Raw genomic sequence first — 72,089 nt, 5'->3', positions numbered from 1 at the left:
CGCGCTTACTGCAGCAGCTGCATGCAGCGCCTTGCCTGTCTCGAATCCATTCCTTCCTTCCTTCGCGGCGACTGTCTGGAATGCGTTGAGCCTATCGCCTCCGTCGTCGTCTGCGACACCTACGAGGATGACACCTGCACAATCCTAAACGCTTCACTGATAAATGCGAAAGCATTATTCGGCTGTGTTGACGCCGGAAGGGTCCGCAAAATGTGTCACTGGAAGTTGGTACTTTTTGAAGTCATTGGTCAAATGACATCATAAGACATTAGAATAAAAATAAGAGAAATGGAATCTATGTGGAAATTTTACACAGGCCGATGGCGTGCGAGATGACGTGACAGGATGACGCAAATTTAAAAGAGTGGTAACCTCCGCGTCCATAACATGAGATTCGAGCCGGATGCTCCAAATGAAATCGACAGATGCCAGTGGCATTCGTATCCGTGCTGTTCTTGCGCAACGCCAACCCTTGATTGTCGTGTATGTTGTTTCATACACGAATAGCGCCCTGTCAAAGCCAGAGTGGAACTGCTTAGTAACTGAAAAAGCTGCTTTGCCATTCTTTCGGTGATCGCGAAATTTCAGTCGCATATGTAAGGCCGGCCATTCGACGTGATTGCCGACGTACATTCCCTACGTTGGTTGTCCTTCCTAAAATATGCAAATGGTAGCCTCGCCCGTTGGGCCTTAAGCCTTCTAGAGTATTATATTCATGTGGTCGGTCACACTGGCGTAAGCATAATGACGCCGATGCTTTCTCTCGCTCACTTTGCCCAATGAAGCCCCTTCCTGTATCCGCATTAAATGTGCTTCCTTCTCTTTTAGCGTTATTGCCACCGAGCAGTGTGAGGATACCTGGATCACTTCTTTTCTCAGTTTACATTAAAACCGTTACGTCGTTCTGGTTGCGCACGCAGCACGCAGACTGCTGCCCACGTCACAAATCTTGGTGAGCTCTCGCACCGCCCAAATCACCTCTCTGACAGCCTCAAATGGCTCGTTGATATCACGGGGCACATACACTCGAATATATGAGCTGGATTTCATGTGAGCAGCCAGGCGGTCACACCGGTGCCGTAAAGACCTTTACCCGCTTTCGCTTCTGCTATAACTGGTGCGGTATGTACACAAATGTTTCTTCCTGCCCCGACTGTCAACGCCGCATGCCTGTTCACTAACCTTTCACTAGCCTTCGCCTTCCCCAAAAAGGCCTTAGCACAGAGTTGGGTCAACCATGAATTAATTTAAATGCCACCTGCCCGGTGGGCAGTATTCTTTCCATCCGGTGGGTAGGTTGTCATCACGCCGCAAGGTCACGTGATCTAGGTGGCGCACCTGCCTCTTATGTAGCTCTTCAAGACCACCTGCCAGAGTCATATTCGTGATTTTACGCTCACAACGCTAATGCCAAAGCAAGATTTTTTGATCAATGGGGCCGTTAACGCTGCCGCATTAATATATTATTTCATCCGATGCAAGGATTGAATGAAGTTGGGGAAAAACTCTTCCAACGGAGTGATTGACTTAGTGACTCAGTTATGAATTCATTTATTGATTGATTGAATTATTAGTCCCTTAACTGATGGACTTTTTGACTGAGGGACTGATAGATTGAATGAAGTAACCAATTAATGATTAATGCGTGATTCGACACCAGTGCTAGTGGTGTAGTCTAATGTGCTGTGGCTAAACCTGTCGGCAGATTCGTGCAAAATATTTGCGTGCAGCCCCGTCCACTATCTAGTCCATCGTATCAGCACATGCTAATAGCAACTGTGGCCATCACGTGTGCATTCAAGTAAGCATAAACACCAGGCATGAGGCGTATGTCTGATCGAAGAGAGGGTCTGTATTACACTATGTTTATGGTAAGGTCCTGCTATGTTGGCAATCTGTGCCCTTAGTTCGAAATTTCTCTCTCAAAGCACAATGCTATTTGTTCGGTTTGATTTATGTTGTTTAACGTCCCACAGCGACTCAGGCTATGAGAGACGCCGTAGTGAAGGGCTCCGGAAATTTCGACCACCTGGGGTTCTTTAACGTGCACTGACATTGCACAGTACACGTGTCTCTAAAATTTCTCCCGCAAAGAAATTCGACCACCGCGGCCGGGATAGAAGCCGCGTTTTTCGGGTCAGCTGCCGAGCACCATAACCACTCAGCCACCGCGGCGGCCTTTGCTTGAGCGAGAGGCCCGAGGCATAGGCTGGCGGTAAGACGACACAACTCTAATACACTTTTTTTGCAGTCGGAGGAAGTTTTCGGCGAAGGAAACAAAAAGCTTTGGGAGTTGTGCACGCGAAATATTGCTTAAAAATTATTCTATATTTGCATTATCCGTGGGAGGAAAATATATAAAGGCAAAGGAAAACAAATATTGGTCTGAGTGCAAAGGATGCAACATTTTGCAATATTAATCATGCCGACACACGAATACGGAGCATTCATTATATGAACCATTATATGCTGCATCATGTTGCTCATCTAGCGCCACTAATTGTGGCATTTGTATTATTGGTCAGGCGGCGTTAGGCCATCGATGTGTGTGAAAGTTTACTTTGTCTATTCAGACTATATTTTTCTTCTCAAGAAACTCTAAAAACTCCTTGCAGCGCGGGAAGCACTCTTGATGCAGTGACCTTTGTCATCTCATCTATTGGACATTTCACATCGCTATTTCTTATCTTCTTGTCTTACTCTATGACGCACCGCAGTCCTAATTGAATACGCACATTCTTTTTCTTTTTAACATTTTCAGTCTTCTTGCACTCTTCCATTCCTTTTCTTTCTCAACTAATTTCTTCTGGCACAAAGAACTGCATGGCACTGATTTCAAAACTTCAGCTAAGTTCTTGCTTTTGAATAAAAGGCACCTCTGCGTCTAATATTGTTATATTTCACAAAATGTCTGGGAGGTTGCAAAATACATGTTCCATGGAATATATTTTGCCTGTTTCTACAGCGGCCGGCTTAACCAGTCCTAACTGCAGGGTATCTTCACGATGCCTAGCTATCGCAATAACCGATTGCTACATTCATGCAGGCAGCTCAGCCTGCACGGTGAATAAAATTGTCATCGTCCACTGAAAGCAAAATGGGTGCCGCCTTTTTATTGATCAGAGCTCTTTCCCGAAAGTGCTGTTCTCCTTTCGAAACAACAATAATGAAGAAGAAATCTTGAACGAATGAGGCACTGGGAGGTAAATGCATTCAGTTCGCGGGTCTCATTCCGATGTTGAGTCTCGTACGCTGTTTCGTGCTTTGCTTTTGCTCACGGTTGTTATATACTACTAAAAAAAATGTCGTTAGTTTACAAAGGTGGTTTCGGATTTTCTGATCGCTGCCTCCTGAGATGAAAAGACCGCGATGCGAACAAGTAAGCATTGCTTTTATGCTTTCTCTCCACATAGTGCGCATGAGATTCATGTCATATATTGAGCTCTGAATAAAAGAGTCACACTACATCACTGACCGGAATAAAAAATCACGCAACAAACACATATTCTTAGTTCAACACTGCGGCACTTTCATTTACGAGCCTTACCCCTGAGCGAAGGTGAATGTATTCGGTTACGTTCAAGACATTAATTTATTTCCGATGCACATTATCTCAAACCAGCGGAGTGTGTTTTAAATGTTTAAAGAACATTTATAGAACCGTTTTAAATGTTCTAGAAATTCAAGACAACATTGTGAATTTCATTTCCTTATTAAATTATCTCAGTAAATGCCGTTCAGGCAATAGGCGGTAGGCTGACCCTTGATCAATTTTTGAATGCTTGGCGTCTCCTTTAGGGATTAAGATGACCTCACGTTCTTCCGACCTTCTCTTTTGCTCGAAGTCACAAGCCATTGTATAAAAAGGTGGCTAGTTTTTTTAGAGCAATCTTTCAATGTACTCAAAAGATCTTTTGTTACTTGGTCCTTACCTGCTGCTTTCCACATTAGCATTGCAACATACACTAGATTTCTTGCTCTCTCATCTCATCTCAGTGCTCTACTGCACTGCGTCTCTCATTAACATCTCAATTACCTTCGATACTTGACAGATCAGTGTACAGCTCTTGGCTACTTTATTGTATACATATTGCTAAAGACGTCGCCGACTTTTTCTCTTGGCATATAATCTGATTATTTCGTATACCCAGTATCGCTTCGACCTTTCAGGTTACCGGTTTTCTTTAGAGCGTGCTACATACCCTCACAGTATAAACCTTTGCTTCTGCCAGAAACGTGTCGGCAGAGATGTAGAAATCATGAAACCGCGTATACCACGGCCCAGATTAGGGAATAACATTATAGTTCAACCACAATGTGGAAGAGTAATGCACTTTCTCAAGATATGTAACCCGTGCGCCTATGTAAACGGCTAACCCTACATACTTCACGTGAGCTACTCAATTTGCACTGGCCCCTGTTTATAGTACAGCGCAGTTTCAACCAAAGTGCTGCCAGAAAGTCTTTTGTTTTTCGGCACCTTGGATGACCAAGAGATAGGTTCGCCTTGGGAAACGAATGACATTGCCACGTAGTGGAGATGGCATTCCGGCGTCCAGGAGACTGCTAGATGGCCTTCCAAACGAAACCCTTTATTAGGCTGACTTCTGCCCACAAAGATCAGCATGATTCGGCGCCGGCGTAACAGCAATCGTACTCGCCGCTTGTCGGACAGAATGCCTGCAGCTCCCGGCCGTGCTAAATATAAAGATGATAGCGAACTCTCGCTATGTCTTTGTCGACGCGCTCGCTTTTGGATCGCTCGCTGTTATGATGATTGTCTGGTGCTGGAGCGCCAAGTTATAGGTGAAGGCCGGGATGTCGATGCAATCTCAATTACCCTCAGGGTCTGCCGCTGGAAATTTGGACGAAGGTAAGGCAGGCTCCCCCGGAAACAACAGCGATAGCGCCTTTCAGCAGCACGTGCAGTCCTCAGGTGATCGTGCAGCAGCGTCCGTGCGGTTTCAACAGCTGCAAAGAAGTGCACAAGCAGTTATGCCTTGCTCGATGCGCTCGCTTATGCATCGCTCACTCACTCACACTGCCAAACGCTTCCTCCCGTTGGCGGCCGATTTTCGGGCCTTTGCCTACGCTCTTCCGAGCTTATTTCATGTGCTTCGTCTTCCGAAACCTTCGACTCCACTTATCGCAGCCCGTCAATTTACCGTTGTTCCCCATCTGTGCACCGCCGCTCTGTTAAACAATTCGCCGTCGTCCCATAGCGCCATCGAAAAACTAGGGACTGCAACTCCCGAGACAAAAATAAGTGTTCGACAAGCTCAAGACCTCGACTTTAGCTGCACAATGTGATCCAGGCTTCTGTGGAGGGCCCCGATGATGTCGGTCTTGTCGATGTTTGCGCTGCGGTCGCTGTTATGGCCGCGAAACTGTGCCGACAACTGCGAAAGTAACACCGCCCACTAGTTTTTGGCTTTGCGTCGCTAATTCGAAATTTATCGCCATTATCAGTGAATGTAAATGGCAAATTAATTATTGAGGACTGGAAAATTCACAGTATCTATCTCACATATCTCGGTCGACACCTATACCGAGCCTGAAAGAAGGAAGGAAGTGGGGAGCGAAATAAGATAGAGAGAAAGAGGTGCCACACTGGAGATCTCCAGAACAATTTCGACCACCTTGGAACCTTTAACGGGCACTGGCATCGCACAGCTCACAGGGGCCTTTTGCGCTCTGTGTCCATCGAAACGCGGCCGTAGCTGTCGGGTTCGAACCCGGGTACTCCGGCTTGCATTTAAAACCCGGGCCATCATTCAGGACGCTCTGTACATCACTGAGTTCATCATCGGTTGCTTGTTATCTTAAGACGTCATCTTAGGCTGGGCCTTTTTTTCTCAACATCAGGCCGTCATCGACTGATCTCGCCCCATTGTCGAACTCCTTCCATTTGGGAAACACCAGTTTCGCGCTTCCTCCACTACTTGCGCAAGGCTCCGGCTAACCACATCACGATCCCGCCATGCTCTGCTCTTGCCGTCTCTGTGAAATGCGACTCAGCTTCCGACGGCTCTGTAATCTTCATTCCGTCTAACAGCTTCGCTTCTCGCTACTGTCTGCCCCTGCCGTTCGCCGTGCTTACTGTAGGAGCTGCATGCAGTGCCTTGCCTCTCTCGAATCCATTCCTTCCTTCCTTCGTGGCGACTGCCTGGGATGCGTTAAGCCTTTCGCCTCCGCCGTCGTCGGCGACACTTAGAAGGACGACTCCTGTCCATTCCTAAAGGCTTCACTTATGAATACGAAAGAATTAGATGGCTATGCTGAGCCGGAAGTGTCCACAAATTGTGCCACCGGAAGTTGGTACCTTCTGACATCATCGGTCATTGGACATCATGATACATTAGAATAAAAATAAGAGAAATGGAATCTAGGTGGGAATGAGCCCGGGTCGCCGGCATGCAAGATGGCGTGACAGGATGACGCAAATTTAATAGAGTGATTTTCTCTCCATCCATATTTTGGCATTCAATAACAATGCTCGAAATGAAATCAACACAAATGACAGTGGCGTTCGTATCGGTGCTGTTCTTGCGCAACGCCAACCCTTGTTTCTCGTCTATGTTCTTGCATACACGAGCAGCGCCCTGTCGAAGCCGGAGGGGATCTGCTCAGTAACTGAAAATGCAGCTTTGCCATTCTTTCCGTGATCGCGAAATTTCAGTCTCCCTTGTAAGGCCGACCACTCGAGGTCATTGCCGACTTACATTTTCTTCCTTGGTTGCCCTTCCTAAAAGATCCAAATGGCCAGCTCACCCGTTGTTTCTTAAGCCTTCTGGAACATTATATTAAAGAGGTCGGCTGCTTTTGCGCTAAGCAAAACGACGCCGATGCTTTTTCTTGCTCACTTTGGCCGCTGAATGCTCTCCCTTAATCCCCATCAACTCTGGTTTCTTCTCTTTTATCGATATTGCCACAATCAGTGTGAGGATACCTGGATCAGTTCTCTTGTCAACATTCATTGAAACAGTTCAGTCCTTCTCTTTGCACGCGCAGTCCATAGCCGGCTGCCCGCGTCACAGTTAGTGGTGAGGTCTCGCACCACCGAAATTACCTCTCTGACAGCCGCAAACAGCTCCTTGATATCTCGGGGCACTTGCGCTCGGAAATGTGAGCTGCATTACATGTTACCCGCAAGGCGGTCACACCGGCGCCGTAAAGACCTATACCCGGTTTTGCTTCTGCTATAACTGGTGCGGTATGTATACACTAATGTTTATTCCTGCCCCGACTGTTAACGCTGCATTCCCGTTTACTAAACTTTGACCGACCCAAAGCAGCCTTCGCCTTCCCCACCAATGCATGAGAACCGACTTGGGTCACCAATGGATTAATTTAAATGCCGCCTGCCCGGTGGGCAGTATTCCTTGCATCCGGTGGATAGGTGGTGATCACGCCGTAAGGTCACGTGATGTAGGTGGTGTACCTGCCTCTTAGGTGGCTCTGGAGGACCACCAGCTAGAGTCGTGCTCGTGATTTTACTCCCACAAAGTTGATGCCGACGCCAAATTTTTTATCAATGGGGCCGTTAACGCTGCCGCGTTAATATGTTATTTAGTCTGATGCAAGGATGAATGAACTTGCGAAAACACTTTCTCCCGGGACGGATTGATTGACTGATTGACTCAGTTATCGATTCACCTATTTATTGCTTGAGCTGAATGATTGACTGATGGACTGTGTCACTGACGTACTGGTTGATTTAATGAATTATTCAATTAATGATTATTGCACAAATCGCCACCAGTGGCGACGGTGCGGTCTAATGACCTCTGCATAAACCGGTCTTCAAAATCTTGCAAGAATTTCCGGGCAGCACAGCCTGCCATCTAGTCCATCGTATCAGCACATGCTAATAGTAAGTGTGGCCCGCACGTGTGCACTCAAGTAGGCATGAACACCAGGCATGAGGCTTATGTCCAGTTGAAGAGAGGATCTGTATTACACTAAGTTTATGGTAAGGTACTCTTATGTTGGAACTCTGTGCCCAGAGTTCGAAATTTCTGTCTCAAAGCACAATGCTATTTGCTTGGTTTGATTTATGGGGTTTAACGTCCCAAAGCGACTCAGGCTATGAGAGAGGCCGTAGTGAAGGGCTCCGGAAATTTCGACCACCTGGGGTTCTTTAACGTACACTGACATCGCACAGTACACGCGCCTCTAAAATTTCTCCCGCAAAGAAATTCGACCACCGCGGCCGGAATCGAACCCGCGTCTTTCGGGTCAGCTGCCGAGCACATAACAACTCAGCCACCGCGGCGGCTTTTTCTTGAGCGAGAGGCCCGAGGCATAGGCTGGCGGTAAGACGACACAACTCTAGTACACTTTTTTTGCAGTCGGAGGACGTTTTCGGCGAAGGAGACAAAAAGCTTTGGGAGTTGTGCATGCGCAATATTGCTTAAAAATTTTTCTATATTTGCATTATCCGTGGGAGGAAAATATATAAAGGCAAAGGAAAACAAATGTTCGGCTGAGTGCGAAGGATGCAACATTTCGCAATATTAATTAAGCCGACACACGAATACGGAGGATTCATTATATGAACCATTATATGCTGCTTCTTGTTGCTCATCTAGCGCCACTAATTGGGGCCTTTGTATTATTCGTCAGACAGAGTTATGCCATCGATGTGTGCCAAAGTTTATTTTGTCTATTCAGAGTATATTTGTCGCCTCATGAAACTCTAAAAACTCCTTGCAGCGCGGGAAGCACTCTTGATGGAGTTACCTTTGTCATCTCATCTATTGGACATTTCACATCGCTATTATCTTCTTGTCTTACTCAATGACGCACCACAGTCCAAATTGAATACGCACATTCTTTTTCTTTTTGGTATTTTCAGCACTTCTTCCACTCTTCCATTCCTTATCTTTCTCAACTAATTTGTTCTGGCACGAAAAACTGCATGGCAGGGATTTCTAAACTTCAGCTAAGTTCTTGCTTTTGAATAAAAGGCACCTCTGCGTCTATTATTGCTATATTTCACGAAATGTCTGGGAGGTTGCAAAATACATGTTCCATGGAATGTATTTTACCTGTTTCTACAGAGGCCGGCTTAACAAGTCCTAACTGCAGGGTATCTTCACGATGTCTAGCTATCGCAATAACCGCTTGCTCCATACATGCAGGCAGCTCAGCCTGCACGGTGAATAAAATTGTCATCGTCCACTGAAAGCAAAATGGGTGCCGCCTTTTGATTGATCAGAGCTTTTTCCCGAAAATATAGTTCTATTTTCGAAACACCAATAGTAAAGAAGAAATCCTGAACGAATGGGACACTTGGAGGTAAATACATTCAGTTCAAGGGTCTCAATCCGATGTTCAGTCTCGTACGCTGTTTCGTGCTTTGCTTTTACACGCGCTTTCTATACACTACTAAAAAAGTTTTCGTTAGTTTACAAAGGTGGTTTCGGATTTTCTGATTACTGCCTCCTGAGATGAAAAGACCGCTATGCGAACAAATAACCATTTCTCTTATGCTTTCTGTCCACATAGTGCGCATGAGATTCATGTCATATATTGAGCTCTGAATAAAGCAGCCACACTACAGCACTGACCAGAATAAGAAATCACGCAACAAGAACATGATCTTAGTTCCACACTGCGGCACTTTCATTTACGAGCCTTACCCCCGAGCGAAGGCGAATATATTCGGTTACGTTCAAGACATTAATTTATTTCCGATGCACGTTATCCCACACCAGCGGAGTGTGTTCAAATTTTCCTCGACCATAAATTTCTACAGAACCGTTTTAAATGTTCTAGAAATTCAAGACAACATTGTGAATTTCACTTCCTTATTAAATTATCTCAGTAAATGCCGTTTAGGCAATGGGCGGTAGGCTGACCTTTGTTCAATTTTTGAAGTGCTTGACGTCTCCTTTAGGGATTAAGATGATTTCACGTTCTTCCTACCTTCTCTTATGCTCGAAGTCCCAAGCTATTGTGTAAAAAGGTGGCTAGTTTTTTAGAGCAATCTTTCAATGTACTCAAAACATCTTCTGTTACTTGGTCCTTACCCGCTGCTTTCCACCTTAGCATTGCACCTTATACTAGATTTCTTGCTCTCTCATCTCATCTCAGTGCTCTACTGCACTGCGCATCTCATTAATATCTCAATTACTTTTGATACTTGACAGATCAGTGTACAACTCTTGGCTACTTTATTGTATACATATTGCAAAAGACGTCGCCGACTTTTTCTCTTGGCATATAATCTCATCATTTCATATACCCAGTATCGCTTCGACCTTTCAAGGTACCGGTTTTCTTTAGCGCGTGCTACATACCCTCACAGTATAAAGCTTTGCTGCTGCCATAAAAGTGTAAGCAGAGATGTGGGAATCATGAAATCGTATATACCGCGGCTCAGATTATGGAATAAAATTATATTTCAACGACATTGTCGATGTGTAATGCCCTTTCTCAAGATATGTAACGTGTGCGCCTATGTGAACGGCTAACCCTACATACTTCACGTGAACTACTGAATCTGTACTGGTCCCTGTTCACAGTACAGCGCATAGTTCATAGCACAGCCAGGAATTTTTTTTGTTTTTCGGCGCCTTGGATGACAAAGAGATAGGTTCGCCTTAGTAAACGAATGATATTTCCACGTAGCGGGGATGGCATTCCGGCGCCCAGGAGACTGCTAGATGGCCCTCCAAACGAAACCCTTTATTAGGCTGATATGTGCCCACAAAGAAGTGCATGATTTCGCGCCGGCGTAGCAGCAATGTACTCGCCGCTCGTCGGACAAAATGCCCGCAGCTCTCGGCCGTGATAACTATAAAGTAGATAGCGAACTCTCGTTACGTCTGCCACTGGAAATTTGGTCGCGGGTAAGGGAGGCTCCCCCGAAACAGCGGTGATAGCGCCTCTCAGCAGCGCGTGCAGTCGTCCGGTGATCGTGTAGCAGCGTCCGTGCGGTTTGAACAGCTGCAAAGAAGTGCACAAGCAGTTATGCCTTGCTCGATGCGCTCGCTCCTGGATCGCTCGCTCACTGACACCGCCAAACGCTGCCCCCCGTCGGCAGCCGGTTTTCGGGCCTTCGCCTACCCTCTTCCGAGCTTATTTCATGTGCTTCGCCTTCCGAAACATTTGACTGCACTTATGGCAGCCACTCGGTTAAACAATTCACCGTCCTCGCACCGCGCCATTGAAAAACTAGGGACTGCAACTCCCGAGACAAAAATAAGTGTTAGACAAGCTCAAGGCCTCGACTTTATCTGCACAGTGTGATCCAGGCTTCGGTGGAGGGCCCCGATGCAGTCGGCCGTGTCGATGTTTGCGCTGCGGTCGCTGTTATGACCGTGAAACTGTGCCGACAACTGCGCAAAACTAACACCTCCCACTAGTTTTTCGCTTCGCGTGTGCAATTCGAAATTTATCGCTCTTTTTAGTGAATGTAATTGGTAAATTCGCTATTGATGACTGCAAAATGCACAGTATCTGTCTCACATATCTCGGTCCACACCTGTACCGAGCCTGAGGGAAGGAAGGAAGGTGCGAGCGAAATAAGACTGAGAGAAAGAGGTGTCATACTGGAGATCTCCAGAATAATTTCGACCACCTGGGGATCTTTAACGTGCACTGGCATCGCATTGCTAGCCGGGGTCTTTGCGCTCTGTCTCCAGCGAAACGCGGCCGACGCCGTCGGGTTCGAACCCGAGTACTCCGGCTTGCATATAATACAGGGGTCATTATTCAGGACGCTCTGTACATCACTGAGTTCATCATCGGTTCTTGTTATCTTAAGACGTCATCTTAGGCTGGGTCGTTTTTTCTCAACATCAGGCCGTCATCGAATGCACTCGCCATAATGTCGAACTCCTTCCCTTTGGGAAACACCAGGTTCGCGCTTCCTCCACTACTTGCGCAAGGCTCCGGCTTACCACATCACGATCCGCCATGCTCTGCTCTGCTCGTCTCTGTGAAATGCGTCTCAGCTTCCGATGGCTCTGTAATCTTCATTCCGTCTGACAGCTTCGCTTCTCGCTACTGTCTGCCCCTGCAGTTCGCCGCGCTTACTGTAGCAGCTGCATGCAGCGCCTTGCCTCTCTCGAATCCATTCCTTCCTTCCTTCGTGGCGACTGCCTGGGATGCGTTAAGCCTTTCGCCTCCGCCGTTGTCGGCGACACTTAGAAGGATGACTCCTGTCCAATCCTAAAGGCTTCACTTATGAATACGAAAGAATTAGATGGCTATGCTGAGCCGGAAGTCTCCACAAAATGTGCCACCGGAAGTTGGTACCTTGTGACATCATCGGCCATAGGACATCATGACACATCACAATAAAAATAAGAGAAATGGAATCTAAGTGGGAATGAGCCCAGGCTGGCGGTAAGACGGCGTAACTCTAATACACTTCCTATGCAGCCCGATGACGTTCTTGGCGAAGGAAATGCCGTCGGGAGTTGTCCACGCGCAATATTGCTTGAAAGATCATCACATATTTGCAATCGGTGTGGGAGTAAAATATATGAAATATATAAGAAAAAAATGTTCGTCCGAACGAAAAATGGTGAAGGACTTTGTATTTCTAATTATGCGAACAGATCCATCAGGGAGAATCATTAGATAAACCGTTATTTATCATATCCACTTGCTCTTCTACTGCCACTTACTGCGGTCTTTGCATTAATCCTCAGTCTGCGTTAGGGGATAGATGTGTGCCATAAAGTTTATTTTGGCTATTCAGACTACATTTCTCTACGCTAGAAACTCTGAAAACTCCTTGCATTGCAGGAAGCACTCTTGATGCTGTCATATTTGTGATCTTATCAATAGGACATAACACATCGCCATTTCTTATCTTCTTGTCTTACTCAATGACGCACCGCAGTCCGAATTCAACGTTCGCATTCTTTTTCTTTTTAGCATTTTCTGCACTTCTCCCATTCCTTCGCTCTCACCGCCAATTTCCTGTCCCACTAAGAATTGCATGCTAGCGATTACGAAATTTCAGCTAAATTTTTGCTTTTGAATAAGAGGCACCACAGCGTCTCTTATTGTTATATTTCACAAAAAGTCTTTGAGTTTGCAAATATGCGCTTCATTGAATATATTTCGGCTGCTTTCACAGAAGCCGGCTTAAGCAGTACTAACTTCAGGGCGTCTTCACGATGCCTAGCTATCGCAATAACCGCTTTCTGCATTCATGGAGGCAGCTCAGTTGCACAGTGAATGAATATTGTCATCTACCGCTGAAAGCACAATAGGCGCCGGCTCTTGACTGAACATAGCTCTTCTGCGAAAATATAGTTCTGTTATCTAAACAACAATGGTAAAGGAGAAATCATGAAGGAATAAAGCAGTGGAAGATAATTACACTCAGTTCGCTGTTCGCATTTTGTTGTTCATTCTCGTCCGCTTTTTCGTGCTTTGCTTTTACTCACGATTACTATTCACTACTAAAAAAGTTTACTTTAGTTTACAAAGCTGGTTTAGGAATATTTGATCATTGCCTCCGCGGGTAAATGGACAGCTATGTGAAAAAATAAGCATTTCTTTCTTGCTTTCTGTCCCTATAGTGCACATGAGCCCCATGTCATTTATTGAAATCTCTATAAAGTAGTCACACTACTGCGCTGACTGGAGTAACAAATGATGCAAGAAAAACATTATCATAGTTGTACACCGCTGCACATTCATTTGCGAGCCTTACTACCGAGCGAAGGCGAATATTTTCGGTTATGTTCAAGATATATAGCTTATTTTCGACGCTTATTCCGGGCCACTTTCGCATTATTCCTTACCACCGGAGTGCCTTTGAATCTTCCTCGACCATAAACTTTAATAGAGCCGTTTTAAACGTCATAAGATTTCAAGACAACATTGTGAATTTCCATACCTTAGTAAATTACCTCAGTTCATGCCGTTCAAGCAATACACAGTAGGCTGACCAGTGCTCATTTTTTGAGGTGCTTGATGTCTCCTTTATAGATTAAGATGATTTCGTGCTCTTTCAACATTTCCTTAAGCTCGAGGTCATAAGCCGTTGTGTAAATAAGGTGAATAGTTTTTCTAGAGCAACCTTTCAACGTCCTTCGAGTGATCCTCTGTTACTTGATCCCCACCCACTGCTTTCCATCTTAGTGTTGCACCTAAGAGTTGGTTTAATTCCTCTTTTGTTATTGGCTAGATATCTCTTTGCTGTACTCCACTGCGTCTCCCATTAACGTCCTGGTCTCCTTCGATGCTGTACAGATCAGTGTACAACCCTTAGCTACTTTTACTACCTTATACATATTGCGAATGAAGTCGCCATCTTTTTCTCTTAGCACATAATTCGATTGTTTCATACGCGCAGTTTGGCTTCAACCTTTCAAGATACCGGTGTTCTTTGGAGTGCTACATACTCTCATTGTATAAACCTCTGCTTCTGCCAGAGACGTGTCAACAGAGCTGCTGGCATAATGAAACCGCATATATCGTGGCCCATATTATGGTATAACAATATATTTCAAGGACAATGACGAAGTGTAATGCACTTTCTCAAGATGTGCTACGTTTGCGCCTTTATAAACGTGTAAACCTACATACTTCACGTGCGCTGGTCAACCTGTACTGGCCCATGTTCATAGTACAGGGCAGTTTCAACCCAACTGCTTCCAGAATTAATTTTTGCTTTTCGGCACCTTGGATGACAAAGAGGTAAGTTTGCCTTAGGAAACTAATGATATTTTCACGTAGTGGAGAAGGCATTGCGGCTTCCAGGAAGACAGCTAAAAGGCCTTCCAAACGAAACTCTTTATTAGGCTGACTTGCGCCCGCAATGAACTGCATGATTCGGCAGTGGCGTAACAGCAATCATACTCGCCACTCGTCGTAGAGAATGCCCGCAGCTCTCGGCCCTGCTAAATATAAAGCTGATAGCGAACTTTCGAGATGCGGCATTGGAAGCTACCCGAACAGCCTAGAACAAGCTAGAACTACCTCCGGCTGGATATCAATAATCGGCATACATCTCGTCACGCCTCGCATCACAAAAAAGCCGATAAAGTCGCGTACCGGCTGTTTCAAGGTATCGACATACAAACAGAACAAACATTCGCAGCGTATAAATGGGGATGAGTTTCTCTCTTTGCTTGACAATCGCAGCTTCTTATGCAATTTGTGTGCGCCGCTAGTAGAGAAATGGTACAACCTTTCTAACCTCTTCCCCCCAGTTACCTGCCAGCAGCACTCTAGCCGCCATAGATGAACATCACTATTGCTGCTGAAAAATCTCAGGTCCGCCTCGTACATAGAGAACGCTACTGGTTAGCAAGCGACTCGCAATGCGTTATTGAAAAAGGCTCGTCTGATCTTGCAAGATAAAGACAGAAAGCATGTGGGAACTTTTATATTCACCTCTACATAGATTATTCTTTCAAATAAGGATTGCGTGTTGGAAAGAATCGACAAATTTCATAACACTATACGCTAGCCATCGCGGAAAAAACCTGTTGATCTTAAACAATTTGCTGTGTGGTTATGCCAGTTGAGCGACCACTCTAAAAATGCCCATAAAAGCACCGACGCTCTCCAAAGCATTTTAGAAATCAGTTATGCGAAAAAAGTAGCTAAATGTTAAATGTATATAATAAAGATGTGTTATACGCTTTTAGCTCAAACTCTTGACGAAAGTAATAATTTTTTGTGACCTTTTTTTAATATTTCGCTTGGCTTTGTTTACTGGGTTTAACGTCCGAAAGGGAGTTAGGGTATGAACGACGTCGTAGTGGATGGCTCCGAATTCGACCAAATGAGGTTCTTTAACGTGCATTAGCATCGCCCAGTACACGGGCCTCTCACATATCGCCTCTACCCAAACGCCAACGCCGCTGTCGACTTCAAAACCGGCGGCTTTCGGGACAGCTCCCGAGCGTAATCACCAGAGACACCGCCGCAGCTTATTGTAAAAATCGCATAGAGATTTGGGACGAAAAATTAAGCTTGTCTATTTGTAAAATTTTGATATGAGGGTAACGAACCCCCCTATCACTCAAATACAACTTCCTATAATAATGGAAGTTCTACACGACACATTACGCTTCCAGGTTGTATTACCTAAGGAAATCACCACTCAAGTTCGACTATCATTAGTTGCAGCATAGTATCAGCAAAAGTTCCAACTGTGCACTGCCGGGAAGCTTTTTTTACACATTTTTTAATTCTGCAGTGAATTTAGGAGCCCGTCAAAGCGCATTTTGTCAAAGGTAACAGCGTGAAAAAAAAATGTGGACTCAGCGTAAGAGGCCAACTTATTGATAATACATAGTTGACTCTCCTGAGGTAATGTTGAATCGTTTTTATGAAAGAAAATATCTGTCAGTGATGTAAGTGATACCAAAATTGTAGGAAACCACGAACCAAGGTTTTGCGCCTGTTTGGACGCAGGTGCTCTTTTGACTGGGGAGACTGTGAACAGAAACTTTTCAGTTGGTGAGCGTACCCGCTTAAGAAACGGTGATAAATCTCTCACCAGTAGTGCGCACATCCGTTGCTGACGCATTTTGAGTTCCTTGGCTATTTTCTTGCCAGACTTCTGCGATGGAGATGCAAAGGTCACCCTTTCTTATTCCCAAATGCCAGCAATTTACTTGTCAGCAGTGCATGTCTGTGTAGAAATTAATATCTAAAGAACGATTTCGCTGGCGCTTAGAATTCGGGGCGTCGGTGCCTCGTGATCTTTTTTACTTGTTGCCGGTAAACATTTTGAAATTTACAGTGGTTTTCCACTTATTACATTTCTTATATTTTTGCCCAAACCTAGTCATCAGAATTTTCTGCTTTTCACTTATTCCTCACACTGCGATATTAAAATCTCAATGCACAGGTACCATACTGCCCATAGATGCCTTGTCTATTTTTAAACCTTCTTCTAGGAAAGTAGCTGCCCGCGATGCCTACTTGTAAACTCCGACGTGCGCCAATGCACTTGTAGTAAATATCGCGTTTGTTACAATTGTTTTTTTTTGTGTGTGATTAGGGTGCGTTGTGGTTCTCGGATAATGCCCTACAAGTTATGACATATTATTTACCTCAATTCAAAGAACTGCATTCTGCGAACTATTTATTCCAGCGACGTGACTTGCATCAGAGCGTGCACTGGGGTGGTCCTAGCAATAAATTATTATTTCGGCTTAAAGGATAAAATTGCGATGCACCAGGTGACACGAGCTCTGATAGCAAATTGCACATCGTACAAGCAATACCTTGTAATAATTGTACACACACACACACACACACACACACACACACACACACACACACACACACACACACACACGCACACGCACACGCACACGCACACGCACACGCACACACACACACAGTCGCCGCGGTGGCTCAGTGGTTATGGCGCGGCGGTTGAATTTGGATTTAGTCGAAATTCTAGAGGTCCGTGTACTGGGCGTTGCCAGGGCATGTTAAACAATCCAAGGCGGTCGAAATTTCCGGAGCTCGTCACTACGGCGTCTCTTATAGCCTGAGTCGCTTTGGGACGTTAAACCCCGTACAAAAAAAAACCGAAACCAGAAGGAAGTGGCAGGCTACGGGAGAGGAGCAAGCAAATAAACCGAGCTCTGTGAAGCCGAATATAGGAGAGTATAAATACTGTAGGAGGAGGATATAGAAGAGGAAAGGCAGGGAGGTTAACCGAAATAATAATCGGTTTGCTACCCTACACGGGGGGAAGGGGGTGAGGGGATAAAAAAAAGAAAGAGAAAGGAGAGTAACAGAAAATTGAAGTCACTATAAAACGTCACTGTTCGTTAAAGTCACAGCCTATCGTGCAGGCCAGAAGTTCTCAAGAAGCGGAGCAGTGCCTTGCAGGCCTTCTCCGCCGACGACCGCCGCGGCCAGGGGCCGAGAATCTTCATTTCCGTGAAAGGGCGTGTATCTAGGCGCTCCAGCGCACGGCTGAGAGACTGCCTTTCGGTGGTGTAGGCAGGGCAGTCACAAAGAATGTGGGTTATGGTCTCGTCTTGCCCGCAGATGGAACATGCAGGACTATCAGCCATACCGATTAAGAATGAGTAGTGATTGGTGAACGCTACACCAAGCCAGAGGCGACACAGCAAAGTTTCTTCTCGTCGTGGTAGGCCTGATGGTAGCCGGAGCTTCAGGTCTGGGTCCAAGGATTGTAAACGGGAATTGCAAAATTGGCCGGAATTCCACGCGGCAAGCGTGATGTCCCGCGCAAGTGCGCGAAGCCTGCTCGCTGCATCCGATCTCGAAATGGGGATCGATACAAAATCGCCGTCGTCGTGCGCAGTTCGCGCGACCTCATCCGCGCGGTGATTACCTGCTATGCCGCTGTGCCCCGGTAGCCATTGGTAGATAATGTCATGCCCTTTGTTGATGGCAGAGTGATGTAGCTGTCGAATGTCTGCGACCAGTTGTTCATGGGCTCCACGGCGAAGAGCAGCTTGTAAGGCTTGGAGGGCAGCTTTCGAATCGGTGAAAATAGACCACCGCTGAGGGCGCTGCTGACTGATGCATTCAATGGCGACACGAAGAGCGGTGAGTTCTGCACCCGTCGAAGAAGTGCGGTGAACTGTCCTAACTCTAATTTCTGTAGTGCTTGCGGGTATGACGACGGAGCCAGAAGAAGATATAGGGTTCACTGATAGGCACCAAAAACGTTTTACAGGTGTTATTTCTTCGTCTACGCATTCGACACACACACCTCACACACATTGCTCACAAATCAAGACAACTCACAGTAAACAACTTTTTAATTTTAGGAGCGAAATTTGGAACAACTAAGAAAAATAAGTTTAGAAAATTCTACAATGAATACATCCTATTACACCATATATTGCTTGTAGGTGATGAAGCGCCTTTTTTCAAGTATTTTCAAGTTTCTTCAAGAAGTCAGTATTTCAATCTAACTATAAGAATCTCGTTTAACACAAGATATAACCCTCTATTTTGTTATTTTTGATAGTCTGTTAGTTTTTCGCAATAAAGCCCTATTTCGCTGAATACAAACATAGATTTCCTGGTTAAATGTGATTTCGCAGAAAGTCTACAGTGAGATTTCACAGAAAGGACTGATCAGTCAAACTGCGATAACAATTGTCTTTCAGCTGTCGTTGAGCTTTTTGGCAACAACGTAGCTGAACGTGCTCTGCATAGGAAGGGTCTCGTTATTCCAATAGTTATGTTTCCTAAAGTGTTATTGCGCTTCTGTCCAAAATGCCCATTCTGTTTAGTAAGGACGCAAAGTCATTCTGTGGAACATATAGCTTTCCCATTGCAGACTGTGGTTCTTGAATATAACGGCGGCAGAGAGAGAAGATTTTTAAAGAAACGCGGGTAACTTTTCCGCCTTTAGGAAATTCCTGGTATGCTAGTTTGCTTAGAGAAATAAATTCGAGAGAGACATAAGGAACGAGAGAAGTGCAGAAAACAGAAAAAAAAGAAAACAAACACGGTCTTGGACTTTGGGGGTTGCTTCATTACCGATTAAGGCTAGAAGGGGAGAAACGTGAAGTAGAATGTCCTGCTATTAAGCTGTTAAAAGCTCGCTGCATGGACAGTGCCTGACAGTAACAAAAAAGGTATTTATTGTTTCCACAATACACAAACATCGTTTTAATAGTCAAATGAAAAGTAAATTGGGAATCTCTGCTGCGAAAGCAGGTTAGGGACTTAACACAATAATTTTTGCGGCACTAGTGTTATATAATCATACCTTCCGATGCATATGTTGACACCGCATATATGTTCTGTGCAAAATATGCTCTTCCGTTCTTGTTTTTGCAATGCAAACTCGCAGGAAGTGCACAAAAAGTTATCGCTTTTAAGGGATATTGGGCCCGTGACACTTATGCACACATTTCCTACGCCGTACACATATCTGACAACACAGAAAAGCTGTTAGGTCCCCTTGCCGCTGGCATGTTCTTAGCACTTCTTGCTCACGTAAATGTTATTCCGATCGGCAGCTGGAGGCTACATAAGTTCAAGCTGAGGATACCGATTGCGAACTTCAGCGCACATCGAATCAGAAAGCACATCGTCTCCCGTTCACTATATCGAACAAACATTTGATGAATAAATAAAAAAATCAAACTTTTATTGAATTCAAAATCATTAATTCATTGAAACTTCAGCAAGTCCTCCCGTCCGTCCGTCCGTCCGTCCGTCCGTCCGTCCGTCCGTCCGTCCGTCCGTCCATCCATCCATCCATCCATCCATCCATCCATCCATCCATCCATCCATCCATCCATCCATCCATCCATCCATCCATCCATCCATCCATCCATCCATCCATCCATCCATCCATCCATCCATCCATCCATCCATCCATCCATCCGTCCTTACATCGACGTCTGTCCGTCCGTCCGTCCAGGTATGAAAAATATGAGTGGGGAACACAGTTGGAGCATTCATTTATTGATTACTCCGTTATTATTTGTGACAAGCGCAGTTTTTCTCTCTCTTTAACTAGTTTTCGTCTGCGCCTACAATATCCCAATGTCGTTGTGCAATTTAGTAGAGAAATAACCAAGAAATTTGCAATTTTCTGCGTGAAGTTTGTTCCCTCTCATATTTTTCATAGCTGTACATCCGACCGTATGTCCATCCGTCCATATTTCACGGCTCTATTCAACCTTTGCTCATACTTAACTCCAAGATAAAAGAAAGAACTGCTTTAAACCCTCTATTTTTTACGGTTTTGTTCGACCTTAGCTCATAGCTTTAAATCCTAGATAAAAAGATTTGATTTAAAATGCTCATCGCACCACTTGCTTCGTGTTCAAGCAATCGCTATTACTTTTGGCTGTCCGCACAGTACTTTACAAAACAGGAAGAAAGTGATCGCTGATTTCGGCGGTTGAAATTGTGTTTCCATCATTCCGGGACATTTTAGTAACTTTTGAACTGACAGTAAACAAAAGGGAACTATAATTTCCAGTGTTCTGTTCGCATATTGGTCCTATGCTTGGATTCTCTATTTTGTAGCAAAGAGTACTCGGCTGATTACTTCATTTTCCTCTTGGAAACGTTATCGGTGCAAACTGACATATGAAATTAAGTATTTTCCTGGTAAGAGCTCATTTCTCTTTTTCATCGCATCTTCCTAAACGAAATATGGATATAGTAAATATTTCGGACTGATTTTTGTTATTCTTTGCTATATTTTTTATTTATTTAGTGACACCGCAGCCCAATAGTTTGGCCGATGCGGGAGGGGCTATTCATAAGAATAGACATATAGAGTGATGATAGGAGAAACAATTTACAACGAAACAGTTAAAGCCAACATCTGGTTTACTGTACAATGTGCTGAATTAACTGCAACTTTTACATTTATTTATTCAGGAAAATTTAGACAACACAGTGCCTTGGTGGAGAGGGCAAAAGGCGAAAATCAATCCGCCTGACTGGGCCCTAAGCACCACTCGAGCACAACAGCAAGGGGCACATACGTGCACATACATAAACAATATAATGATCACAGTGTAAATGTTTGTGCAACACAACTTCCTAATAGAAATATTCATCATATTCTTATTAAGCAGAAAACATGTCTAAAAAAACACAGCAAAGGACAGTGCAAGAGCATAGATCAAAAATATTGTTACCGGGAAATACTATTTACATTTATTTACAAGCAGTAGGTGAATAGTTCTAGCGGCGAGCATCAGGAAATACCAACGCCAGCAGGAAGCACCAACAACCTCTTCTTCTTCGTGCGACCCTTTCACGCGGGAGGCCACTTCGACTTCCACTTCCTCTTAGTCGTAGCATGACCCCCGGCGGCATGAGCGCCGTCCCGGCGTTAGGCCGGTGATAGAGGAGCGGCGTGGTAGGGCTTGAGGCGCATAACGTGAACAATGTCCGTGGGTGGCGTACATGAAGAGGATGCAGGTGTTTGAGGAGCAACTTCATACGTGACATCGGTGACCTGACGCACAACACGATAAGGACCATGGTAGGGAGACAAAAGTTTTTCAGAGAGACCGACGCGACGGGAAGGGGACCACAGAAGAACGAGCGACCCCGGTTCGTAGGTGACATGACGATGGCGATTATCGTACAATGACTTCTGCGCTTGTTGGGACGCTTGGAGCCGAGTTCGGGCGATTTGGCGAGCGTCTTCAGCTTGAGCAATGGCGTCCCGGGCGAAGGCGGTGACGGGACGGTCAGCGGATGGCACGAGTGTGTCCAATGGCAGGACGGCGTGTCTGCCGTATAAGAGATAGAACGGAGAGTAACCAGTTGTGTCATGCCTGGAGGTGTTGTAAGCGAACGTTACATACGGCAAGGCGAGATCCCAGTCTTTGTGGTCGGGGGAGACGTACATAGACAACATGTCTGTTAATGTTCGATTCAAACGCTCGGTTAGCCCGTTTGTCTGTGGGTGGTATGCTGTGGCAATCTTATGCTTGGTAGAACACGAACGCAGGATGTCGTCGACAACTCTGGACAGGAAATAGCGTCCGCGGTCTGTGAGTAATTGACGAGGGGCACCATGTTGTAGAATAAGACTGTGCAAAAGAAAGTCAGCGACATCGGTCGCGCAGCTCGTAGGCAGCGCACGGGTGATCGCATACCGAGTGGCATAGTCAGTGGCTACTGCGATCCACCTATTTCCGGAATCCGAGGTCGGGAATGGTCCGAGGAGATCGAGCCCTACACGGTGGAACGGCTCCACAGGCACGTCTATAGGATGCAGAAGACCAGGAGGTGGTGCCGAAGGCTTCTTTCTGCGCTCACAAAGGTCGCAATTGGTGACGTAATGCCGGACTGTACGGTATAATCCAGGCCAAAAGAAACGGCGCCGTATGCGGTCGTAAGTTCGTGCCACACCAAGGTGGCCAGCTGCAGGCAGGTCATGGAGTTCTGCAATTATAGAAGACCGCAGCTGCTAGGGAATGACTAGAAGGAGTGAGGGCCCGTCAGGACGGAAGTTGCGGCGATAGAGAATGTCAGTTTTAGTAACGAAGAGCTGCAGGGAGTGCTTCAAGCTTCCAGAGCTGAGGCCCTCGATGATGGTTTGCAAATATGGGTCTTTGCGCTGCTCCGCGGCGATGTTGTGTAGATCAGAAATGCCAAACAGGGAAGGGATATCGTCAGTGTCACTGAGAGCAGGTGGCTCGACAGGGTACCGAGACAGGCAATCAGCGTCTTGATGGAGACGTCCAGACTTGTGCACGACAGTGTACGAATATTCCTGAAGGCGTAGCGCCCAGCGGCCAAGACGCCCAGAAGGGTCTTTCAGCGAGGACAGCCAGCATAGGGCGTGGTGGTCCGTGACAACAGAAAAAACACGCCCGAACAAGTATGGCCGGAATTTAGCTACAGCCCAAACCAGAGCGAGGCACTCACGTTCCGTAATGGAGTAATTTCGCTCGGCAGGTGAAAGCAGGCGGCTAGCATACGCAACCACGTGGTGTGGGCCCCGGGAGCGTTGAGCCAGCACGGCTCCGATCCCGTAGCCACAGGCGTCCGTGCGGAGTTCAGTAGGGGCCGCGGGATCAAAATGTGCCAGAATCGGGGATGATGTCAGCAGGCGGACAAGCGTGGAAAACGCATTTTGTTGATCAGAGCCCCAGGTAAAGTCTGTGTCCGTCTTCAGGAGGTCAGTGAGGGGACGAGCGATAAGGGCAAAATCTTGAATAAAACGGCGAAAGTAGGAGCACAGCCCAAGAAAACTGCGCACGTCTTTCTGAGAATTTGGGCGAGGGAACTGTTGCACCGCTGCAATTTTAGCTGGATCAGGACGTACACCGGAGGCATCGACGAGATGTCCCAGAATAGTGAGTTGCCGGCGGCCGAATTGGCATTTGGACGAGTTGAGCTGGAGCCCAGCCGTACGAAAGACAGTCAGGATACTCCTGAGACGTTCAAGGTGCGAGGCAAATGTGGGCGAGAAGACAACATCGTCAAGGTAGCACAGACACGTAGTCCACTTAAATCCGCGAAGGAGTGAGTCCATCGTCCGTTCGAAAGTAGCTGGTGCATTACAAAGTCCGAACGGCATCACTTTGAACTGGTATAAACCGTCAGGTGTGACAAAAGCTGTCTTTTCGCGGTCTTGCTCGTCAACGGCGATTTGCCAATAACCGGAACGAAGGTCAATGGAAGAAAAGTATTGAGATCCGTGGAGACAGTCGAGAGCGTCATCGATCCTGGGGAGTGGGTAGACGTCTCTTCTTGTGATGCGGTTCAGGTGGCGGTAGTCGACGCAGAAACGCCAACTACCGTCTTTCTTTTTAACAAGGACGACTGGAGAGGCCCAAGGACTGGACGACGGTTCGATTATGTCCTTAGCGAGCATCTTTTCGACTTCCTGTTGTATCACTTGGCGTTCGGAACTGGACACCCTATAAGGCCGGCGGTGCAGAGGAGTGGCGTCACCAGTGTTGATACGATGCTTCACAATAGTCGTACGAGCTAAAGGGCGGTCATTGAAGTCAAATATGTCCTGAAAAGATGTCAGAAGATGGGTAAGCGCCTCGGCTTGGTCGGCAGAGAGATCTGAAGCGATCATATTGGCAAAGTGGTCAGGTCTCGAAAGAGCTGTGACATGATCATCCGGAGAGGACGATACACAATTTGTGACTGCAGAGATCACGTATTCATCGGTAGGGGACAGCGTCGCGAGGCACATGCCTTGAGGAAGCGTCTGGACGTGCATACTGAAGTTGAGAACAGGTAACCACGCGCTCTTTGCCGAGACTGCGACAACCGTATGGGCAAGGGCAACATTCTTTGTGACGGGCAAATCAAGGACAGGGGTGATGATATACTGGCCGTTAGGAAGAGGTGGAACAGATTTAAACAATACGTAAGTAGCGGCTTCAGGTGGTAAGCGGGTGAACTCGGCAGTACAGAGACGGTGCACAACTGGGGCAGGTGGTTCTGAGAGGTACGGTAGGTCCAACTCAACAACACTTGTAGCACAGTCAATAAGGGCTGCGTGCTCACTAAGGAAGTCAAGGCCGAGTATGATGTCATGAGGGCACTGATTCAGAACGGTAAAGAGCACGGTGGTTTGGCGGTCAGAAATCGTCACACGAGCAGCACACAGGCCGAGGACTGGGGACGTTGTGCCATCGGCAACTCGAACAACGGCCGTAGGAGCAGGCGTCAGTACTTTGCGGAGGCGGCGTCGTAGGTCGGAACTCATCACAGAAATGTGGGCGCCCGTGTCAACCAGTGCAGAGACGGCAACGCCATCGACTTGTATGGTCAGTAAATTGCGCGGGGCACGAAGAACTAAACGAGGATTTTGGAGCCGGGTCGTATCTGCAGCATCACCTCTGGACGCTGCAGAAATTAGTTTTCCGCCTGTGATCGTCCGTAGGGGCCGGGAGAGGAAGCGCGCGGTCGTTGCGGCGAACGGGACTGGCGGCGCTGTGGAGATGGTGAGGGGCTGAAGCGAGGCGGCGGGACGTCGGTGGTGGGTCTTGACGTGTCCAAGGGTCGCGAGAAAGAGCTTGAGTCTGCAGCGTCGGGGCGATAAGGTGGGATTGAGTAACGGGTCCGCTGGGAGGAGTACCATCGACTACGGCAATGACGGGCGATGTGGCCGACACGGGAACAGTTGAAACAGATAGGCCTGTCGTCGGGCGTACGCCACTCGGAGGGGTTGAGCGGTCGAGGAGCGGCGTAAACAGGCCGGACAGGGTATAGAGGAGGGACTTCGGGCACTTGGGAGGTATGAAGAGCGGCGACAGAGGTCAAACCCAAGTTAGCAATTTCCTGGCGCACGACGGCTTGAATAAGTGGAAGGGGCAGGGGCTGGTTGGCTGCAGGTGTTGCTAAGGAGGCCGGAGCAATGGCTTCAAGCTCACGGTGTACGATACGGGTCACGTTCTCTGGTGAGGTCGGCTGGTTCCGCGGGCAACCAGCCGTTCCGTTCCGTGGGCAAAGTAGGTGAATAGTTCCTGATGCTCGCCGCTAGGAACTATTCACCTACTGCTTGTAAATAAATGTAAATAGTATTTCCCCGTAACATCTTGGTGGAGGTGCGGCAAGACGGAACTACGCAGCGGACGCTACCTTCCACCCCCGACGTACCTTTCACGCCGCCGCTACCTTCCACGGCTTACAATGACGGAAGCCGCTCCTCCAGATTCGGCAGCATCAGTGTCCTCGGTGGTCCTCACTCACCCTCGGGATCCTGGGCCCTTCTCTGGGGACGACGACGCTGACGTTGAGACCTGGCTTCGCAAGTATGAACGGTGCAGCACCAACAACCTCTTCTTCTTCGTGCGACCCTTTCACGCGGGAGGCCACTTCGACTTCCACTTCCTCTTAGTCGTAGCAATATGCATGGAAACTAATAGTATACCTAGAAAAACAAAAGAAAGAAGAAAAAAAACAGAAAACAGAGCAGTGCAAGAGCAGATACAGATCCCGCATATATAGAAACTGTGTATACAAAAAATGAAAAAAAATGTGCGATCAATAGAAAGATGTAAGCAGGAAAAAAAATTATAGTGCATTTTCCTGAAAATAAATTTTCGCCCCCTTACGAAAAGCAAAGAGAGAGGAAGATTTCTCCATAATATCAATTAAGTCGGGATAGGAGATCAATAGGTTTGTAATTTGCCAATTTAAAGACAGCCTACCATAGTTTGTTCTGTTTCTTGGTTTCTGTATTTTTGTGTGCCTGAACTCATATCGTGTCTGATCGGTCATGTATTTAGAAAAAAATTGTTGACGATTGGCTATGAGGTCTAAGAATGCCACCTGACACAGTCGCTCATAATATAATGTTTGTATAGGTAATATTTGGTTTCTGCTGAAGTAGGAAGATGTGGAGTCATATCTTGATAAATTCTCGATAAAGCGAATAGATTTATTTTGCAATAAAAAAAGGCTTTCAAGATTTGCTTTTCCAGTGACTCCACAAATAAGCAAACAATAGCGCAACCTTGAACGAACTGCACTGAAATAAAGCTGGCGCCTTAGCCGGAGCGGTAGGAATGGGCGAAGCTTGTTGAGCATTCCAATGCATTGTGCTATGGTATGCTTAATGCGCTGAATATGTGGTGTCCAGCGGAGATTTTCGTGGAATTGTACGCCTAAGAATTTTACTTGCGTAACGCGCTTTAAACTAACTTTAAAGCTTTAAACTAAAAAACATCAAGTGAGAGAAAATTTCAATCCAAACTGCGCGAAGAAAGAAGCTTCACTGATGAGAGTTTGCTTTGGAAGAAATAGGGGACATAGAAAGCTGATTATTACGTCGAGCTCTTCTAGTACCGATTGCCTTCATGAAAAGGGTTGCTTGACAATAATTATTCCTGAGAGGCTCTTGTTGAGTAGCGCAGGATGGTTGATTTTCCTTCTTACTTCTATGTCGGTCTAACTCATTTTGGTATTATCTGAGTTGCTGAATCTTCGCTTTTATAATGGAGGAGTATGTATTTTATCGAGTTTATTTGGACTCGCTATAATTCGCTCTTGGACTCACTCTTGCGGCTTGAGGAAGGATTCGTAATTTTGGGCTCCAGATCTTGGCTGTAACGGGGAAATGAAGACAAGGGACTCGTCTTTTTATTTAAAACCAGTGACTAGGTACATTTCGAATCTGTGTCACCCTGGAAACTGGCTGTAATGTGTTTGTGATCAACTTGAGTGGTTTCGTGAAGTTCCTCAAAACATTGTCATTTATGTGTTCAGCGTGGGCAACAGCGCCGGCGATTTTGTTCGATGAGAGCCGTGCGTGTTTCTTGCTACCGCCACCGGCCGACAGTGAGCCCAATTGACTGCGTGTTATGGAAGCATTTTGCTGTCTTCTTCACTGCCTCGCTGCCTTAAACTGCAGACGACGTCTGGTGGAGGCCTTCGGTCTTGGTTCATATTTATTACTAACCCTAGAAGGGCTCTCCATGATTTCTTAGAGAAGATCCGTTCCCTGTGGCATTGTCGCAGTCCGATAAATACAATTCATACCCTGAGCAGGACGCCTGTATGCTCTGTCCAGACAAAGAAATAAAAAGGTTTTCATCTCTAATTACGCGTCCATAGCTCCAATTCGAGACATTCTCCACCAGGCCCGAGCACCGAGTACAATCGGTGGCTCACTAGGAGATGATCCTGAATAATGGCTAAACCAGTTTGAGGATGTAGACATGCTGAACTGGCTCGACCCGTCTAAGAGTTTCTTGTTTTCCCCCTGGGCGACTCTGAAAATATGGTCGAAAATTATGAAGCTAAACCTGCCACGTGGTATTCGTTCTAACGGCATCTGCCGAGGGGCGTTAGTAATGCCACCCGGGAGTTGAGAGCAGCGCTCCTGTTTCACGTATGCTCTGTGGGATATACAAATATCCTTCATCGCCCCGCGCCGAGTCACGCGACGAAGGCGTGCGCCGCCGGGCGAGGGGAGATGGGGGCACCCGGCCACTCTCCTCACTCCCAGCTCGGACGTGACGTCACGCCTACGGTCTGGAGTCTTAGGGACAGGGTGAACGACTCTCCCTTGAAGGTAACCGGTTGCCCAAGGGGGAGGCAATGTCGTAGGGGTTAAAAGGCGAGCTCGCGCGGGAACGAGGGTCTCTCGCCCTCTCTCTCTCGCCGCGGTGCTACTGCCGCTCTGACCCGACGACGCCCTTCCTGCCCGCGCCTCCCCGGACTATCCAACGCCGGTCGACGACGACTTGGTAAGCTGCTGAACCATATATTATCGGATAGAACATTCTTCCGCAGTGTTCTTTGCCTGGCGCTTGGTTAATAAACGGTTTCCTAGCGTACTCTGTTCGTTGCCTACTTCGTCCGAACCCGCCGTGGCTGTGACTTAGCGCCACGGGTTGGGGCCACGAGAACGCCCGCGCATAGCTGGCACGGAAGCTCGCCTTCCCGGCTGGCTGGACGCGAGTGACCCCATAGCTCTTAGCACCCGAGTGACACTGTGCTTCAAATGAGTCGAAGATATGAAAGAATGGAAGCATTTGCTGGCGCACCGCCTGCAAATCCTGCATCGGTTTTTATCCAACTATCCCGAACGCAAGTTCTTAAGGAATGAAACTCCTCTTTCGTTGTGGTGATCCTTACATGCGCGAAGAAACATACAAAGAAACAAAATCTTGATGAGAGGTGTAAAAAGCCACGTTTGACAGGCGTTGCCTACTTAGCGGAGGTGGGGACCGGTGATCCGGATCATGAGAGGGTAATAACGAGAATAAGAATAAGGCTGGGCGCATATGGCTGGGTCTCTAGGATCAGGAATGACAGTTTACCAATATGCCTCATGAGCAAACTATACAAAGACCATACTTTACCGGCACTCACCTATGGGGCAGTGAAGTGGAGGCTAATAAAAAAGGGCTCAGTTAAAGTTAAGGACAACGCAGTGAATTATGGAAAGAAAAAGGATAGGCGTAACATTAAGAGACCAGAAGCGAGTGAAGTGGGCTAGGGAAGAAACGCTCGTTATTGACATCCAAGTCGAAATCAAGAGGTACAAATGGGCTTGGGCAGGGCATGTAATGCGAAAGCAAGATAACCGCTCGTCCTTAAAGGTAACGGAGTGGATTCCAAGAGAAGGCAAGCGTAGCAGTGAGCGGCAGAAAGTTCAGTGGGCGGATGAGATTAATAAGGTTACCGGGATACGGTGGCCACAGCTCGCAGAGGACATGGCTATTTAGAAGGACATGGTAGAGGGTTTGCCGTACTGTGGGCGAGGTGAGGTTTATGATGATATTGATGATGGTGTTAGCAATAAAGCAACAATCCACAACAAGTGTACCTTTCAGGGGTCCACGATTGAGAAAACATTAGCTTCACCATTTCGCGAGCTACGTGGCAGCTACAAGTCTTGAAAAAATCACGAGAGCGCACAGCTTTATGCGGAGACAACTTCCTGATCTGCATGGCATCTTGGAGAAGCTCCGTTTCCTCTGGTATTCTCACCTCAGCCTGAAGCCGAGAGGCTTGGGGATGTGGCTTGTGAGGGTGGAATTAAAAGTCGGATCACGTCTAAACATAAAATTTTTGTGAAGAATATTTTTATAGAGAGATATTCTCCCTACTTGCTACAGATTAGACTTGCAATGTGAAAAGAGGGTGAAAGTTATATATCTAAGCAACATGACAAAAAATATTTGTCCGAAACACTTTGAATCGCACATAGCAAATGCAGGCAACCTCGGCATATACACTTATTCGAGGCCACTAAAATTGCAGATTGTCAATGCCGAGCGCCCGCTTCCTTTCCACTCCTTTTGCCTCTGCGAAAATTTAGCGCTCACCACTGCTGCCAATTTATGCACGAATTCAATGAAATTCAATGTCTAAAGAAACGGCGCTTTAGACGACCGTGGCATATTGGCCCAGCAGTTCTCACTACTCTTAATCGGGCATTCTTACTGATGAAGATACATGGGAGGCTGAAGGCATCAAAATTCTGCAGCATGAACTCAGCAAGCTACATTTTGATGATGAGTTCAAGGTGAGCCAAGCACACCAAGGTTTACAACTGCTTCGCGAAGAACTCCGCACAGCGAACAGCACCTTTGGGTGGGGATTAAAGATTTATTTTATTCTGTACCGCATGATGAACTTTCTATTGCTGTTCGTGAGAGCAATGATATTTCGGGAAATATAGCACTTCAGAATTGCTTATGGCTTTTCTGTGGACGCATTTTTAGGGCTACTACATTTTGACTTGAACTCCACCATGTTCAGTTTTAATAGTGTTACGCGCTACGCTGAGCCCTCAGAAACAACGTAGAAGTGCGCACGCAGAAAAAAAAGAGGAAGTCCAGTATCCTGCAGCTGGCGGCAGGGTGCAGTCAAGTGGGTGTTCTCGGGCAGAAATGACGTAATATTGGCCGCGAGGTAAGGAGAAACTTCAGCTCGCGAATCGCGGAGTCGCATTCGGGAGTCCAGTGGAAAGGAGTGTCTTTCTGCAAGAGACTTGTAAGCGGGTAGGCTAAATCAGAAAACTTGGGAACGAAACGCCGAAAATATGAGCAAAGTCCTAAGAAACTCCTGAGCTGTTTCCCTGATTTGGGCTCTTTGACACTTCTTACAGCTCCAACCTTCTGCGGGTCGGGCCTGACGCCATCCTTGTCAACCAGATGACCAAGCACAGTAATTTGGCGTTCACCGAAGCGACACTTCTTGGAGTTCAGAACGAGGCCCGCTCTCTCTATACAGTTCATTACAATGGCTAAGCGGCTGTTATGTTCGGCGAATGTCCTTCCAAAAATAACAACACCCTCCAGATAACACATGCTAACTTGCCACTTCAGGCCACGTAAAAACGTATCCATCAATCGTACAAAAGTGTCAGGAGCGTTGCAAAGGCCGAATGGCATAACATTAAATTTATACACCCGTCAGGTGTCACGAACGCCGTCTTCTCTTTGTCTTTTGGGTGCATCGGTCTCTGCCAGTGTCCGGACCGTAGATCTATCGAGGAAAAGTAGGAGGCTGAGTGGGGGCGGTCAATGGCATCATCAACGCGTGGGAGCGGGTGAACATCCTCTTTGTGACAGTGTTAAGTCGGCGATAGTCGACACAAAGTAACCATGCGCCATCTTTCTTTTTGACGAGGATCACTGGAGCAGCCCACGGGCTTGAAGATTCCTGAATAATGCCGCGGTGCAACATGTCACGGAATTGTTCATTGATTATCTGACGTTCGGAACGCGAGACGCGGTACAGCTTCTGGCGAATCGGTAGTGCAGATCAAGTATTGATCATGTGATGAGTACGGGAAGCTGGAATCGGCGGTGGTTTATCGCGACCGAATCAAACACGTCCGCATGCTTCACAAGAACGGCCGCTAGTACCTGGCGGTCGCTAGTGGGTAGGGATTTGTGGAGCATGGCTAGGAATTGAGAGTTGCTCAGACCGCGACATCTAGCTGGAGTAGACACGTTGTCAGTGATCACGGCAACTTGTACACAAAAACGTTCATACAATCCGGCAAGTTTTAAACCACATGGCAATACTGCAGGTTCGTTGTAATGATTGACAGTCCAAAGAGTGGCATAGCCCTTGGTCACACGGACGAGGCTGCGGGGTACTAGCACACTTTTCTTTGCACAGCTAAGGGAACAAGTTTCCACCACAGCATCGAAGGCATCTGAAATCGTGCTCGAAGACACAACGGGAACGAATAGGGGCAGACATCGCTGGAACGACGGTATGTGCAGAGACAGAAAACACTCGGGCAACCACTGGCGAGTCTTCTATGAGAGCTGACCGAAGGCCAATGATATGCCACCAGTGCGGAAGTCGAGAGTAGCGCCGCACTGGTGCAAAAAGTCTATACTTAGGATGATGTCATGTGTAGAACGAGGGAGCACCGTGAATTCAGTTCGGAACATGTGACCAGCGATCCCTACATTCACAAAACAAATACCAATCGGAACCAATGATTCTCCCCCTACACCACGGCTTAGAACAGCACTATCCCAAGCGAACATTATTTTACGACCCAGACGGTTCTTGAAAGTTGAACTCATCACTGACACCGTGGCACCAGTATCCACTATGGCCATGACGCAAATACCGTCCAATAAAACTTCAAGGCGGTTCCTTAACATAACTATGGGCTGAGTAATTGGCACTATCGATGACCCGGCGACCACACCTCCATCGGCCGCACACGCTAGTTTCCCGGTGACGGTAAGGAACGACGTTGGGGAGAAGGCGAGCGACGAGAGCGGTGCGGAGGTGGAGTCAGATTTCGGCCAGAGGCAGGGGAGTCGTTCCGTAGTGGCGCGTAACTAGATGGGCGCTGAGATGATATGAAGACACGGCCATGAGCAGGCGCATTGAAACTAAGGCGAGGGTGCGACCATTGGCGCTGGGAGCGGGAAAACTGGCCCCGGCGACGGCAGAATCTAGAGATGTGACCGATCAGACCACAGCGGTAAGAAAGTGGTGGGTCGCGGGGGCACTCGGGATAACACTCCTCGTAGCCAGTGTCGAAGCCGCCATCGTACTCCGGCTGCCGCAGGTGGCGTTGCGGACAAGCTGGCGCACTGGGACTGGGGCGGGTGATCCGGGGAGCGTCGCTGTAATCGACGCGAGTAGCACTGGTAGGGGCCTGACTGGACAAACTCCAAGGGGAGGAGCGGTAGGCGGGAGCCACCTGCAGAGAACAGCTCTCATACGGAACTTCACTGTGGCGCCCAAGATATTGATGCCGGGAGAGTTCGCCACGCACGATTTGACGCGTGACGTCAGGGAGAGTCGCAGCATTTACAGGCTGGTGGAAATCCACGCTGGCGACGGTGGTGGCGTTAGACAGGCGGCCGAACTTGGGAGTAATTCGACGCAGCTTTAGAACTTCAAAAGTGCGGCAGTGCTTGATGATGATATCCGTGGGCGAGTCGAAATTTTTTACTAATAAGAAAGCTGTAGACGTCCTCTGCGATGCTCTTAAGGAGATGGCCAACTCGATCTTCTTCGGATATAGTGGGATTAACGACTGTGCACAGCTTCAAGACATCTTCTATGTATGTCGTGCAGGTCTCTCCAGGCACTTCCGCTCTCTGAAGAAAAGACTGCTCAGTGCATTGTCGTTTGACAACGCTATCTCCGAAGCAGCTACGGAGCTCTTCCATGAAGCGGTCCCAACTCGTTATCGACGCCTTATGGTTTTCGAACCAAGTTAGCGCGGTGCCATCGAGAAAGAAAACGACATTCGCCAGCTGAAGAGTGGCATCCCAGCGGTTGTATTTGCTCACCCGCTTGTAATTGGTGAGCCAATCATCCACGTCTTCTCCAGCCTTTCTGGAAAACGTCCGCGGCTCACGGTAATGCTGCCAAGCGGGCGTTGCTGCGCTTGTCGGACGTGCTTCGGCTTCCGTGGGCATTTGCACGGGCAACGGTGGCAATCCGGCGATTCTTCGTCTGCAGCGGTTTCTAGCGGGGTCCGTGGTGATCGACCCAGCACCTGCACCACACTGCTACAGGTTCTATTCATAAATGCTATTTACAAGACAGGTCGACCAGAGCCTGGTGCGCCAGCGGCAAGATACTGGACACTGACACTAGCGGCATCGGCGTGGGTGCTGGGCTTATCCAACGCTATGAGGGCAACCAACACGTTGTCGCTTATGCAAGTCGCACCCTCAGCAAGTCAGAACGCAATTACACTGTAACAGAGCAAGAGTGTCTGGCCGTTGTTTCAGGCGTACAACGGTTTCGTTCGTACCTTTATGTACGTGCTTTTACAGTCGTCACAGACCATCATTCTCTGTGCTGGCTTGTCAATCTACGCGACCCCTGCGGTCGGTTGGCCCGCTGGGCCTTACGCCTGCAAGAGTTTAACCTCAAAGTGTCTTACAAAAGTGGCCGCCAACACGCCGACGCAGATTGTCTCTCGCGGCTGCCGCTCACGGCTACCACCTCCGATGATGAAAACTTCGACAACTATCTCGCTGCCGTTTCCCAAGAGTTTCCAGATCTTGGCACTTTCCATACGAAACAACGCAAGGATGAGCACTTGGCGCCGCTTTTTCCTGAAGCCCGAGACCCGACACTCGCAAGCCCTTTCTGCATTCGCGGCGGTTTACTCTATAGAACGAATTACTCGCCTGGAAATGCGCGCTTTCTCCTCGTCGTTCCGGCTACTCTGTATTCTTCTGTTCTGCACGCAATGCACGATGACGTCACGGCTGGGCACTTCGGGTTTGCCAGTGCCCTTAACCGCATAAAGAACGTTTTTACTGGCCAAAAATCCGGCGCATGGTTCAGCGCTACGTGGCCACCTGCGTGCAGTGTCAGCGGTTCAAGCTTCCCAAAACTTCTTCGCCTAGACGCCTGCATCCTGTGCAACCTCCAAGCACACCATATGAACAAGTTGGTCTCGATCTGCTCGGCCCGTTTCCCCGCTCGTCCAACGGTAACCGCTGGGTCATCGTGTGCGTTGATCACCTCACCCGTTACTGTGAAACACCGCCCTACATTGCGCCACCGCTGTTGAAGTGTCGCTCTTTCTTCTTCATGCTGTCAGCCTACGGCACGGACCCCCCGAGTTGTTATCAGTGACCGTGGTCGCTAGTTTACGGCAGACGTTGTGGAAAAGCTTCTGCGCCTTTGTTCATGCCATTTTCGCCACTCGATGCCGTACCACCCCCAGAAGAATGGACTGGTTGAACGAACCAATCGTACACTTACGAACATGCCATGTATGTCGATTCCCGACATAAGAACTGTGACGACGTACTTCCCTTCATTACATACGCCTATAACACGTCGAGGCATGAAATAACTGGTTACAGCCCGTTCTTCCTTCTTTATGCCCGTCCGCTCCGAAGCTCCCTCGACAGCATCTTACCTTTCTCTCTCGACACCGAGCCTTCTACTGCCAACACTCTATGCCGCGCTGAAGAAGCCCGTCGGATTGCCCGGATACGCACCTTGGCATCGCAGGATCGCTCTTTGCAGCGTTATGACCGCCGGCGCAAGGATTTCTCCTACCTGCCCGGTGACGTTGTATGGCTGTGGACGCCTCTGCGCAAGCGTGGTTTATCACAAAAGCTGCTGTCCCACTACACAGGCCCTTTCATCGTTGTTGCTCACCTCAACGACCTAAACTATGTCGTCTCTCCCCAATCCACGCAAGGACGCCGCTCAAGGAAAACCCAAGTCGTGCGTTTCGCACGGCTAAAGCCCTCCCACTCTTGGGACCCAGATTGATTGATTGGCCCAGAGGGCTTCGTCTGCGAACGGGGAAATGTCAGGCGCTACGCATGGGCCCTGAGGAACAATGAAGAAGTGCGCACGCAGAAAAAAAAAACGAAGTACACTATCCTGCCGCTGGCGCACCAGGCTCTGGTCGACCTGTCTTGTAAATAGCATTTGTGAATAGAACCTGTAACACTAGCTTCAATCACAAAGCTTAGGTTGAAAAATAGAGTGTTTTTATTGGTTCTTGTGTGACGCAATTTTGTACGAAATTTTTTAGTGAAATTTGACCGCTCTCTAAATCAGAAACTGATTGATGAAAGTTTTAGGTTTCGTGACAACTTTCTGATTTTTTTATACCAACGAAAAACAATATTCTCTTAATCGCTGGTAAGATCTTGAAGATAGTTTCATTCGTTAATAAGACACTAAAATTCACCTTTGAGCTTCCTCAGCATAACTCAATAAATTTTTAAACTGAAGTTCGTTTTTTAACCTCACTAGCAACATCTTCTGGGCCTATGTGGCACGTCCCTCTAAAGCCCCGTTGCCATTTCAATCATAGCATTCTAAACGCGCGAAACGTGGTATTGCTTCGCTGTCACTTAGACCCGTGCTTTTAAAGTCGTGTTACCACAGAACGGGTTCTTGTTTTGGCCTCCAGGCTTAAAGACTCATTGAAGCGTTTACCCTGTTTCGGTAATGACTGCAGAAGCTGAAAGCCTATTAAAGAAGATAAGACAAAAACATACATGCACTAATTCCGATGACGGGCACAAAGATAAGCAGATCAAGAAATTTAAAGTGTTGTTCTAAGTCCACGGCATCTCTCAGAATTTAAAAAGAGTTGCAGGAAAGTTCACGGTGAGGGCGGTCTTCAGTGCACCCCGCAAGCAGCCAAATGTTTGCACTCTCGCCAATACAAGTTCGACTAAAAAGTGTGCAACATTAAAGACTACACCAAGTACAGTCTTTGCCAAAAGTAACCCGGCACAGCTGGTTTGTTAATCAGCCGCGTAGCGAAGCACTCATGGCAGCCCTTAAGCTCTGATTCTGTGTAAAGAAAGGTGAGACCTTGTCCTTACGTTATGGCACCGTTCGGTCTTTAGGGCTGCTGTAAATGCTCCGTTGTACGTTTGAGAAGCAAGAACCTGTTGCTCGGTTACTTTTGGCAAAGACTGTACGTTGAATGAACAGTGGACGTTGTTTCCCAAATTCCACTGAGATGCGGGCATGCATACAGAGGCAAAACAGGCCGGTGCCTAAACGACCGATTAAGAGCACCTTCTGATTGCCTTCAGGGCTCCAGAGGCGGGCACATGCTAAAGCATTGAAGCGACTGCGGTTGTCATCCTTTGTTGTGGCGCGCCATGGTTGTCAGTGGTTCCAAAGAGAAGTTGGCAAGAAAAATTGTTTAGGCTTCATTTATTTACAAATTTGGTAAGGACATGTGTATCGGTGATAGGTCACTCGGTCCGCACAGGTGTGCAGACGCTACAAGTGCATATCCTTCGAACAACGCTATGCATGTACTATCGGCGTCAAATGAAACACGAACAGCGGAACGCGTGGCGATAAGCCCAATACAGGTCGCCTGCCTGTCGTTATCAGACAGAGGCACGAATTTGGGGTTCGCGATAGTTTACTTCTATTCTATTTGCCATTGGTTTTCTTGCTTTGGCAGAGGAGCACCACATTCATACTTACCAGCAATTGCACCTTGCACAGCGCTTTGATTTTGCTTCCACCGATACCATGTTATCAGCATCTGGTGGCCATGCCAACAGCTCAGGAGACCCATCGTGAACGGTCAGCGTGCAACGTGATGTTTTTAATTGCTCTTTTTTCTGATGATGCGCTCGCTTCACCCACACGGGCGACTGCCTCTCTCGCCAGAGAAGCCGCGCTGCGGCAGTGGCGATCGGAGGTAAGTACGAATGTGGCGCTGCAGTGGCAAAGCAAGGAAACCAACGCCAAAGAAAATAGAAGCAAACTATCGCAAACCGAAATTCGCGCCTCTCTCTGATAACTACAAGCAGGCGGCCTCAATTGGGCCTATCGCCACGCGTTCAGCTCTTCGCGTTTCATTTGACGCTGACAGTACGTCCCACTGCAGGGATTCTTCGGACACCCGAAGAAAATTATCAAAGCATCCTGGCCGCTGCGGCTACATAAACGGCTTAGCCTCTTTCGTGTGTCTTTCGGCTCCCTGCAAAATTTATTTCCCCAACTATAGTGACTGGTAGCAAATGACGGGGACTAATGGGCGTTTTAGAGCATGACTACAACTATTTAGACAGTGTTTGTTCGTTTGAGAAGTTTCCGCATCTGTGTTCGCGATAACTGTTTTGTGAGGATTCATGGTCAGAACTTCCTACGTGCCCCCTTTGAAATGACTTCCGTTTGTGAAGTGACTGAAGACGCGCTTTTCTAAAGTCTCGCTGCAGGCACTACGTTCCTGAATATCTTGCAGTATGAGGCATGATACTAGTTCAAAACGATCCCACCGGAAAAAGTCTAGAGCACGAAGTGAATGTTTCCGCTGCCACTTTAGCAACTGGTCGACTCTACAAAGGCTCGTATTTCAGGTAATTTTGCCCTAGAAGGGATCGTCCACAACTCTAAAGAGGCAGACGCGCACATCACAAAAAATTATAAAGTTACGCGTGTGGGTCTGAGTGGGTTCTTGGTAGCTCATTTACCGACTGTTAAAAGATATTCTCCAAGGTGAAAAACATTTCAAGTAAAATCAGCATACATTTGGTGTGCAGCGGGGTGGGGGTGGTGTTTGCCAAGAATGATTGTACGGTGCGGATACGTGCTGTTCTACATGATTGATGTTCATGTGCAATTATCCCCTAAATTATTAGTTATAAGTCACCTGTAAACGCTGTGTCATTATTATTGACAAAGACCGGTCCCCGTCAAAGCGTCGACTAAATGCTGCAAATTGTTTTGCTGTTATGTTTTCTATTTTAGTGTTCCCCTTTCTACCCGTACACACACACACAGGCCCACCACTTTTCGGGCGTGCGCCCGCGAAGTGGCGCACGCGTCTTTGTTGCATGATTTCTTACACATTTGTCTGTGGCTTGCGTCGCCGTTCAATATTTAGTTTGCTGCAGAAGGTTGATTATTATCTAAAGTGAGACAAGGCGCCGTGGTGGCTAATTGGTTATGGCTCTCAGCTGCTGACCCTAAAGACGCAAGTTCGATCTCGACCACGGCTGTCGAATTTTCGATGGAGACGAAATTCTATAGGCCCGTGTACTATGTGGTGCCAGCCCACATTATAGAACCTCAGGTGGTTGAAATTTCCGGAGCCCTCCACTACGGCGTCCCTTGTAGCCTGAGCTGCTTCGGAACTTTAAGTACCCCGAATCCATCGGGGGAGACACATATTTTTGAGCACGCATTGGCTTTTTCGCCTAAGAGTTAGAAGCATTTTTTTTTCTCTCAGTCCACTTCCAAAATCTGGGCTTTGACAGATTCTTAAATAGAATTCGGAATAATAAGAAAAAAGCATCTAAAGAGCGCCCGCGCAGTGCACATTCCTAGGTTTTGGGTGATACCGTACACCAAATAAGAACGAATCAAAGTAGATGGTCATTTTCTGAGTTCATAGAAACTCAGTGCTGAAAGCATCGCATAGCGTTACCGAGATATGAAAAATCACAGGCAGCAAAACGTAATCGATCGTATTGGAAGTGTGTTGCCAAATTTCGGTTCCACAAAAGAGTTCACACTCGCTGCCCTAATGTTGGCAGTGCCACTGGATGCCACGTACAGCAATGGCTATATTTGTGCTCTGTATCACCATTTTTGCAATGCCCTTGTTTTACGGATCCAGCCAAAGCCCTACTTGTCTGGTGTTACCCTGGTAATGGCAAATACACTTCATGACACGTCCGACTGTGGCTCTATTTGTCCACTGTAGTCCCCATAATGTCAGTGCCACTGCACAACAACCGTAACGATATTCCAATCTATTACTAAAAATTAACAAAAAGTGCTAGAAATCAGCATGTAAACATGCCAAGTAATCAAAGATTTCAAGATTCCTGAACCAACAAACTGCAAAAGCGGCCTTTTTCAGCATTACGGCGGAGCAAATACGTGGAGAAAACCTCGTTGTTTGGAAGGCCCCCTCCGGCAGCTACATAGCTTGAGAAGAGACAAGGAGGAACAAATTTTTTCTTTTTCCCATAAGCTGCATCGGCACTGCCTGTGCGTTTTCTTTATGCCACATTAGTGCTTGTACAAAGCATTCCTTCAGTTACTCACGTCGCAACACAATGAAATTTGCTATTGCTCTGTTTTGCTACTTGCAGAATTCAGCTACTAGTAATTCGGGGGGAATTTATAGGTGCCAATATCAATTCAATTCGTTAACTTTTTATCGCTCCTTTAAAGAAGGCATCGGCATACTTTTCAACAACGTAAAAGTAAATATAGAAAACAAAATTGCCTAGTTTTCACTGGTTTCCGCATGGCTATTCGACCAAACAAAAAGTACGCTAGAACACCTGGATCTTCCCATAAAAACCCTTCAAAAACTGAACCAGGCATGTAAGGCGTAAATTTACAACAGATTCAAACAGAGCTGGTGGAAATCCGTCGTCTTTAATAATTAGTTAGTGCAAGTTTTTTCAGAAGAAGAGTTTATTGAATAGAATTAGTCGTGAGGCGCGCTTGACGAAAAAATTCTTCCTTTGTGGTGTAGCGCTTTCGCATGCTCTCTTAATAATAGACTACGACGCGTCGGGGTCTTCTAGTTTCATTCTTTGCGAAATATGATTTAAAGAAGGAGTTAAATTTCTGCACCTGACACCACAACAAACCAGATGGTCATCATTGCCTGATGCCTAACACAACACAGACATCCCCAATACGGCGCGCATAGTTACTTAGTCACTGTTCCTATAAAGCGAAAGTAGTCGCCGCGGTGGCTGAGTGGTTACGGCGCTCGGCTGTTGACCCGAAAGACGCGGGTTAGATGTCGGCCGCGGAGGTCGTACTTCGATGAGAGCGAAATTTTTGAGTCCAGTGTACTCTTTAATGTCAGTGCACGTTAAAGAATCCCAGGTGGTCTAAAATTCTGGAGCCCTCCACTACGTCGTCCCTCATAGCCTGAGTTGCTTTAGGACGTTAAACTCCCGTCAATCAAATCAAAAAGTAAACGGTATTGATTAAAGTCGGTACAATGTTTTACCGCAAAAAAACACAGACTGACACAAACTCACCAGTTGCAGCTCAACTGATGCGCTAATGGTGAATCATCGCGCTGCCTACCACACTGAAACTGATTACACAGCCTTACCACCACAGTAACATGAAAGTGAGAATCGCAGGCAAATTCGTGAAAATCTACGCCCGCGAACACAAGCTATCTCTATGTTTCAGTCGCTCCAAATCTTCTGTGCATTCTTTGCACTTCATCTAATGCTTTTTACCCATTAATATTACGAAGGGATAAAGTAGATTTCTAAATTTTTAAGAGTACTGGTACTTTCGCTTAAACAAAGACGCGTGAAAGTACTCAACGAGGATGTATTTCAACTAAATCGTCTGGGCTAGCTGGGTATGCAAAAAAAAATGGCTGTGAAAAGAAACCGCTATAAGGAGGTTCTCCTGCAATCAGGTTAATTCTATGCGCATAAAACTGTATGCGCTGTTACAACTTGGACACACCCGAAGTTCATTCTGAAATTTCAAGATGACTTCAGGAGAAAATACCAAGATTTACGACTTGACGTGTCACGCAGTCAAGCGCGCTTATTCACAGCCTTAAAAGCTTTTAAATATGCTCCTATTCATCCCTACGCTAGTCACTACCGAAGAATGGTCCCGGACCTCTCTCCTGACTTTAGGCACACCTGTGCACGCGAACAACACAGCGTGGTATAGCACGCTGGCAACACTTACAGAGGTATCCGCCGGGGCAGATGTGGATGGCAGAAATATAACACGCACAAAAGCTTCAGCTTTAGCATGGCTTTCGATACGGCGGATTCATACATGGCAACACATCCCTCCCAAACTGGAAAAGGAAACAAGAATTTGTTTGCTTTGGGAGTTTTTGAGGGGTGTTTTGCCATGTATAACTTCGCCGTGTCGACAGCCATGCAATACAGGCGAAAGTTGGCGCTTGTCTGTGTGTTTTGTTTTTTTTCGTTCATGTCTTTGGCTGCCGCGTCATTCCTTCTAAAGCAAGTGGCATCATGTTGCTCAAACCATCACGATGCTAGTTTTCCCTATCACGATGGCGGTTCAGGTTGTCATTTCCGGCTTAAATTCTACACTAACGGAAACGCTCAGGGTAATAAATGTATGTTGGTATCATTCGAACCCCTGGACATTGATTGTGGCTGCGGCTGGTGTGAAATATGCGGAGATGATGGGTACTCCGGACTAGCTGCGATGCGCGTACCAAGATCTTGCACAGAAGCTGAATAGCTGTAGTGTTCTTAAAGCACATGATCGAGGACCCGACGGAGCAAATTGAAATCTGGGAAAGACATTTTCTTGGGAACAAGAGGTAGAACAAGCCTCTATGGTCTTGGTTTCCGTAATGTTTTACGGCGGGCCTGCTAAAAGCTCCCCGCGCGTTCTTTTTCGTCAATGGGCGCTTTGCGCAGCGGTTACGCACGAAAATACCTTGATTTAAAAAAAAACCGCGGGCTAGAAGTCCTGGATTTGAAAGAAACAATTGAATTGACCTGTGCGCTTTACAGTAGAAAGCATTTTTACAGATTTTTTTTTTTACTATAGAGGTCACCGTAAGCATAATCTCCTGTGCGATAGCGCTTATAATCGCAATTACCCGCATTTAGCAGTTGTGTGTTTGCTTGTCTCAAGCGCGCTTTGTGTAGAAATGCAGCACACTACGGTCAGAATGAAATAACACTTATAAAACTAATTTGCTTTATTGTATTTAAAGAACTAAGACATGAGTGGTCATAGGATCAACAGATGCTTTTCTATATCATGCTCTGAAGATAATTCGCAGTGCAATAAAATAAGACGTCTCTTCTGTGGAACGAGATATGCAGATCATCGTCATAAGCCTGACTACGCCCAGTGTACGGCAAAGGGGTCTCTCATTTCTTGGTTTCTGGTTTGGTTAATTAATCTTAATAAGACGAGCTTTAGATAAGGAAACTTCTTTTTTAGGTGTTAAGAGACCTGCGGGACCAGAAAAAGACGGGAGTTGGTTGTTGCTTCACCTGTTATCGCCGTTGGCTTCGCTGTCATTACGGTCTTTTTTTGTTTTTAGTCTTTTAACTGATTTTGAAGCGAAAGGGACCTCGGGCTTCAATCGCGGACGCCGTAAATTTGACCTTCAGCTGAGTTAGAGGTCAAACCACAAAAAAAGAGAAAAAAGGAATCGAATCAATATCTATGACAGGAAGTAGAACCCACGGCTGCGCAAACAGGCCTCCCTTAGTGCCGCTCGGTAAAATTCAGTAGGTTAATACGCTATCGCCGCTTTATTTCCTTGAACATGGTATTTATGACAATGATGCGATGTTTATGTACATGAGGTATCCACAAGCAGTGGCATATGCACACAAAAACACGAGAAAAGATTCAATTTGGAGCACACAGGAAATACACCATAACACGAGACATCTAAGCAAAAAAGAACTAGAAAAGAGGCATTGAACAACACAGCACTGAAAGTGAATACCACTCCGGTTCATACTCGGTCTGGGCATAGAAATCTTTTAGGAGTACAATCATTCTACAGGAAAGGTTTTGGCAGAAACTAGACACTCAGACTTTCGGGCCATCATGCTTGTTTTTCACAGGCTGAGTGATCCATTTGCGCCGTCTCACGGCACTGCCTGGGCACCGTCGTCTTATACGCAGCACAAATCCTTGCTTTCTCTCGAATTCGAAGTAGTAAACATTCTCGGTAGTTCTTTCTTCCATTGTTTCTCACCGCTTTTGCTATGAGTGCTTGACACTGATCTTGCTAAGATTTAACTTTTGTTTATTTTTTAAGTCAACAGTATTAGTTGTTTATACGCTATGTATTAGAAGGATTATTTACGGGTTTGCAAGCTTTCGTGCTGCTGGCTGTGTCTGCAGAGATCATGCTAAGTGCCATGTGCCTGTTTTTGATGTCATAAAGATGCCTATTGTATGTCCTCTTGCTAGGTGCATTCGGAGAGCTAATGCGATCTATCATGTGCCTGAGTTGATTGTTTTTAATACGCATCTTTCTATCATGTGATCCTCTGGTAGTGGGCGCACGAGTCGTGTTCTTTTTTGAGCTGCCTCAGTTGGGGTGACATTTTTTTTCAATAAAAAAAGAACAATAAAGGTGCTGTGCTAAAAATGATTCGAATATTTCCCCCGTACCGATCTCGTGCTGTTTCGTAGGAACAATGCCAGAAGTTCTCCAAAAATGAAACATCTTGATGATGTCACGCTATTTTGCTAGTAACAGGAAAGCTATATAATGCTTCTGGACGAGAACCGTGTGATAGAGGGGCAGTAGCTTTAGAAGCGCACAAGAATTTCAAGATGAAGCTTGCTGTTCTTTTCGCTGTTCTAGGATCATCTTTCTGCGCTGCAGAGCAGGATCCAAGCCGTGAGCTGCCCGAACGTCCTTCCTGGGCAGACGAAAAACGCTGGGCATCTACCAAGATGCTTGGAAGGTATATTGCTCAACTGTTGTAATGCCGAAATAATAATGTAAAGCAGTTACGAATGCTCTTTTTTTATTATTATTTTTTTATTTCAATACCCTAAACGCCCAATGCGGGCATTACATAGGGGGGGATTCATCAAAGAAAACAACAGATAGAAAACACAGAATACAAACGGCTGAAAACAGAAGTAAACAAGTTAAGAAGGCAGGTACAAGTTAATAAGAGGAACAAAAAAAAGGCTAATATGAGGTATTTGAAAAAAAATTCACATGTAGCAAACCGCGCAAAAAATCAAGAAAAATCCCGGCTTCGAAAGTTACTAAACACAGCATCTAGCATTTTGCGGAACGTTACGGCCAGCACACACACACACTAGAGCAACCAAGAAAAAAAAAACAAAAAACAAAACAAACATAAGAAGTGAATCACACAGTGGAAAAAAAACGCACATCAACATATGTTAGAATTTTCTAAATAGGACCAAAGAGCTGTTTGAAATGAGGATGTTTCAGCGATAGTCGCAATGCTAGAAGGAAGCGAATTCCACTCTTCGATAGACAAGACCAAGGGTGAGTATTGTATCGTTCTGTCCGAGCGAAAATAGGTTTAATCTTCTGCATGTTATCTACACGAGCCGATGTGTGCGGTGCCGGGAGAAGATGAGAGCTTGAAAATGGTGTGTTGCTGTGGTAGATAGTATGGAAAAAGGATAAACGGCTGAATTTTCTGCGCATGACCAGAGGCGAGAGATGGAGCGATAGTTTCAGTGCTGTTACACTTTGATACCGAGAGTAACGGGAAAGGATGAAACGAGCAGCTTTGTTTTGAATAGATTCCAACATGTTGATAAGATAGACGTGATGAGGGTTCAGATCACCGACGCGTATTCTAGCGCAGGCCTGATCAGAAATTTGAATGCGTGTAGTTTTGTGTCCTGGTTGGCTTGGTGCAGTCGGCGTTTAAGAAGACCAAGTTTTAAAAATTGTGCCATTACTTATAACTTGATTAAATATACGATGGTGGTAGCTTTCTTACCCAGATTTGAGAAAATATGTCATTGGTTAAGGGTGCAGGCTGAGCAATATTGTTTGCATTTTTTGACTGCCCATTCTAATTAATTCCTTTGAGCCCGGCAGTAAGTAGTACATATTAAAGATTAAATTTTATTTAGCAACTAGATAGGTAGTACGTCGAGTTCGAAGACATAAATTCAAGAAGGGCTTTGAATATGAGTAAATCGGAGTGACAAATGCATTATAGGCAGCCATACTAAGTTAATGTGAAGAGCAAACCATCTCATCCGTCGTCTTCCGGTTCTTAAGTGAAAGTTCCACAATAGATTACTCACTCACATTGCACTAAACACATAGGAGATCATTAAATACAGCTTTTATAAAGTATAGGGTGCTTCACCAAATGTTTTAAAAAATTTTAAATGGAGTTTTTGAGTTACAAGAGCACTTTTTTCGGCACAGCATTCTTAGCAGTGTAGCACATCAGAATACTGCCAAAATGTGCTAACTAGCAGGTTGGTTACCTTATATTGAAAAGGTAACTTTTTGACTGTTACTCCTGGCTTTCTGAGTTATTAGTGGGCGAGAAGTTCGCCATAACTAAACAGATTTTCGATATTTCGACGAGTTACGTGCACTGGGGAGGTTCCTTCGCCAGCAAGCTTGTCAAAAGCCACATATTATCTGGCGCAATGTCGTCAAATTTGCTGGGCCACCGCAGCGAGGGTGACCGGGTTTCCGAATTTCTATAAACCAACATTGATACTACTTACGCCTTTCAATCATTAAAGATCCTAACAGTAATAATTAAGGAGCTAACTATTCTATACTGGTTAACCAACCTGCCAGTTAGTTCGTCTTAGTGGTATTCTGATGTACTATACCACTGAGAATGCTGCTCCAAAAAAAGTGCTCTTCTCACCCTAGAGGCATAATATTAAAAATTACATAAAACCTTACGTGACACACCCTGTATAAGCCTAGAGGTAATCAAACTATTGTGACATGTTTAAGTTTGGGACTGGTGAATCTGTAACTGTAAACAAAGTTATTCGACTATTTTCATGCAACTGATACAATATGCTTGCATACATATTTTTGCGGAATATAAACAATATTTCCTGACGGCTGCAGAACATAATGTGGCCTCCGCAACCTTATAGTTCCTTAAGTCAGATGCCCATAAGAGTGAGTATAGGTCTTTTAGGAGGGGAATGAGAGCAGTCTTTTCACTAATTAAACTTTTCTATCAATTTTCGCCTTTTTCGAAAAATATCTAGGGAAATGAAGCCATTATGCCACCTTATTGCTCATTTCACTAGTTCTCTTTGTCGCGTAATGTACTATGACAGCCTACACTTGTGCTGTCTAGGGCGGGTAAGTACGGGTTCTCCAATTTTTTAGGCCCGTTTCTTCCCGTTACGTCTTAACGTGGATAATTATGAAAATTGATGTAGTTGGCCACAAGCATTGTCCTCACAATTACCGACCTATATCTCTAACCAGCATCCCGTGCAAAATATTAGAACATATCCTATATTCATATATTGCAAACTTTCTCGAATCTAACTCATTTTTCTCGAACTCAGAGCACGGATTTCGTAAAAAGTATTCCTGCGAAACTCAACTCGCCTCTTTCACACACAAGCTAAACATTATTCTTGATAATTGTTCAATGGCAGATTGTATTTTTCTTGACTATTCTAAGGCTTTCGACAAAGTGTGTCATAAACTGTTACTTTACAAATTACAGCTAATGAACATGGACCTCAAACTTCTTACTTGGATTGAATATTTTCTCACTAACCATTCGCAGTACGTATCAGCCAATAATCAGAACTCTCAGTCAAATCCCGTTCACTCCGGCGTCCCGCAAGGCTCCGTCCTTGGTCCTCTTCTTTTTCTAATTTACATTAACGACTTGCCTCCTTCTGTGTCCTCACATATTCATTTATTCTGACGATTGTGTAATCTTCCGGGAAATAACATGCAGCGACGACATAACTACCCTTCAATCAGACTTAAACGCTGTTTCTTCGTGGTGTAAAACATGGCTAATGGAACTTAACATCAATAAGTGTAAATCTCTTCGCGTATCCAGGACTGACAGAAGTATCCCCACTTATTTTCTGAATCATATTCCCTTAGAATCAGTACACTCATACAAGTACCTTGGTGTGCACATCACTTCCACTCTCACTTGGTCTCTACATATCACATACATAGTTAACAACGCCAATCGTATGCTGGGTTACATCCGCCGTAACTTCGCCAGAGCTCCTTCATCCCTCAAACTGCTATTGTACAAGACTTTAATACGTCCAAAACTAGAATATGCCGCATCCATCTGGGACCCTCATCATGAAAACCTTATTCATTCACTCGAAATGGTCCAACATAACGCAGCCCGCTTCATTCTCTCCAACTATAATAGGACCGCTAGCATATCTTCAATGAAATCAAGCCTTAATCTGCCATCCTTAGCTTCACGTCGCAAAATGTTTCGTATCTGCCTATTCCATAAGATCTTTCATCATCCACACCTGCGCAGTGAATTACTCTCTTCCCCGCATCACCTATCATCAAGATTAGATCATGCCTACCAAGTCGGTGTCCCATTTTGCAGAACTAACGCTTTCTTTCAGTCATTTTTACCTCGAACAGGTGCAGAGTGGAATCACCTTCCTGCACCAACAGCAACCATCAAAGATTACCAGCTTTTCAAGAACGCCTTAGCTAACATTGTATGATTAGACACATCTGTAACTTTTTTGATAATAGCCCCATATCGTTTATTGTATTGTTATGTTTTTTTTCACCTGTAACCACTCCCCTCTCTAATGTCAATGGCCCTGAGGATATATGAAATAAATAAATAAATAAATAAATGAACATTTATGAAATTATGTTAATTTTTCAGTGATCATAATAAGTGAAGATTTCTTTCGCCTAGAAAGTGGTTGGCAGAAAAGGCATATTTTTGTCTTTCTTATCTTCCACCTCGTAACAATTGATTTATTCATTAGACTTTTGACATCAAGAGCGACATACGAAGATTAAAGAAAAAACAGTGTTGCGCTGAACACTGAAGCTTAAAGCACACACAAGTGCAGGAATGTGTAACCCATTGGAAGAATTTTTACTGTTGCAAGATTGACAAATGTGGAAATTTAATTTCAGAGCTTGAACCAAGATGAATCCACCTATTATTGGCTCGCATTCTCCACGTTCAACGATGACCAGGCTTCGTGGGGAAAAGATTTTACTTGCTTGAGAGTTAAAGAAACTGAGCGCCAGGAAGGGACTAAAACTGTTACTTCAGAGTTCACGTTCAGGAACTCGTCCAGTCCAACGACTGTGTAAGTACAAAAGCATTCACAACACATTCATTTCAATCAGGTGTCTTTTTTGCGCAAATCTGCCCTTTGCTTCAACCTGACGTAAACGAAATAGAGAATGTGAGAGGGCCATATAACTGATTCCGCATAATATTACAATGCCGGTTAGTCAATCTGGCTCAATGATCAAGTGTAGAAGCGCTTTTTCTAAAACGGCATGATTTCTGAACATAATTTTGTTCAAATCACCAATACAAAATGAAACCTGGTGAGGACATTACTCACGCAGTAAAAGAAAGGTAAGGATCGAGATCAACTGTAGCTTCGAATAAAAGAAAACTACCATTGGAAAATATGCACACCAAATACATTTTTATGATGGAGTAGAGGGAAACAGAGTGCTCGCAGTAGGTGAGATGACCACGACTGAATCGGTTAAAAGTTTTATTTCAAGCAAGGCTCCCATGACTCCTTTTATTGTTATCACGTCCATTAAGTAATAAAAAATCTAATATTCGTTTCCCTGCAAGTATGATTACATGTTTTAGGAGCCCTTTGCTCTATAGAATGAGTTATTCGTGCGTGCAATATCATTCGTGCAATACATATTCGTGCAATATCAGTTTTTAGAAGCGCGAAAGCGCGATTACCGGCTCCACCGTCCAACCGTCATGGCGCTGTCCAGATATCATGTGACAATCTCGCCACAGCTCGCGCTCCCGAGCTATCCGCTACTCGCCACTTGACTGCTCTAGAGCGGGTGGGGCCGAGAGTGTCATGTAGCTTGCGCGACCGGGGGTGACGCAATTTTATAGACGGAGCTATGCGCTTTCAGCAGGCATGCGGTTTTTGAACGGCGCAAGAAAGGAACCAAGTTTCTGAAGGCTCGGTGGGGAGGGCTATCATTTTTTCGAAACTAAAAAAAAGTAAAATGGCTGTTACTAACCGCCACCCAAAAAATCAGTAAGAGTATTCAGGCTTATACATGGGAGAGTTGAAAGTTAACTAAATATTAGAATTTAAAAACTGATCTGATAAGATGATTCGTGTTTTCTCTCGTCCTGCAGCACGGGTAGTACAATACCGCGGAGCGCTTAAGTTTAGCTGAATGAAACAATATTTTGAAAAATTGGTGCATGGGTTCGCTGAAACATCGGGCATATATATAATCGACGCAACGCAGGGCACATGTTGCTATGTTTTAATGTTTGCTGACCACTGCGTAGGCTACCATCAAGTGTCCACAGTAATGTGTAAATTGGGTAATGAAACTTAACCAGGCGAATGCAACTTCGCTGCATTAGCTTTTGTCACAAAAGTGACACCTATGCATGAGTACAAAATCGTTCAGTCTATAGATTCGGTATATTTGTTTTAAATGCATGGTATCAAGTAGGGTAGCGCACGTCGCAAACGTGATACTATTTGCTAACAAGGCATTGGGATTTCTTTAATGTCACCTTCGCCTGAGCCGCCATCACGTGAAATTGCTCACTTAGCTGTCACTCTTTCGACCAGAAACCAAAAAGCGAAAACAGCATAAGGGTGAAAGAATCAGGGAAAGCCGTTGATTATGAGAAAACTTGACGAAAACAGCCGAAGGCTGCGTATATAACGATTGATTACTATATTCTTGCTTTTCTTTTTCAGCGCAGCAATTTCAAAATCGCACTCATTATATTTACCTGTATAACTTTAAAAACATTTTTTCCTCATTTCAGGTACACAGTGAAAGAAGAAGTCAAGGCAGTTTTCAGCTATGGTTACACTAAGAAAGAAAATGTCATTCAGTATACACTGCAGAGTAAGTAGTTCTCTGAATCTTACATCTGAAGTTCTTGATCGCACTGCGATCACTAAACAACCTTCGAAGCTGCTAGGGTCAGCAAGGGTACTATACGGATCGCAAAGCATGAAACTATGAAAAGCAAAGCAAAAACACGCTTCGTATCTTATAATTGGTGAAGAAATATACATTATAGAACACGCGACAATTTCCTTTTTGAATAGTTTGGTGATTGAAATACGCTTAAAAAAACACGAGTTTTAGAGTTTCCTCGAAAGGGGCATATGAAAATGGACATATAAGACGGAGTACATTCGAGCCCTCTTATAATGGCCGCAGGAATAACGAACACGCGGTTATTACGAAGAAATTTTTTATTTGGATCATGGAAACGCACCACACAAGAATGAATTGTGGCGGCACCACTTGTTTATAGTGACCGAGAAGGAGTTGCAAAGTTTATTTACTTATTTTTATGCACACTACTGTCTTCCTTCTGTCGATAGCATGGTGTGTACATGCACTGTACATAACAGCATATACAAAAAGGCAAATAATAATAGTAAATTATTTTATGCGGGCTTCAAAGGGTGCTCGAGTTCCTTGTAAGTGCTTACTTATTGAGGTAATTCCCGTCAGCTCGCGGTTCCAAAAAGAGCGGAAATCGAATAGAACATTCCATACCTCGTAACATTATCCCGGAAAGAACCTAGGTACTGAAAAACAGCAAAGAAAACGTGGCATTGAAAGCGTGTATAACCACCGGGCAAGCTCGCTCCGAAAATTTACAAGTACACTGTTGCATCTGTACCGATTAGGCAAAGCGTCTATACTGAGCAAAGCGCGAGAAAGAAATTTTATGAAGAGGAGAGGAGGAGAGGTGGGCCGGTGGTAACAAGGCCCTGGCCTGCTACTCCACACTGGGGAAAGGGAAGGGGAGAAAAGGGAAAGTGCGAATGAAGGTTGATGATGGCATAGTACAATGAGTTTCATGGGTGATGATGGCACTCGCATCGCAGTGAGTAGACGCACGTGAAATTCATGTCTTGAACACACACACCGGCTCATGTCATTAACGCATACTGGAGTAGGGCCCCCATGAAACACAAATATGCACTCCCACGCATGTCAGACCATCACGGATCAACCGATGGGAGTGATTTGAAAAATCGTAATGCCTTGCTGGAATTTCTAGACAGGTGGTAAACGACGCATGTGCAGTCGGATGTCCGAATTTTCTGCTCTTACCGCGTCGCGCAGACTGGAAACAATACGGCTAATATGGTCTGTCTCTGCGTGCACTAAGCTATCGTTAAAGCTGCACTGGCGTAAGATGCGACAGATGGCGATGTCGAAAATGCACAAAATCGGTCGAACGCGGCCTTCATCTAACGCATCGTTGATGCACAATGTCGGATCTCTCTCTGGATGACCTATAAGCTAAGCAAACATGCTCTAACAAAGTGATTCTACCTGAAGTACGAGAACTACCCGACCGCTAAGACTCTCATTATGGTCACCGGACCGCGCGAGCTATCGTGAGCGCTTCAGCCGCGATTTGTTATCATTTATAACGCGTTTTTGCGGAAGTGCAAACAGCTACGTCCTGACCTTGCTGGCAGCAGGGATGGTTAGAAAAGAGGAAAAACACTGCGGCAGGCGGCACAGAAGAAACGTCCACGATACCAGCAGCTGTGCATGTTACGAGTTATAGATTTATAGTGGAATGACAGTTTCTGCGATTCAAGTGGTTCATAGGCTTTCATTTGTGACCAGATGGCACAAAACTCACGGACACCCTCATCTTCAGCGACGGAGAGACTTGCGACCTTTTCAGCGTCCCCTATATGAACGAGGGCAAAGGTAGGTATCATTTGCTCTTTGTTTTTACAAACTTTGCTGCAAAACGAGATCGAACACGGAAGGATTGCATGTACTAAGTCTATTTTGAGGAAGACAGTAAAGAAAGGCAAGGAAAGACGGAGGTTGACACGCAACGTGTCTTGGGCATTAGGTAAATGCAAATAACGCGGATACTTCTACTCTCATGTTCTAAGGTTTGCTTACGCCGTTTTCACCAGCAGCTATATACGGGGATAATGAGGCAGAGCAAATTTTACGCACATTTTCAAATCTCTGTGAGACTACTCTTCTTGCTAAAGTCGCAAAGGTAGACATGATCAGAGGCATCCATTATTGTATAGAGGGTGTTTCACCTAAGACTTTCTGCAATTTTTAAAAATAAGCTATTTGAATTAGATGCGCGCTTTTTCTGGCATAGCAGTGTCAGTGGTGTAGTACATCATAATTCAGCTAAGACGTGCTAACTAGCAGGATTGTTAACCAATATTTAATAGTTAACTTTTAAACTATTACCGTTGGGCTCCTTAATTATTGAGAGGCATGGAGCCTACCGTAAGTAATGTCCATGTCCGTTTTTAGAATTTCGAGAACGCGATTATCCTTGGCGCTGTGGCCCAACAAATTTCGCCTACATCGCGCCAAAATACATGCGGTTTGAGAAGCTTGCAGGCAAAGCAACCTCTCCAGTGAACCAACTCGTCGAAATAGCCAAAATTTGTTGGGCCACAGCGCCGAGGATAATCCCGTTCTCGAAATTCTAAAAACGGATATGGACATTGCTTACGGCGGGCTACATGCCTCTAAATAATTAAGGAGTCCAACGGTATTAGTTTAAAAGTTAACTATTAAATATTGGTTAACAAGCCTGCTCGTTAGCACGTCTTAGCTGCGTTATGATGTACTACACCACTGACAATGCTATGCCAGAAAAAGCGCGCATCTAATTCAAATAGCTTATTTTTAAAAATTGCAGAAAGTCTTAGGTGAAACACCCTGTATGTGGAGCGTATGTTCTTATTCTAGTAACGACAGCAAAGAGAAAGAAACTTGTGTTTTTGAAGATAGTGACTTTGACAAACTCTCACTGTTACCCTGGTTTTTAGTTTCCACAGGTACAAGGTTTGGAATGCCGCATGTAATATAGTTAAATTTAAGTAGCCTGAAATACTGATCACTTGGGCGCGCCTATTTCGTTTCTGTAAATTTTCGCTAGCAAGATTGTCCAATGTAATGCAAGTCTGACTTCTTGGCCGAACAAGTTTCGATATCTCATAAAGAGGTGGTGTAGGATACAGAAAATGTGAACATATGCAAAAGCAAAACGTAATTGAAACCGAACATCAGTAATTACTGCAGCCATTCTTTTAATGGCGTAAAGAAGTGTGAAGTGAATTTCCAGTACGTTTTGCCTATTAGGAGCCCCCGTTTTTGTCGCTTTCTTTTACTGCACCAGAAGTATTAGAAAGATTTTTGAGTGTTAAGAGTTTGTCATCATCTTTTCTGCCAAGACAATGAAGAATGGGAAGACTGCGCTGGGACTGTGCGGCGGGGAAACACACTGGGGCGTTCTCGAGTCCATTTTTGAATAGTATGCACGACGCACTACAAGCCCATTTATAAAAGCCTTCCAAAAGTTGTCATTGGGTGCCTCCTCGAGGCTTCTTTTATACATTGTGCAAACGCATCTTTACCACCATTTGAACTTTCCATGTTGTCGAAGCATGCTGAAAGGTACGTAGGACTTGAAGCTCCAGGAAAACAGCCCCCCCTAAAGACATTTATTACGAGATTTCTCACGGAAACAAAACACTGGATAACTCACGCCTGTCACTGACAGTTTCAGAAAAGCAAGAATATTGCTTTTGCAAAGCAAAAAAAAAATAAACGCAACACCATACAACAAGTGTCCGCTTTTCGCTAATCTGCATCCTTTCAGCTCACAATCATGCACCCGCGACTGCCTTGATTTACTCAGTATGGCGCCATGTATTGTAAATTAGGCATGCTGCTACCGAAGACACTTCTGGTGGACGACCTTTGACACAATGCTTCCTGGGGTACTTATTATTCATTTTGATACTTTAAGGCTTCGTTAAAACCGTGATGATGCACGACGTATGATTTGCGCGGAAATTCGAGAATGAAAAATAAGCATATACCTCTTTTCTTTCAGGATGCGAGCTCTGGGTGAATGAAAAAAACATCGACAATATTCCACAATGCTGCTTATTTGCGTACGACTTCTTCTGCAACCAAAAAGGCGTCAAGAAGTACCGCGTTTACGAAAAGAAACTCTGCCAAGATATTAAAGGAAAGCAATAGTAGCAAGCGTTGCAAGAACCTGGATTCTGGGCGAAGTAGTTTAGACGACGTCCCCGCTTTTTTCTGTGGTTTCTTTATTTCCGCATATATCTACAGAGCAATAAAATGTCTGAAAGCATATACTCAACGCTTCACTGAATCAAATTATCCCCTATTCGTAGCTAATTCACTCTAATAGTATTGACTGACCTTTCATACAGAAAACGCTGTTAGTTTATTCCAGCGTTTTAATCTATATGAGAACATTTTCACCCAACTTATTGTCCTGACACGGTATATTTCCAGCGCTCTTCAAATTCTGCTAAAAACACTGCTTCGCAAAGTAGTTAATAAACGGGAAAGCAAGACAATTCACACAGCAATGAGAAACTGGGAGCAGTTAGTGGGCAAAGGCGCGAGAGCGGCTCTCAGCAGGTTTTATATTCTTTATCTTTTTTATGCGAAGCATATTAACGTAGGTTTCGGCCCTTGGCGCGACGCCCGGCGGTGGCCACCATTGACCTTGAAGTGAGATCACATGATGTGACGTCACGTGATGACGTCACACCGGCTGCAGGTGGGGCCTCATATCGCGCCGTCGGACGTCGCCCGGCGGAGGCCTCCACGCTTCTGTTCGCGCCGTCGCGCGCGACGCGGCGGCGCCACCATCGCTGCATCACGTGATATGTGACGTCACGCCAGGGATGAAGCGGCGCGCGCCCGCCGTCGTGTCAGTCTCTGTGCCCGCAACCGCGCCAGTGTCTGCGCCGGGCGTGTACGCGGTCAAGATGCCTCCAAACGCTAAGGACGTTAATAATAAGAATGCAAAACAAAGGCTGCTTCGCATCCACTGGGCTTAACCTTGATAAGCCTCCAACTTTTTTCTTGTAAGGAAGAGAACGATTGCAGAGGTTGACGCCGCCAGAGAAACAGAAACCGCAGCACCAATGCGTCAGGAGTGGTATGAGGACTGCCAGCTGCATATGAATGTAAAATAAAGAACGACCAACTCCGAATATATGTGCGTTCACCTATTAACGCTAAAGCCTCATATATTTAAGGCGGCCTTAAATGTCTCCTCCAGTTTTAGATTGCGCAGGTCTGAAGGCCACATGACCTTGAAGGCCGAACTTCAAACCTCGAAGACGCAACCGCTTAAGTCGAGTAGGATACGCAGGCGCAAATGCGACGCAATGAGCATGAAACATCGCGACGTCATGGCACAAGGGATCGTGGTATAAAAATCATCGAAACGAAGCTTACATATAACTGAGCGTAGGTGGTGTGTCGCATCACGTTTTCGATGGGCAGGAAACACCAAAGGAGGAAGGCAAAACTTTTATTTTATTTTTCTCTGCCATAGTTATGTTAAAGGCATGGTAACATCGGAGACGAAACCACTTACAGACTAAAAGCGTTGTGGCCGTTAAATAAAAAAACACATCGCATCTTGCGTGCTAGTCACAAGGCTGGTCCTCTCGAATGTGCCGTTTCCGAAGCGTGTCTATTTTTACATACGCAGCTTTATTTTTTATGCCTCTTGTACATAGAAAAATGTTACAGCAGAGTTATTGATTCGGTATAAGGCGTTCGTTATATATTTCAATCAACAAGGTGGAGAATGGTTGGTTGGTTGGTTTATGGGGTTTAACGTCCCAAAGCGACTAAGGCTATGAAAGACGCCGTAGTGGAGGGCTCCGGAAATTTCGACCACCTGGGGTTCTTTAACGTGCACTGACATCGCACAGTACACGGGCCTCGAATTTCTCCTCCAAAGAAATTCAACCGCCGCGGCCGGGATCGAACCCGCGTCTTTCGGGCCAGCAGCCGAGCACCATAGCCATTGAGCCACCGCGGCGGCTAAAGGTGGAGAATGGATGTTCCTGTAATTTTAAGCTGAGGACTGCTAATTAAGAATAACTTCAGACAGGCAAAGTAGCCTTAACGCCAACATGCCATGCATTATGTTGTTGGTAGTAATAAGGCTGGACATAAAACTGTGTCATAGATTTCGCTAAGACATAAAGCCACAAACCACTCAAGGGGAATATGTGTGGTAACTAGAAAACACATCCATATCTGGCAGAACTATAGGCAGAAACCGGAACCACCCTCTCTGAAAGGATATTTCCAAACTTCCTGGTATGCGCTGAATCATACACGAGTGAAAACAATTTTCTTCTTTGTAAAACACAGCACAAATTATTCATGACGATCTCAATGCGCAGCTCAAAAGCCACCCTGTGTTACCCTAAATTCAAACGAATTTTAATTCAGAAGCGCTTAAAGTTTTCTTCGAATTGATATTCTGCGGAATAAAACAAGGATAGAAGGCATGAAAGATGTCGATTATGTAAAGAGAAAATATGATTGCATTCACTCATTTCCTCGGACATGCATATATGGTACAGTATGTTAGTGACAAGTGGCAAAAGGTGACAATAATGCCTCGAGACAAGTCCTTCACACCTTGATTCATGAAGCATATTGACGCTCTAAACATTTGCTATAACGCAACACAGAATACTACTCAGCGTTTAGAAAGTGAGCCAATCAATGGCAATTCAATAATGCATGCTAATTTTCACGTTCCAAACTATCATATGATTGGACGGTACACATTCAATACTTCATTCACAACACACAAAAAGAATGATGTGGGACAAGTACCTAGGTATTTACCGTCAATCAAGACAGAGGCAAAAAAGGAAGAAATTTTAAGTAAAAGAGGGAAAAGAAGAAAACAAGCATTTGATTGTTTCCATAAATTAGGAAACGGTTTTACATTATTGAGTACAGCTGACCATGGAGGGGTACACGTAAAAAAAAATAACTATTTTGTTTTTGTTTTTCATCGGGTTTAACGTCCCAAAGCGACTCAGCCTAAGAGGGATGTCATAGTGGAGAGCTCTGGAAATTTCTACCACCTGAGATTCATTAACATGCACTGGCATCGACTGTACACAGGCCTCTAGCGTTTCACCTCCATCGAAATGTGACAGCCGCCCCATGATCAATTCCGCGTGTTTCGGGTCAGCAGCCGAGGAGAAAAAATTACTTTTCTTTTCCTGTATTCAGAGTATTATAGTTGTGCGTCGCTTGGACCAAACAATAGAAAGTGCGGAAGTTATTAATTTCCTCTCTAAATATCTAAAGAAAGAGGTAAATTCGGGCTCAACCTTATAGAAAATAAATGCAGCGCCACAGAGAACATAGAAAGTTCGTGGTTCGATGACACTTTAGCTGTGTCATGAAGGGGCGCTTTAGTAATAGGTTATAAAATGGCGTCTTAAACGAGCCCTTCTGAAGAAGGGAATGACGATATATTTTTTTGTTAAATATACCTCAAACTACTTGGCAATTCATAAAATGGATGTGAACTAGGAAAAATAAGGCTCTTTTCTTTAACCCTGTTGGTATTTCACCCGGTGTAGCAAACCGATACCCCTAGATACAAAAGCATTTTTGAGCGGTAGCCCTCTGATAAACGCAGTTTTTTGCGTATTTTAAGATTTCACTACAGGAATCAATTTTATAATCATTTTTGTCATTAGTACCGAGTTTAAACGGCTCTACGTTCTGAATGTTTAGCTGACCAAATCGCAGAATTTTTTGGAATGAGCAGCGAGTCTTTGCTTGTTTTCGGAGTATTTAAGGTGGAAGTTTCCTTTCCTGGACAAGTTTTTCCAGCAGAATTCAGCATTTTTTCTGACTCTACGAATGACGTGATTTTGGGAATCAACTTTCTTAAAAGGCATGGAGCTACATATGGCTTTTGGAGAGGAGCAGTTCACTCTGTGAGAGCTATTTAGCGTGGCCTGCTGCAAAATTCGTGCAGCAAGAAAACTGCTTTCGGCGTGTCCCAGTAGACAGTGGTGCCATTGCAATCTACAGTAGTATTCCAGATCTCCTCGTTGCCTCCCACTGGCAAGTTTTAGGCTGGTTTGCAACCGTTTACTCGAGCTGTGTCATGAGGAGTGTTACATTACTGCACTGGAAGATCCCTGGGAATAAACCCGTGGCTTGGATTACCAGCTGTAAACTTCCCTCCACAAAAGACGATGCATCTGTCGCTGTAGCAAAGAACGGAGTAGCAGCCTGCCGACCCCGTGGAGCCATTGTCCGATGAACGTTTATTTATTTGCATGTTCAACGCCACCCTCAACTCCATCCAAAGTAGGGAACTGGAGGACGTACAGCTTGAATACATGTTTGCATTTGACTTTGCTCACACCAATGTTCCGCCATGTATCCCGAGGTCTGACACCGGTCACACTCTCGACGCAAGTTCTCTGCGCCTGACGAGCCAAAAGCAGTGTCGTGTGTCGCCATGCGAGCCCAAAGCGACTTATGAACAAGAGCACGATAAGCTCCAAAAGGATTCCATTCCTGAATTTTTCAGCTCTTTATGTAGTCCAGTAATTTTGTTGCGTAAGAATGATCCTAGGTGGATGTTTTGTGCGGACTATAACCATCTGAATGCCAGCATTGATAGAAGCCACATACCCGCAAACGCTCATAGATGGCGCCGTACACTGCATGTCTGCCGCCTCTCATTTTCGTTATTTTGATCTTAGATCACGTTAGTGGCAAACTCCTGTGCAAGCGGAGGACGAGAAAAAAAAGAGGGCCTTTGTGAAGCCAGACAGTTTTTATTATATGTTACGCCTTTCTAATTTGGCAATTCAGAAGCGACCTTCCAAGCATCTGTTATGCAGTATTGCGCAGCTTAAGATTTTTGGGAAGATCTCTGATAAGCTGTTGTCTTGGACTGTGTGAATCCGGTGGGTCTAGTACTCGAGAGGAATAACTGACGACTTCGAGAGTTTCAAGCGTTGTCCTAGGACATCCCGTTCACGTACAGTGTGCAGCCTGGACCCCACAAAACTGCCGCTGTTAAATCAGTTAAAACGCCAGAAAACGCCAAAGTGTTCAGCAGTTCTCTGAGCTCACCAGCTCTTACATCCGCCGTTTTGAAACAGCGTTAAGCCTACCTGCTCTCTCCGCTGAGGAATGTGCTTCACAAAAGCTCTCATCTTGACTGCAACCAGAGTGTGAACTTCTTTTCGTCAGCTGAAATTTCTTTTGACGTTCGATCGTATACTCCACCAGTTTGACCCTTCCATGTATACCGGTGTTCATGCGGATACAGTGATGAAGGCACTGGTGCAACACTCTGACGAGGAAGAGAATGTCACTGCATATGGGAGCGGATCGATAAGGAAGCCAGAGTGGAAATACATGTTATTCGAACAACAACGTCTTGAAGTGGTCTTCGTAGTTAAGCGGTTTCGCGCATACTTCCATGAACGCCAGTTGAAATCGTCACTCCCCATTCATTTTCCTGCTGGCTGGTGAACCCTGTATATACCTTTCGTTGTGTCCTCCACTTTGCCGCCAAAAAATGTAAAACATCGCTGTTGTGTGCTGGAGTGGCCAAGGACAAGCCGACACAGGCTACGGCTTCCGCTTGCCCCATTGAGTATTATGCCCATAATTTTGTCACAGTCCTCACGCCGCTATGTCTGCATGTTGACGTCTCAAGCCCCTCTTCGCCACTGCACAAGACCATGGTTCTACTTTCCGTTTTTGTGTAAGCGGTGGTCTCCTGTGAAAAAAAACCTGCGTTTATTAGGGTGCAAAATTTCGACCTGTGGTTTTTGAAATGCCTTTGGCTCTCTGTTTTGGCCTTACTGGACAACGAGCCCACACATGGTCAACACGCCTGAGTCGAAGTTTCGCCGTGCCCAAAAACAGTTTTACTGACCGTAACTGCCATCCACAGCAGAGTAGTAGGTAGCAAAATGCTCGCAATGTCAGAGCGACAAACGCCCTGCGACCACTTCATCTGCTACCCTCTACCCAGGGACGCCTCCGAGTGAGCAAATGCACATTGATCTGCTGGATTCGTTCTCAAAGTCTTCCGATGGCAGTCACTAAACCTTTGTCGGTGCCAGTTATCTGACTCCTTACTGTGAAACGACTGCCCTCTCATTTGCTACTCCGTATCAAGTTTCTTTCTGCAAGGTATTCTCATCTTACGACATGGACCACTACGACTTGTAAGTCACCGAGGCCGTCAGTCCACTGCACATGTCGTGATGGCGCTTCTACATCTGTACGCAACCTCCCAGCATTCCGCCACGTGCCACCTAGAATCGAACACCTTGACCGAACGATTAACAGAACTGTAATCGACATAATGTTGATTTATGTGGCCTTAGGTGACAAGAACTGCGACACCGTACTACCTATTATAACTTACGCTTTCGGCACATCGACCTTTGAGACGACAGGGTGTCAACCCTCTGCAAAAGTTCCTTATACCTCGGTCACACGGCACTCCTCAGCAAAGGCAAAGGTGAAACAGTCGTTCATGCTTAGCACCCGCTGCTGTGCATGAGGTGGTTGAAGAAAGTGTTTTAAAATAAAATGGGCCATTCTATTCCTTCGTTGCGGTCAGGTAACATTCTAATTACACCCGCTGCTGCACATAAGGTGGTTGAAGTGAGTATTTTAAAATAAAGTAAGGTATTCTATTCCTACGTTGAGCTCAGATAACGTTTTCATTCATCACCAGAACTGCAACAGCTACTCTGTGCAGCAGCTGCAAATTTTGTGTATTACCTTGGCTACCAGGGTTGCTCGGTTTTGCTGCAACAACATTATTGTCTTGAAATCTGTGCGAAAAATATAAAAACTCGCTCAAAAAGCAAAACGAAACCTTTCGTGTTTTTAAAAGTTGTTTTCAAACACTGCTAGCTGCATACATTTTCTTATCTTTCTCTTTTTACGTTGGACAGCACTGCGGTTACAGGTTATCGAAGGCGGCGGCTTAGGGCTTCAAAGATCTCGGAGGAACGGCTTCGCCTCCAGGGTCCTTACCGGGACAGGCGCAAGATTTGTGCCATATAACAGCACTCCTGACGCCTTTGAACATGAGGACTTCATTCTCAAAGACCTCTACGGTGTCCGCATGACAGGGGTTCTGGTCAGCTTTCCTGCCCAGCTATCAACCCCTTTTCCTTGGCTACGCGGACCACTGTCTTCAGGGGAAAAGTTGATTGCAGCGTTAAAGACTTCTTTCTATCCCAAGCCGTAAGCTGTCCGAGCACTTACGGGCAGTGCTTTGACACAGCTACTACGACGCTGACAGTGTGAAGCTGGACCCTGGGAGTCCGAGCTGAGTGCTGGCCATCGCAGCGCAGCCGTCAATACAGGCTTCACCGTAACATCTCTTGGTGGAGGTCGCGGGTTCGAGCCTACATGACGACGACCCGCCGACCCGTCGCGATGGCTACCTCCCCCCCCCCCCTCCCCCCCCCCGTCTGTGCCTGTCACGCCAACTGTCGTAGCCCACCCTCGCGACCCGGGCACATTCTGCGGCACAAATGGTGTGAACGTCAAGGACTGGCACTCGCTTTACGACCGTGTTAGCCAGCACAACAGGTGGGACGCCAGGCTGATGCTGGCCAATGTGATATTTTATCTTGCCGGCACCGCACACGTCTGGTTCGAAACCCACGAAGAACAAATTGCCACGTGGGATGTCCTCAAACAGAAGCTCCGCGACCTGTTTGGGAAGCCAGTTGGCAGTCAGCTTACTGCCAAAAAGGAACTTGCAGCTCGCGCCCAAACGGCGACTGCATCATATATCATCTACATCCAAGATATCTTGGCACTGTGCCGGAAGGTCGATAACAGCATGACCGAAAACGATAAGGTAGGCCACACTCTCAAAGGCTTTGCCGACGATGCCTTCCATCTTTACTACGCCGGGACTGCCATATAACGACAGCTGGAGAATTACACAGACACGAAACTTCCTGTCAAAATTTTAAAACGTGTTCAAATTTTGCTATGTTTCAATGGATTTAGATGTTACCTGTGTGATTTTGAAGTCTGCAGAGAGCCCACATGTACTCTCCATTTTTATACACTCAACTCGAGAGAAAGGGCCGATTAGGGGAAACTACAGCGTTTTGTACAGTTCCGGAAAAAGTTTTATGTCGAGGAAGGATTTAGCATCCCCAAGGAAGTATGCGATTTTTACCGAACGTCCAGAAGATGACGTTTTGCTCATATGAGGTATTGCGCCGCATAGCACCGTTGCATGTATTTCCACTGTTGCTCTCATCATAATCGCCATTATAGCTGCGTGTTGATATTCGAAGTATGCTTTTATCTGGTAAGTAAAACATGATATCATCAAGTATAATTTGTTATTAACGAGTGACCTTTGCACTCTATAAGTGAACCGCATGCATGAGATAAGTTCATAATAAATATTTAACGGTGCAAAAAAAACAGACTAAGCACATAGGTACACAATAAAACAAAGCGCTATATGGCCAAAGCCACCTTTGTGTTTCGTCTGTTTTTTGCACCGTTAAATATTTAATTATGAGCCATAATCAACTAGGCCAGCAGAAAGTGCTTTTAAGCACTTTCAAGGCACAAAACTTTATACCTCAGATTATACTCCAATTTACATCCGCCCTGTAGGTGGGCAACGCCACAATTTACTAACTACATGCATGTTTAAGCTGTGTTTACATCGTAGAGCACTAGCATGCTTTTCCCCTAACGCCTGCAGCGAAATCTGGTCATCGCAGCAGGGACCTGTGCTTTCAGGTCCATCACATGTGAACGGAACAATCACACGCACCTCTCGTTTCCACATAAGCACCAATATATTTATTCCATGTTAATCATGAGGGCCTGTTAAAACGCACGAGAGTTTTGTTTCTGTAGCAGTTACTGTCGGTATGCCGAAAAATGTAAATAATATATAACAACATTCTCCAATTTCACTCGAAGGCTCCTTTTTGCGGTGTCAGATGCATGTTTTAGTACGCCCGTAAGACAAAATCATGAAATAAGTCAGGTCCTCCATCGAGGTTTTCAATAAAGGATTTTCATTATTTGCTGGAATATAGCACGGTGCAAAATCGAAATTTCTCTTTTATGGTCCTCAAAATATTTTAAGTGAAAAGAGTATTGTCGCTCACCCTTTAGAGATAACGAACGTGCTTAAGTGCCCTTATTTCAGATACATAAAACTGCGGAGATATTTATGTCAGATCAGGGTTTTCAAAATTTTCGCTTTTCTGTGTTTAACGTCGCACAAATTCACGCAATTCTTACATGGAATGGGAAACGTACTTGAGGAGATTCAGGAAATAGCGCCCTCCATTCATTTACCCAAAGCCACAATTCAAGATTGCTAAACAGCTATAACGCGTGCTACGCCTTCCCGGTGCCTTTAGTGGTACAAGTTCAGCAGCATCCATCTCGTCTCCCATCTCAAGCGGGGACGCATACTCTTCATGCTCTACTGATTTCGATGCTTGGAGGCCACCAGTTACGCCACTTTCGGATCTCGGTATAGAACTCTCAGCGTGCTTCATTTTACTCCCCGCACGACGAATCCAAGCGTACACCGTTTCTGCTCAACTTCAGCAAAGCGTTCGACAGCATTCATATTGTGCTTTTGATCGGATCAATTTCGTTAACGCTGAAGTCGCAGAAAGACTCTCGCAACTTTTTCTTGTGTCAGACATCTGTGCTGTTTTCCAATCATAATGCGTCTGCTGGTAGTCTAGTCATCCGGCTCTATTGTATGCTGGAGCACTACTGCTGTGCAAGCAGAGCAGGGTATACAAGCCCGACACTTGATGGGAGGCATGGATATCATTGAAAAGGGCAAATCATGCCGTTCCTCTTAACCTCAAGCTAATAGTGCGAAAGTATTGCAATTAAAAATTATAAATATGACGTTTAAGAACATTTATGACATGATATTTTGTGCGAGCGTTTTAAACAACAGTGTGCGTGCTTTCACTAGGTACCACTTGCCTGCTAAACGTGGCATATGGAGGAAGCCAACAGTGAATGAAACTTGAGACAATACACGACTGTCACTTTGTGTGTGCTGATAGATGCGAAGCTAGTTGTGCTGTATTTCACACCTGCAGAACAACTGACTAGAAAGTAGAAGTGGGATTACAGGCTAGCCGTGAGCTCCGAACGACGATCTCTGCATATGGTGTACTGTGCTGTGTTTTGCTGCTTCGTGTTTTGTCCCGTCCCTGTGCTCAATAGACAGACCGATTTCACGGTTTTCAGACATTGTACTTTCGAGTGCATTCAGTATAAGTGCATCCTAGGTTTGAGAATGTTCATGTGCTCAAATGTGCCAGCCTTGATCATTGTAGTGGGCGTCAAACATCACATAACGTTGCACGAGCCACTTGGAACGCTATCGAATGGTGAAGGCTGCTTGCAAGGAAGCTCTCATAGCACCTCTTACCTCAAAATTGCGAGAATCGAAGTTCTCGTTAAGCAACTGAGATGACAAGAAAAAGGACGTTTTCAAGCTCCCGGCCCGAGCTAATTTACAGCGTACTTGAGGGCAGGGCTTCCACAAAACCGCCTTCCAGAACCCGAGAGCACCTGTATTCTAAACCACATTTAAATCCCGGAGTGCAAGCTCGTTACCATGCGGCTCTTATGGCTTCATCCTAGTCTTCATCCGCTGATGCAAAATAGACGACTGAAGGATGGTGCTTCAAGAAGGTTTCTCCATGCTGCGGAATTAGAGGGACGAGTAAGTTCAGTGCGCTGGCGCCTTTGAACATGACGAGACAGTTAGTCGCACTGGAGAAGCGTGGCTTAAACAAAGGAGTCTGAGTAATTGAGGAAGTTGGCTGGTTTCGAACGCTCCAAGGCCACCGAGCCTAGTTGAAATCAAAGAATATAAATGGACATGTGCAGGGCGTATGATTAGTAGACAATGTAACCTATTGTTGGTAAGGGCAATGTACTGGATTCCAGCAGAAAGCAAGTATAGCAGGCAGGACAGAAATTTAGGTGGGCAGACGAGACTAGGAAGATTTCGTGTATAAGGTGGCCGCAGCTTCTACAGGACGGCATGTACTACAGGATGGATATAAGAGCGGCCTTCGGTCTTCAGTGGCCATAGTAAAGATGAATTAAATTATTGTGGTCATTTTTATTCAATTTCATCTGTACAAAATACCAAGAGTGCCCCCATTGAAGCATTGTTGCAGGGGGCAAACATTATGTAAACAGCATACGTATAATGCAAATATGTTAAGCAAATCATCCAATGTACAGAGAAAGCCCGGGGACTATAGGAGGCAATACAATAATGAAATGAAAGGAAAAAAGAAAAAAACACACTCAGAACAGACGCGGAGAAAATAAAATTTACAATTACAGCACTACTTTAGCAACACAGTAACTCTGGGATTGATCGATGAAAACAACAAAATTCTCTAGGTCAAAAACTATGGCTACACTGATATTAACAGTCACCTAAACAGTGAGGAATTTGACACCTTGTTTCTTGTCAGCGACGTAGAATAGATGACATGGTTTCTAGTTTTGACCTCTCATTGTCGACAACGGTCTGCTAGCTGGTTTGCCGCTTTGTACCACTCTGATAAGCACTGACAAGCGTAGGCGCCGAAACGGCGGTGGTAGTATCAAATGCCGGCCCGGGTGGAGACGCCGAATGGACTGGGACGTTCTATAGCACGCCGTCGTGAAGCACACGATGCATCCTGCCGCTTCCCGGCATTGTGAGAGTGATCACCTGCTCGAGGTGGTGGCAGAGCTTGTCAACAAGTGGTGACGCAACTCTCTTTTCAAGGAAGGGGGTTGACTCTAAGGGTGACGGCAAACTGCGGGCAAATGTTCATAGCGCCCGTATTCTTGTCGGCTTACAAGGCGAATTGGAAGAGGTCCGTAGATTAGAAAACAGCCAGGATAACGGGGGTCCATCGGAAGCAGCCGGAGGAACAGCTCTCAGAGATTTCCATCGCCTATAGTTTGGGGTCGTGTGCCGAGCATCTGTTTCTTAATGCATGAAAGTTACAAGTGGCCGTCACCAAGCTCAACAACTTTCAAAAAATGAATCCTCGCGAGCTCATACGCTTCAGTGCGTTAAACAAGCGCTTCTTTGTTGTGGTCGTAAGTGTCGTCAAGATTTCAAGTGGCACTGATCGAGGTAGCTGGTTGCCTTTTCCCACGCGTTGGAATGTACGAGAAATCGATGAGTAAGCACAGCGTGCATTGCTACGTAATACTGTACAAGTTTATGTGCCACTTTATCCTGATGCGCATGAAGGTTGCTTTTTCAACGCTGCACAAGAGCTGAGGTTGAGGACCGAGGTGCATTCTTCGTTAACTGTGGTAAGAACGGTTCCTAGTGGCATCCCGTGACTCTACCTCTTCTAAGTCAGGGCCTCGTCCACAAGTCACCACCTGTTGTGCACGTTTATATTCCTCCAATCCAGGATGCTTGAGCTGCAGCTTTGTGACATGCAGCTAGTCATGCTCTTCTTCTCCATGCTAGTCATGCTTCATGCTCTTCGTCCATTGTTGCACAGTCGGGGAGGAAAGGGTGGCGCTGCTACAATACTGAGGAAATTGTAGAAAAGTGTTCTTCCAAAGGTCGCAACGAGTTTCTTCATATGCCTTTTCCATAAAGCGAACCTCGTTACAGCGTGTTCAGGAAAGAAAAAACAGCGCTAAATTGTACACAAACCACACAGAAAGACGGACAGGACGGGCGTTACAGGCGGCCTTCAAAATTGTTCGCAGCGTAAGAGGGTTTCTGAAATCGGTGGGCTACTCCTCACTACTCAATGATGTTCCCGCTGCTGTTTCGGTGCTACAGGACGTTCCACTTCCACAGCTGTGGTTGAGGTTTGCAGTGCGGAGCGCTATCAATGTGGGGAGAAACGCAACATAACTACATTCGGTAAATAAACCCTGGAAACTTGTCATGGTAGCTTAGTTGGCAGCTCACACTTTGTGACATCACGTCACAGCATAACTATAGCCTTGAAAAAATTAGAATTATCCATTTCGCCATTTGGAAGCAATTGTTTTTTGGAACGAAAAAATTGCGACTCCATTAGCTGTAAGATCCCCGAGCAAGCTACTGCCGACACAAAAGGAAAAATAAGATTTTGAGCGCTGAAAAGAAGAGATATAAAATCAACCCAAAAGAGCGTCAACATTTTCTGAAACCAACATGAACATCCGCTAAGGAATTAAAATTATGGCTGACTGCGGAAGCCAATAGCTACTTAGTCGAGAGAGAGAGATACAAAACCTTAATTTTATTTCTTTTTGTGACTGTTGAGTGTCTTCACGGGTGGTGTCTAGTTCAATACTGCAACGGCCGCTGCGGCGGCTTGCACCCGTTTGAGAGGTGAAACCTGCGATATATTGTGGGTGTCTATCTGCATCACGCGCATGCAGTCCTTTGTGTACTGGGGAGTATCTTAGGATAAAAAAATATTAGGCATATATGTGTTTGAAGGTGTGTCAATTTAACAGGCTACACTTGAGTTAGTTGGCAAAGTGGTGCGCGTTAGACCTGTGTTAATCCCTCAAGGTGATCCATTATAGCGCAGTACGTCTGAAAAACTGCGTATATTCCTAACGTGTCAGTCCTCGCTAGTATAGTATGTGCTTGAGTTATTGCCCGAAATTTTTCATCTGTTCATATCCACTGTCTCAATATAAAGCTTCAGCATATAAATTTAGAAACTTAGAAGCGGAACCTAGAAGATGGCGGAAAATATTGATATACACCATTGAACACATTATAAGGATTCATGCGGAGCCTTTTTATGCCTGTATCAGTGTGGTCTAAAAATTCATGAACGTATATTGGCGGAAGCGATGACACCGCTATACTAGAACTCTCTGATTGGTCGCAAAGTTATTTCACGGCCAGGCGGCAGCGGTTTTTAGAAGTATTTTGGAGGTCGAGCATTGAAACAGCTATTTTTAGCACAACACAAAATTCAGCGCTATTTCCTGCAAAAGCATTTCGGCTATGCACTTCTTCAAAGTGTATAGCTATAACACTCGCAAGACTCTTTTTACGAACGAATAGCCGTTTGTTTAAAAGCTAAATAGAATTTGACTCATACAGTTTTGAGCATCTACAGAGTCCACGAAGGGGACAAGTAATGCAAGTATTTTATTACGCATAGAGTATGAAGCTTTTTTTTTAGTTATACACCCTTATTCAGAATTAGTCCCGTGGGACGCAGACAGTTTCCGCAAAGTGTGTTACCGGAAACGGGTGCCTTGTGACGTGATTGGTGATAGGTGATTGGTGATATTGCCCGGCTGCTCAGCAGTCGGGTTCCTACCCCCCACCTTCTTTATCCATCACCACCTGGCTCGACTGGCTTGGCGCTGAAGGGGAGGAAGAACAGCGACTTCTGGTCGCCCAGGCGGTCGACATGCTCGGCCTGTAAATTTTGGCCGAATAAACGTCTTCTACTACTACTACTACTGACTCATACAGTTGTGAGCACCTACAGAGTCCACGAAGAGGGCAAGTAATGCAAGTATTTTGTTACGCATAGAGTATGAACGTTTTTTTCTCTATACACCCTTAGCCAGAATTAGTCCCGTGGGACGCAGAAAGTTTCCGCAAAGTGTGTTACCGGAAACGGGTGCCTTGTGACGTGATTGATGATTTGACGTCATAAGACATGAGAATAAAAATAAGAGAAATGGAATATAGAGGGGAATGAACCCAAGCCGCGGCGTGCAAGATGACGTGAAAGGATGACGCAAATTTAAGAGAAGGATTACCTGCCCGTCCATATCATGGCATTCGGTGCGATGCTCCAAATGAAATCGACACAGATGCCAGTGGCGTTCCCATCGGTGCTGTTTTTTCGCAACACCAACCCTTGTTTGTCGTGTATGATGTTGCATGCACGAGCAGCACCCTGTTGAAGCCGGAGTGGAACTGCTCAGTAACTGAAAAGGGCTGCTTTGCGTATGCGTATAACTTACACTTACATTACATTCCACTTACATTCCCTACGTTAGTTGTCCTTTCTAAAGGATCCATATGACAGCATCACCCGCTGGGCCTTACCCCTTCTAGAGTATTATATGTATGCGGTCGGTCGCTGTGGCGGTAAGCATAACGACGCCGATGCTTTTTTTCGCTCATTTTCACCACTAAATGCCCTTCCTCTATCCCCATAAACTGGGCTCCCTTCTCTTTGACCGATATTGCCACCGCGAAGTATAACGATCCTGGATGACTTCTCTTGTCAAGTTTCATTAGAACCATTAAGTCGTTTCGGGTGCTCACGCAGCACTCAGCCGGCTGCCCACGTCACAAGTCGTGGTGAGATCTCGCACAATGAAATTACCTCTCTGACAGCCTTAAATGCTCACTGATATCTCGGGGCATTTACGCTCAGAAATATGAGCTGCATTTCATGTGACCCGCAAGCCGGTCACAAGCCGCAAGCCGTCAAGATCTATACCCGGTTTTGCTTCTGCTATAACTGGTGCGGTTTGTACACCAATGTTTCTTCCTGCCCCGACTGTCACGCCGCAAGGCAGCCTTCGCCTTGCCCATCCAGTCCTTAGCACCGAGATGGCTCAACCGATGATTAATTTAAACGCCGCCTGCCCGGTGGGCAGTATTCTTTCCAATCGGTGATCACGTTGTGATCACGTTGTGATCACAACGTTGTGATCACGCCGTTGTGATACGTTGTGATCACGCCGCAAGGTCACGTGATCTAGGTCGCGCATGCCTATTAGGTTGCTCTGAGGAACCACCTCCCCAAAGTCATACTCGTGATTTTACGCTCACAAAGATGATGCCAACGCCAGATATTTTTATGAACGGGGCCGTTAACGCTGCCGCGTTAATATATTCTTTCATCCGATGCAAGGATTGAATGAAGTTGGGAAAACACTTTTTCCCGGGTCGGATTGATTGACTGATTGACTCAGTTATGAATTCATTTATTGATTGATTGAAGTATTGATCGATAGACTGATAGACTTTGTCACTGAGGGACTGATTGGTTGAATGAATCAATCATTTAACGATTAATGCGCGAGTCGTCACCAGTAGTAGCTGTGTAGTCTGTCCTGTGCTCAAACCTGTCTTCAGATTCTTACAAAAAAATTGCGCGCAGCACCGTGCACCATTCTTGTCCACCGTATCAGCAAATGCTAAAGCAACTGTGGCCGTCACGTCGGCATTTAAGTAGGATAAACACCAGGCATGAGGCCTATGTCTAGTTGGTAAGACTATCTCTATTACACTGTTTATAGTAAAGTCCTCCTATGTTCGCACTCCATGCCCGGAGTTCGAAATTTCTGTCTCAAAGCACAATGCTATTTGCTTCAGCGAGAGGCTCGAGGCACAGCCTGGTGGTAAGACGACGCAATTCTAATACACTTTATGCAGTCCGAGGACGGTTTCGGTGAAGGAAAGAAAAAGCTTCGGGAGTTGTGCACGCGCAATATTGCTTGAAAGATTATTCTATATTTGCAATATCCGTGGGAGGAAAATATATAAAGGTAAAGGAAAACAAATGTTTGGCTGAGCGAGGAGGATGGGACACTTTGCGACACCAATTATGCCAACACGCCCATTGGGAGGAATCATTAGATAAACTACTAAATATCTTATCCATTTGCTCATGCACTGGAATTAACTGACCGCTATGTATTATTCCTCCGCCTGTAGAATGTGAAAGATGTGTGCCATAAAGTGCAGAAAGCACCCTTCATGCAGTGTCCTTTGCCATCCTATCAATTGGACATTTCACATTGCCATTTCTTATCTTCTTGCCTTAATGACGCACCGCAGTCCAAATTCAACGGGCCCATTGTTTTCTTTTTAACATTTTCTGCCCTGCTCCCATTCCTTCTCTCTCTCAACCAGTTTCCTCTCCCAAAAAGAATTGCATGCAATTGATTTTTAAATGTCATCTATATTTTTGCTTTTCAATAAAAGGCACCTGTGCGTCTATTGTTGTTATATTTCTTATATTTCGCAAAATCCTGGTAGATTGTAAATACATGTTCCATGGAATATATTTTGATTGCTTTTAGAGAAGCCGGCAAAACCAGTACTAACTGCCGGGTATCTTCATGATGCCTGGCTACCTCAATAACCGACTTTCTGCATACAAGGAGGCAGCTTAGTTGCACGATGAATAAAATTGCCATCGTCGACTGAAAGCTGAATGAGTGCCGCCTTTTGTTTGATCAGAGCTGTTCTCCGAAAGTATAGTTCTCTTATCTAAACAACAATGGTAAAGGAGAAATCTTGAACGAATGATGCAGTGGTAGTCAAATACTCAGTTCGCGGTTCTCATTCTGATGTTCAGTATCGTCCTCTGTTTCGTGCTTTGCCTTTACTCACGCTAGCTATTCACAACTAAAAAAGTTTTCGTTAGTTTACAAAGCTGGTTTCGGAATTACTTATCGTAGCCTCCGAGGGTGAAAAGACCGCTATGCGAACGAACAAGCATTTCTCTTATGCTTTCTGTTCACATAATGCACATGAAATTCATGTCATTTATTGAGCTCTATAAAAACCACTCACGCTACAGCACTGACCGGAACAACAAATCACGCTAAAAAACATGATCTTAGTTCAACACTTCTGCACTTTCAT

The 72,089-nt window shown here is 45.6% G+C and overlaps 1 pseudogene; it reads left to right on the top strand.

Moving 5' to 3' along the window:
• The first annotated feature begins 44,157 nt into the window (after positions 1–44,157).
• On the top strand, positions 44,158–54,607 carry LOC149328549 (female-specific histamine-binding protein 2-like; annotated as a pseudogene).
• Positions 54,608–72,089: the final 17,482 nt, after the last annotated feature.

This window comes from Amblyomma mixtum, chromosome 9 (assembly GCF_055824585.1).
Source record: "Amblyomma mixtum isolate Tamu chromosome 9, ASM5582458v1, whole genome shotgun sequence".
NCBI lineage: Eukaryota > Metazoa > Arthropoda > Arachnida > Ixodida > Ixodidae > Amblyomma > Amblyomma mixtum.
This window is presented reverse-complemented; position numbering and strand designations above follow the sequence as displayed.